This window comes from Cibotium barometz, chromosome 23 (assembly GCF_041138505.1).
Source record: "Cibotium barometz isolate CiBa-2024 chromosome 23, ASM4113850v1, whole genome shotgun sequence".
NCBI classification, from domain to species: domain Eukaryota; kingdom Viridiplantae; phylum Streptophyta; class Polypodiopsida; order Cyatheales; family Cibotiaceae; genus Cibotium; species Cibotium barometz.
The window spans coordinates 12,802,396-12,863,343 of NC_141068.1; the positions used below are offsets into that span (position 1 = coordinate 12,802,396).

The 60,948-nt window shown below is 41.1% G+C and overlaps 1 protein-coding gene and 1 pseudogene across 6 annotated transcripts; both read right to left on the bottom strand.

The window, feature by feature from the left end:
• Positions 1–30,260: 30,260 nt before the first annotated feature.
• LOC147625646 (protein IQ-DOMAIN 3-like) lies at positions 30,261–33,996 on the bottom strand. Of its 6 annotated transcripts, XM_086817169.1 has the most exons (8): positions 33,693–33,996; positions 33,269–33,432; positions 33,030–33,118; positions 32,750–32,916; positions 32,158–32,523; positions 31,838–32,065; positions 31,605–31,748; positions 30,261–31,521 (listed from the first exon to the last, which is right to left on the bottom strand). In XM_086817169.1, the coding sequence occupies exons 4-8, from the start codon at positions 32,885–32,887 to the stop codon at positions 30,886–30,888; spliced, it is 1,512 nt and encodes a 503-aa protein (XP_086673295.1). In that variant the 5' UTR covers positions 32,888–32,916; positions 33,030–33,118; positions 33,269–33,432; positions 33,693–33,996; the 3' UTR covers positions 30,261–30,885. The 6 variants fall into 6 exon arrangements, with proteins under 6 accessions (XP_086673295.1, XP_086673297.1, XP_086673291.1 ...); XM_086817171.1 differs by lacking the exon at positions 33,693–33,996 and having other exon boundaries at positions 30,261–31,518; positions 33,269–33,645; XM_086817165.1 differs by lacking the exon at positions 33,693–33,996 and having other exon boundaries at positions 33,269–33,638.
• A 10,867-nt stretch (positions 33,997–44,863) lies between these two features.
• LOC147625647 (septum site-determining protein minD homolog, chloroplastic pseudogene) lies at positions 44,864–47,476 on the bottom strand (annotated as a pseudogene).
• Between the last annotated feature and the right edge of the window lie 13,472 nt (positions 47,477–60,948).

The following is a 60,948-nucleotide window of genomic DNA, read 5'->3' on the forward strand; positions in this document are numbered from 1 at the left end:
ACTTGGAGCCTAGATCCAAGTTGTGCACTCATATGCTAGGGGTACGCTAGCATAGAGAGACAAGGCTCAAACTCAAGTTTGAGCCTTAAGGTGAAGTTCCATGTATGGGAGACTTGAACTTAAGTTGGAGTCTTAAGAGGCCAGAGTACAGTAGCATGGAGAACAAAGGCTCAATCTGAAGTTCGAGCCTTAAGGCCAGTGTACACTAGCATCGAGAGCCAAGGCTCCAACTCTAGTTCGAGCCTTAAAGCCGGTGTACACTAGCATGGAGAACAAAGGCTCCAACTCAAGTTCGAGCCTTAAGGCCGAGGTGCACTAGCATGGAGAGCAAAGGCTCAAACTTAAGTTCAAGCCTTAAGGGGCCGGGGTGCATTAGCATGGAGAGCAAAGGCTCAATCTGAAGTTTGAGCCTTAAGGGACCGGGATGCACTAGCATGGAGAGCAAAGGCTCAAACTGGAGTTCGAGCCTTAAGGGACCGGGATGCACTAGCATGGAGAGCAAAGGCTCAATCTGAAGTTCGAGCCTTAAGGAGCCGCGGTGCACTAGCATGGAGATCAAAGGCTCAATCTGAAGTTCGAGCCTTAAGGGACCGGGATGCACTAGCATGGAGAGCAAAGGCTCAAACTGGAGTTCGAGCCTTAAGGGACCGGGATGCACTAGCATGGAGAGCAAAGGCTCAATCTGAAGTTCGAGCCTTAAGGGGCCGGGGTGCACTAGCATGGAGAGCAAAGACTCAAACTCAAGTTCGAGCCTTAAAGCCAGAGTACACTAGCATGGAGAACAAAGGCTCAATCTGAAGTTTGAGCCTTAAGGGGCCGGGGTGCACTAGCATGGAGAGCAAAGGCTCAAACTCAAGTTCAAGCCTTAAAGCCAAAGTACACTAGCATGGAGAACAAAGGCTCAATCTGAAGTTCGAGGCTTAAGGCCAGTGTACACTAGCATCGAGAGCCAAGGCTCCAACTCAAGTTCCAGCCTTAAGGCCCGTGTACACTAGCATCGAGAGCCAAGGCTCCAACTCAAGTTCGAGCCTTAAGGCTGGCGAGAGCCAAGGCTCCAACTCAAGTTCGAGCCTTAAGGCTGGGGAGAGCCAAGGCTCCAACTCAAGTTCGAGCCTTAAGGCCGCCGGTGTACACTAGCATCGAGAGCCAAGGCTCCAACTCAAGTTCGAGCCTTAAGGCTGGCGAGAGCCAAGGCTCCAACTCAAGTTTGAGCCTTAAGGCCGGTGTACACTAGCATCGAGAGCCAAGGCTCCAACTCAAGTTCGAGCCTTAAGGCTGGGGAGAGCCAAGGCTCCAACTCAAGTTCGAGCCTTAAGGCCGGTGTACACTAGCATCGAGAGCCAAGGCTCCAACTCAAGTTCGAGCCTTAAGGCTGGGAAGAGCCAAGGCTCCAACTCAAGTTCGAGCCTTAAGGCTGGCGAGAGCTAAGGCTCCAACTCAAGTTCGAGCCTTAAGGCCGGTGTACACTAGCATCGAGAGCCAAGGCTCCAACTCAAGTTCGAGCCTTAAGGCGGGTGTACACTAGCATCGAGAGCCAAGGCTCCAACTCAAGTTCGAGCCTTAAGGCTGGCGAGAGCCAAGGCTCCAACTCAAGTTCGAGCCTTAAGGCCGGTGTACACTAGCATCGAGAGCCAAGGCTCCAACTCAAAGCCAAGGCTCCAACTCAAGCTCGAGCCTTAAGGCCGGTGTACACTAGCATCGAGAGCCAAGGCTCCAACTCAAGTTCGAGCCTTAAGGCTGGGGAGAGCCAAGGCTCCAACTCAAGTTCGAGCCTTAAGGCTGGCGAGAGCCAAGGCTCCAACTCAAGTTCGAGCCTTAAGGCCGGTGTACACTAGCATCGAGAGCCAAGGCTCCAACTCAAGTTCGAGCCTTAAGGCTGGGGAGAGCCAAGGCTCCAACTCAAGTTCGAGCCTTAAGGCCGGTGTACACTAGCATCGAGAGCCAAGGCTCCAACTCAAGTTCGAGCCTTAAGGCTTGCGAGAGCCAAGGCTCCAACTCAAGTTCGAGCCTTAAGGCCAGTGTACACTAGCATCGAGAGCCAAGGCTCCAACTTAAAGCCAAGGCTCCAACTCAAGTTCGAGCCTTAAGGCCGGTGTACACTAGCATCGAGAGCCAAGGCTCCAACTCAAGTTCGAGCCTTAAGGCTGGGGAGAGCCAAGGCTCCAACTCAAGTTCGAGCCTTAAGGTCGATGTACACTAGCATCGAGAGCCAAGGCTCCAACTCAAGTTCGAGCCTTAAGGCTGGTGTACATTAGCATCGAGAGCCAAGGCTCCAACTCAAGTTCGAGCCTTAAGGCTGGGGAGAGCCAAGGCTCCAACTCAAGTTTGAGCCTTAAGGCTGGCGAGAGCCAAGGCTCCAACTCAAGTTCGAGCCTTAAGGCCAGTGTACACTAGCATCGAGAGCCAAGGCTCCAACTCAAGTTCGAGCCTTAAGGCTGGCGAGAGCCAAGGCTCCAACTCAAGTTCGAGCCTTAAGACTGGGGAGAGCCAAGGCTCCAACTCAAGTTCGAGCCTTAAGGCCGGTGTACACTAGATTGGAGAACAAAGGCTCCAACTCAAGTTCGAGCCTTAAGGCTGGGGCGGGGTACACTAGCATGGAGAGCAAAGGCTCAAACTCAAGTTCGAGCCTTAAGGCCGGTGCACTAGTATGGAGAACGAAGTCTCAATCTAGGTCGAGCATTAACACATAAGTTCTATGTAGAGGAGGCTCGAACTTAAGGTGGAGTCTATATCCAAGTTGTGGAGTCTATCTTGGATCAGTTTTACAGGTTCTTGACATATGTGAAGATACAAAAGAGAGCAGCAAGAGGTGGAAACCATCTACGACGAGCAACGATCGACAAATGACACACTTAGCGTGCAATCAAGTAAGCGTTTATATTAGTGTAGACAATCAATTAAAGAAGGACTTACTTGCTGAAGTCTCCGATGTTGCACAGTCTTGATCTTGACGGATGCTTGAGGTATCCGTGGAAAAGAAACCGCTAGAAACGCAGGGCTGCAGAGATTATTGCTGCGAGAGATCTGCTCCGGGGTGCGCTTGAAACGCAGGGCTGGATCTGCTCCAAGGTGCGCTTGAAACGCAGGGCTGCAGAGGGCGCGCTTGAAACGCAGGGCTGCAGAGACACAAGGAGCGGAGAGTATTGCTGCGAGAGATTTGGTCGAGGGTGCGCAGCGGTCGATTCTGTTTTTTGCGATTTTTTTTTGAGAGAGAAGGCGAAAAAATTTTAGGGGTCGCGGGGAATTTCGAGGTGCGGGCGGAATTCCGTTGGGGGGAATTTCGAATTTGAATTTGGGGGGGAATTTTTGAATTTGAATTCGATTTCGGCGGCCGTGGGGGGAAACTTTTGAATTTTGAATTTGGGCGGCGGGTCGGCGCGCCACGACGGAGGAGGGGGGGCTGGTTCTGCTGCGCCGCGCGACGGAGGAGGAGGGGGGGCTGGTGCGCGCCGGAGGAAGGGGGGCTGTGGGCGCCGACGGCGGAGAGGTGAGGCCGGAGGAAGGGGGTGCTGCGCCGCGACGGAGGAGGAGGGGGGGCTGTGGGCGCCAACGGCGGAAGGGGGGGCGGGTCTGTGCGCCGACGCCGGGAGAGGAGGAGGACGTAGAAGGGGGGCGGGTCTGTGCGCCAACGTCGGGAGAGGAGGAGGACGTTGACGGAGGAGCGCCGGGACGGCCCGGCAGAAAGGTGGTTTCGGTTTCATTCCCCAAGCCCAAGCCCAGGCCCAGGCCCCAGGTCCCAGGTCTTTTGATAATAGTCACTATCACTTTTGGTTATATACTCATCTTCATCCACACCCCACTTGTTCTATGGGATTAGGCTAGTTTCCCTCTCTATTCCTACTTGTGTAATAGACAAGGCTCCAACTCAAGTTCGAGCCTTGAGCTTGAGATTTCTTGTTTTCTTCCCTATTTTTCCCATACACCCCACTTATTCTATTGGATTATCCTAGCTTCCCTCTCTATTCTTACTTACTTGTGTAATAGACAAGGCTCCAACTCAAGTTCGAGCCTTGAACTTGACCTTGAACTTGAGATTTTTTGTTTTCTTTCCTATTTTTCTCATACACCCAAATATACTTATAAACTATGCGATTAAAAATTCAACTAAAATCTATATAATGCACAATGGCTCATTCCCCAAGCTTAAGCCCAGGCCCAGGTCCCAGGTCTTTTGATTATAGTTACTTTCACTTTTGGTTATATACCCATCTTCACCCACACCCCACTTGTTCTATTGGATTATCCTAGCTTCCCTCTCTATTCTTACTTACATGTGTAATAGACAAGGCTCCAACTCAAGTTCGAGCCTTGAACTTGACCTTGACCTTGAGATTTTTTGTTTTCTTTCCTATTTTTCTCATACACCCAAATATACTTATAAACTATGCGACTAAAAATTCAACTAAAATCTATATAATGCACAATGGCTCATTCCCCAAGCCCAAGCCCAAGCCCAGGTCCCAGGTCTTTTGATTATAGTTACTTTCACTTTTGGTTAGTTACCCATCTTCACCCACACCCCACTTGTTCTATTGGATTATCCTAGCTTCCCTCTCTATTCTTACTTACTTGTGTAATAGACAAGGCTCCAACTCAAGTTCGAGCCTTGAACTTGACCTTGACCTTGAGATTTTTTGTTTTCTTTCCTATTTTTCTCATACACCCAAATATACTTATAAACTATGCGATTAAAAATTCAACTAAAATCTATATAATGCACAATGACTCATTCCCCAAGCCCAAGTCCCAGGTTCCATGATTATAGTTACTTTCACTTTTGGTTATATACCCATCTTCACCCACACCCCACTTGTTCTATTGGATTATCCTAGCTTCCCTCTCTATTCTTACTTACTTGTGTAATAGACAAGGCTCCAACTCAAGTTCAAGCCTTGAACTTGACCTTGAACTTGAGATTTTTTATTTTCTTTCCTATTTTTCTCATACACCCAAATATACTTATAAACTATGCGATTAAAAATTCAACTAAAATCTATATAATGCACAATGGCTCATTCCCCAAGCCCAAGCCCACAGGCCCAGGTCCCAGGTCCCAGGTCTTTTGATTATAGTTACTTTCACTTTTGGTTATATACCCATCTTCACCCACACCCCACTTGTTCTATTGGATTATCCTAGCTTCCCTCTTAGCAAATTAGCATTGATAGGTGAGATTCAAACTTTGGTTGGAGCCTGAACTCATGTTGAGATTGAATTACATTTATAGTTTTGTGTACTACCACAAAAACATCGCTTCAGTCTTTCTTATTGAGATTTTGATTTTTTCAGGGATTGGAGGGTCTAAAACAAGGTGCTTCAGTGTTTCTCATTGATGGTTCTGCAAGGAAGGCACGCGGGGTTATTCATTCTATTGATGCATCTCAAACATGTGGTTTTCAATTCATTGGTGAGACATGTGCAGCAATACATGTTCAACAAAGCTTTGATGACACATTTCTCATTCCATTTGCCACAATGGATGCAAGAACAATGTCTCAAGCAGTTGGAAGCATCATCAAATGGCCATTGGTCAACCTTGTTATGGACAGAGACATTACTAATACCAAAGAGGATAATTTTGCGAAACTTCTTGTTGATCAAGAAGATCACTTTATAGATAGGGAGAGCTGGAAAGAGAAAAGTGTCATCCTCTGGGATGACAACAGATCTACAAAACTTGGCAATGGAGTAGTATTGCTGGTCCACCCATACGAGGCTATAAATTGTAGAGAACTAGGGGAGAGTAGCTTGGGTGTCATTGTAGAAGGATCTTTGCATCCAAGTTCAACTTGTGTTTCAGGTTTGAATTTGGTTAGTTGGCCGATCAGGCAACTCACATTTGAGAATGGTGAACCATTAGTGAAGGACACAGAATCTTCTTCTATTGATGAGGGTATTCAAGATCACTTCATGCAAAAAAATATTGACAGCCTAAACAATTCAAGTGATGAAAAAGAGGATGATGATGTAGAGGGCAATGATGGCGATAGTTCTGATGACAAACACCATGATGCCATGATCACTGACTATGATATCATTGAAGGGACAAATAAGAAAAGGAGCTATGTCCATAGGGTAAGGGTAATGAAAAATTACGATAAAACCCATGGAGCTGGCAAAAAATGTGATGTTGCAAACATTCACAACGTCGCAACCATTGATTGTTGCGAGAACCGATGTTGTCAAATTGGAGATAGATCCAAAATCATGCAAGCTGACAGAGCTATAGTGCACGATACACATTTGTACTAGATTGCATGGGCATGGCCTATAGACAAGGTCAAGATGACGAGTGCTTTGAGTTCACATTTGATGGGAAGAAGGTTTGTAGTAAAGCATGGTATGTAATGCATGGCATCGGTAAGTCAACGTTCTATAGGCTCAGAAAGAAGTTCTTGAATGGTGCATGTAATGTCAGTCATGGCAACAGTGGGATAATACGGAAGGGCATGACACATGTTGAGATGGCAAAATCAATCATACAGGGCTTCATAGATAATAATGCCGATCAAATGCCACATAGGTCAAGGACAACTATGCATGGAGCCCGCGAGACCCAACATGTTCTACCAATAATGTACAAACAGGTGGACATATTGCGTGAAGTGAATGACACACTTGTCTCGTTCGAATACCGGCCACTGTCACAACCATCATTCTCAAGATTGTGGAACACAGAGTTCAAGACAGTTAGTTTATCAAAAACCAGCACCTTCTCAAAATGCGACATTTGTACGGCAATCAAGGTCAAGTTGGAATCAACAAAAAATCAAGAGGAGCGTGCCAGATACATGGCACAAAGAAGGGCACACATGTTGAAACAAATGAGTTGTAGAAATCTATACTATGCTTGGAGGAGCTCTTCCGAAATGAACCCAAACAGGTATTTGTGTATTATACATGATAAGATGGACCAGAGCAAGACTGCCATACCACAAATTAAACCAGTTCCTAAATCTCTCAATGGGGTTGAGAGGCTTCCAGTATCCTTAACAGGAATGCTCACTCATGGACATGGACAAACAGCTTATGGTCACTTTGCCTTGGGGTTATGGCCAAGTGATCCCAACTTCACAATTTCATCTCTCTCAAAATGTTTAAGAAACTTAGAAAGAGGAGAGCAACACATGTATGGTGACTTGAGCTCACAAAACTCAGATGCTGAACCACGAACAGATCTTTTTGATTGTGTTTTGTCTACTATGGCCCTGTATCAGCATATGGAAGTACTGAAGGAGAGAAATGCATATTGCAAGCAGAGCATTGAGGATGCAGATGCAGAGACAGAAACAAATGTGGATATAGAGGAAAATTGTTCTTCACATATGCAGTCAGTCTTTCATACTAACACACATGTGCAAGATAGGGGCAATGGAAATGCGTCAAGTTTAATGCCATCAAATTCAAGGACATTTTTTAAGAGATTGCCAAGGACGTTGTTGTTGCAACTTGACAATTGTGGTTCTGAAAATAAGAACCGTTATGTATTTGCCTATCTATCCCTATTGGTTGCACGAGGAGTGTTTGACATGGTGCAGCTTGGTTTTCTTATGGTTGGTCATACTCATGAAGATATTGATGCATTGTTCAGTCGCTTCTCTGAGAAGTTAAGGAAACAAACCATTTTCACATTTCCACATTTGATGAAGATCTTTAATGAGTGTGTTAGCATGCATCCAGCACCCTTTCTCCTACAAAAGGTGGCAGACTTCAAAGGCTTTGTCAAGGGATGCTTACATGATGGAGCCGATAGCTTGATTGGACATTCAAAGCTATTGCAATTCAGGTTTTATATGAGTGATGGAATACCTTTGATGCAATACAAAGTACATCCCAAAAATGTTGATTGGTTACCAAAAAGCGATATAGAGTTATGGAAGAGAAATGACCAGGGAGGACCCAAGCTTCCTGAAGGTTTTCCAAAAGTATTGCCACCCTTTGAGTATGTTAAGGAAAATGAGAAGGTTGTGGAGGGCTTAAAAAAACATGTCAATTGGTGGAAAGAGCACTTGCAAGAGAAAGGAGACCAAAGTGATTATGCTAAGTGGATCAATCCGGTCCTTGCCTATTGGGAGAATCTTATGCTAAACATGCAAACCCCTAGTGCAAGGGAAGACATTGGATTTTATGACTTTTGGCCAAGGAGTGTATGCGAAAAAGCTGAGCCTCTTAACCTTCAAGTGGAGGATAATGTAGATGAAGGGTTTGATGTAAATGAGGACCATTATTGTGGTCCAATGCGCAACAAACCTGCTGAAGAGTTCAACCCGACTCTTGATGTGTCTAAAGGAGATTTTGCGCTTGTACAACCTTGTGATGCAAATTACCCAATATGGTTGGGAGTGACAACAAGTGATGTTGATCAAAACAACAACTCGATAAACTACCTACAAGTTCAGATACAATATTGGGCACCAATTTCAAAGAAGAAGAATGCAAGTGATGTGGAGGTTTATAAGGATTGCTGGAACAAGTATTGGCGAGAGAACAGAAATGATCCTCAGCGCTGGGAAGATACTAGCTGCATCATTTGGGCATGGAAGCCCAAGGGTGGACGACTTCCAGAGAAAATCAAGATTCCAAAGGCTATAATACTGAAGGCCAAACAGAATCAATTGAATCAACATGTCAGTGCAGTTAAGCAAGAATGATTTGTTAGCATATGGGCAACTAGCTTCGTAATCTTTTAGCAATGTTGTATGAAGCTACCAAACTCATAGTTCGATCATTATTCAGATTGTAAGGCTTTCTTAAGCTTTTAGATTTATGGTTCACCCATTGTTCAAGAATTTTGATTCAATACAGATGGTGATCTTTTTAATTCTATCACCTAGACTTTCTTACAACTTAAAGTTACATTGAATATCCTTTCTTTGTTAAAGTTTCTGTGTTTGATGGTCAACTGGAGGCTATGTGATACAACAAGCTTAATTCCTGGTGTGCATGTGTGTGTGTGTGTGCAGGAAAATTTACATCCCACCACCAACATCATATACACTTGTTACAAATGTACAATAGTATATAAATCATATCGCATTATTCAAATGCTTGTTGAGAACATCCAATAATAAATCTTGCATATCGTACAGTAAACATTGTATTGGATCTAACAACAAAGAATGCTTGTTGAGAACATCCAATAATAAATCTTGCATATCGCACAGTAAACATTGTATTGGATCTAACAAAGAATTGTCCCAAAATTGTGCATATTTCCCAAAATTCCTAAATTTGAGTTTTTCTCTCTTTCCTCCCTTTTTGATTTTGTATGTATGCATTACGCTCTTAGGGCTTCTGTATGTATGCATTACTAATCCTTTCCTCACCCTTTTCTTGGTTTTGTAGGTCTTCTAATCTTCTCTTTCAACATCACCAAAAAGAGGTAAGTGCTTTCCTCTCTTTCCTATCTTTTTATCCTCTCTTTCCTCTATTTTTATCTTACCAAAAAGAGGGGTTTTGTTTTGTATGTCCTCTATGCATGCATTAAGCTTAATCTATGCATGCATTAAGCTCTCTATGCATGCATAGAGCTTAATCTATGCATGCATTATGCTCTATGCATGCATGCTTAATGCATAGTGCCGGGGTACAGTTTAGTTTAAGATAGCATGGCTTGCACAGTGCTTTATGCATAAGCCTCATGCATAAGCTTTATGGATAAGGGCTCATGCATAGCTTTATGCATAAGGCCTCATGCTTAAAGCTTTATGCATGATTTATGCATAAGCTTTAGCATAGCTTGCATAAGGCTTGTATAGCGGCATAGTTTGCATAAGCTTTAGCATACCTTGCATAAGCTTTTGTATGTATGCATTACTAATCCTTACCTCACCCTTTTGTTGGTTTTTTAGGTCCTCTAATCCTCTCTTTCAACATCATGAAAAAGAGGTAAGTGCTTTTCTATCTTTCCTCTATTATTATTGCACCCTTGGGTGCTAGGGATTTGTTTTGTAGATTTGCGCATAAGCATTATGCATAATGCTCATTCATGCTTTATGCATAAGCCTCATGCATAGCTTTATGCATAAGGCCTCATGCATAGTTTTACGCATAAGGCCTCATACTTAAGGCCTTATGCATAGTAGTGCTTTATGCATAAGCTTTATGCATAAGCCTCATGCATAGTTTTTGTTGCCATATATATAGGCAGTGATGTGTGTGAACACACTTAGGACCGTCGGGGTACTTTTTTCCTTTTTAGGAGGTTTTTTCCCCCGGCTTGTATGTACGCCCATCATTCTAGGGCTAACTTATCTTTGTACATTGACACAATCTAATACACTGTGTGTTGTGTGCATTCTTGCTTCTTCTTCTCCAAGCTTTGTGTGCTTTCCTGTAACCCTAATTCCAACAATTGGTATCAGAGCTGGCATCGGTCGGCATCGGCTCCCAGGGCTACGCCGCTAGCACCCTCCGATTGAGGTGAGCTTTCACAAGCGCTTGTAGGTCCCTATACTCTGGAGATATACCCATAGGGCTTAGCATTCTCAGAAATTGCATCTGAGGTCGTTTCGGGCTCCGTTTTTGCATTACAAGTTCTATACAGGTGTTTTCGTCATTTTGTGCAGAAATTTCAATAGTGCAGTTTTCTGCAAAACAGGCATACATATTCTATTATGGATCGTGCTACATAGCATGAGTTGTTTTCTGTTCAGTCTTTGCTTCATTACAGGTAGCTTTTGCATCAGTTTCAGTTAGTGGGCCATGGCTGATAACAGCAAATAATGTATTTCGCATGTTGTCTGATGAATTGGATGGAGACAACAACTACCCACTTTGGGCATACATAATGCAGCATGTTTTGGTTGTAAAAGGAGTTTGAAACATTGTGCAGGGTATGGATGTACGTCCAGGTTCTGTGGATGTAGGATCTGTTGAGGATGTTGTAGGTTCTAGCAGCTCTACTGTTGCTGTTGTTTTACCCACTGCTGAACAAGCTGGTTGGGGTGGTAAAGATGCGCAGGCTCATGCCTTGATTGCACTTTCTGTCAAACGTAACATCACTCCACATATTCGTTCAGCTAATGATCAGGCATTTGTTGCTGCCCCAACAGAGAAGAAGTGGTAAGGCAGCCCCTTCCACTGTTTCTTCTCCTATTAGTAGGTCTACAACTTCTTCTCCTTCCACAGGTAGCAACAATAGGTCTGAGAAGGCTCTTGATAAAGGCAAGAAAAAGATCAGGTGCAACTATTGTAAGGCAACTGATCATGTCATTAAGAATTGCCCTAAGCTAAAGGCTAAAGAGCAGGGATTTCACTGACGTAAACGAGAACATGTGAACATGTTAATAACATATGTTAATAACACAAAAAATCTTGTGATCACATGTTAATAACATGTGTTAATAACATGTTAATAACATATGTTAATAACACAAAAAATCTTGTGATCACATGTTATATTCACAAAGCTTTCACAAGGGCCTAAAAAAATTATCTTTGTCGGGCATAAAAAATCTTCTTAGGTGGCCACTGACCTGCTATTATGTGAAGATGGTAACATGAGAACATGTGAATAGCTTATTCCCATGTGTAGCCAAGCTTTTAAGGGGTTCCCAAATGGCAAGTGACCTGTTATTTTGTGAACGATAACATGAGAACATGTGAATAACTTATTCACATGTGTTATTATCACAAAAAATCTTGTGATCACATGAATATTAAATCCCTGCTAAAGAGGTAAAGAAAAAAGAGTCAAATGCAGCTACAATAGCGACGGATGCTTCTACAAATGCACATTCTGCAAATGTTGTGTAGGATACAGAATGCATGTTTGGCAGTTTCTGTTAACTCTGATGTATGGTATTTTGACAGTGGTGCTACAAAGCACATTACCTCACATCGTGATATGTTCACTTGTCTTGAGGCTGTCTCTAATGGGAATACTGTCACATGTGCCAATAATGCCTCTTACCCAGTGAAGAGTGTTGGTAAAATTATACTTACTGCTGCAAATGGCAGCGCTTTCACACTTTTAGATGCTTTGTATGTGCCAGGGATAAAGAAGAATCTATTGTCTATCTCTGTGCTTGCTAGACTTGTGGATGACAGATCATGTACTATTCATGATTTGACTTCTGGTGGGCTGTATAGGCTCAATTCTTATGACAAGTGTGTGGAAGATTCAGCAAATGTAGTTTTTGATGAAAAGGCAGTTTCAGATGCAAAACTATGGCATGCTCGTTTTAGTCATTTGAACTTTGATAGTTTGCTGCATTTGCAAAAATTTGATATGGTTGCTTCATTGCTCCCTCTTGAGGCACCATTAAAACATGTTTGTGAAGGCTGTATTTTGGGCAAAATGCAGCGTTCTGCGTTTCCAAAGGATGGTTCTGTGCGGGCCACTCGCAAATTGCAACTTGTACATAGTGATGTATGTGGGCCTATGCAAACTCCGTCATTTGGTAAACACTTGTACTTCGTGACTTTCATTGATGATTACTTAAGGCAAAGTTTGAAGTGTTTTTGTGTATATCCACTGAGGGCAAAGTTCGAAGTGTTTTTGTGCTTCAAACAATTTTTGCTTATGGTGGAAAATGTATCCAATTGTACTGTGGGCACCCTCCATTCTGATCGAGGGGGGGAGTACATGTCTAAAGAGTTTGATGCATTTCTGGCTAGTCGTGGGATAAAACACCAATGTACAGTGCCGTATACCCCTCAGCAAAATGGTGTTGCTGAGAGGAAAAATAGGTCACTTATGGAGATGGCACGATGTATGGTCAAGAGCCAAGCTTTGCCACATGCGTTTTGGCTTGAGGCTATCATGTGTGCTACATATGTACTCAACAGGTGTCCCACTAAGGCCTTGCAGTCTGTTACTCCATAGGAAGCTTGGCATGGCAGGAAGCCTTCTATTGGTCACTTGCGTGTCTTTGGATTCTTGGCCTATGCTTTAGTGCCTGTGCAACAACGTAGAAAATTGGATGATAAGGCTGCCAAATGCATTTTTTTTGGTTATAGTGCTGAGAGCAAGGGTTACAAATTGTATCATCCGCAGTCAAAGCGTATCTTGATTAGTCGAGATGTTTTTGTGGAAGATGTTGTGCAACCTTTGTTATCATGTACCAAAGAGACAGGTGTGAGCTCACGGGATGTATTTGATACGTTGTTGCCTCTGTTTACAGGTGGGAATTCAAATGCAAGTCCTAATGAGGTAAATATTCAGCCTATGCAGATTTCAAATGACATCATAGATCAGCCTATTTCTAATGCATATTTACAGGATGTAATTTATGAGGATAGGGCTGAAAATGAGCAAACTAGAGGTATGCCTAAATGGCTCGTGCAAACCTTGCGTGATAGTAAAATTGATGCACCTATTTCTAGTCGTACTCGTTCAGGTTTTCAGCATGCCTCTTATGCATCAGATTGTTATGCTTTGGCTGTGTCTAGTATGTGTGACTCGAGGAAGAACCTCTTTCATTTGATGAGGCACAAAAATCAGAAAAATTGGTTGGCTGCAATGCAAAGTGAATATGATGCTATAATGAAGAATGGTACATGGTCTTTATGTGATTTGCCTATTGGTAAAAAGGTCATTGGATGTAAGTGGGTTTTTAAGTTGAAACAAAAGCCAGATGGCAGTGTTGATCGCTATAAGGCTAGACTTGTTGCAAAGGGTTATGCTCAAGAAAAGGGCATTGATTTTGATGAGACGTTTGCTCCCACTTGTCGTATGACTATTGTCAGGTAAAAATTTGAAAGGTGTTTTTGGTCAGTGTACATATGGTGCGTGTGGTGTGTGAATAAATTTTGCCCTGAATGCCCTGGCAAGTGTACAGGCCGAGTGGTTTGGCAGAAAGTTGGTTTATGCACGTGTTTTGTTTTCCGGAGCAGACGCTGGAGATCTGGAGTTTTGTGGCAATAGTATGGTGTGCAGATGGATACTAAATGCAGGGCACCGACGACTGGAATGGTTGTGTTTGGAGATGATGATGTAGCTGACGGAGGTCGGGAGCAGTTCTGGTATTGGAAGGTTATGGATGCGGTGATGTGGTCCGAAGTACAAAGAGGAGGAGGGCATTGGTAAGTGTGGCTATCATTTGGAGCCTTAAAAAAATAAATTAAAAATATAAAAAAGGTGGCCACCTTGTAAAGGGGCCATGTGGCGCTTATTATGGTTGCCAACTCACCATCTAGAAGGTGGTGGAGAGGTGAGAAGGCGTGAAAGAAGGTAAACGGACGCTCTGAAAAAAGTAGGGGGAGGCCTATTGTGAAGACGCAGAGCCGAGTGCAGTGAAGAGGACAGGAGAGGCTGAGTCGAGGAGCTGCAAGGTATTGTGGCAGCTCTGCAGGTGTGGCCGCCTTGCTGTTTGAAGAGACGCTTGAAGGCGCAGCAAAGGAAAGGAGGTGGCCGCTTGGTAATAGAAGGCTCAGGTGCTGCAGCAGCTTCGAAGACTTGAGGCCTGGAGAGGGCAGAGACCAGAGGCGATGGGGCTGGACGTGGGTCTGGCCTGGTACGAGAGCTAACTGGAAGAGTCTAGCTGGGAGCATCGGCGTGGTCAGCAATAGTGTTGGGAGCTGCCTAGTTTGAAAGGAGTGGGTGTTGTGTGTATTGGCTGCAGGCAATCCTTACGAGCCGTGTGGGAGCCAGTCGGGGACTTGGTAAGAAGGCGCAGCCACTGAGAGGTGACAGGCTGGCGTCGAAGGGCTCTCTGGGGCCAACGTACAAATGGAGAGAAGCTATGCAGAGCTGGAAAAGAGAGCAGGCCGGGCTATGATTGTACAGGAGAAGCTAAGTCGGGGAGGTGATCATGGAGAGCTCACGACTGGGAGCTGCCTGTACGAGTGAAGGGAACACTGAACAGAGGAAGCTGGAAAGAGAGGATGCACAGGGCGCAGTTGTTGGGTCGAGGGCTTATGAGCAGCAGAGAGGGGGCTGCTGTTAGGAAGGGACTGAGAAGATGTGGCTTGGGCTAGATATCTGAAAAAGCTGCGTTGAGCAGTGGTTCATGGTGCTGAGGATTGTGCAAGGCTCTGGTGGTTGGTGAAGCTGCTGGTCACAACATACAGAGAGTGGGAGCTGCTGAGTGAAGGTTAGCTGGTGTGGGTACCTTCTGGTGAGAGTAGCTGGTCTTGTGTGGGCGATGATTGCAGGCAGTGCGTGGATGCTGACCAAAGAGGGAGCCTTGGGCTTTTGTGTGTGTTGAATGCAGAAGAGGTGCTGATGTGTGGGCTGGAGACAGTGGGGCTCGCCTACGACAATTGGCAGGTAGCAGCTGGGGACAGAGAGTAGCCAGGCTACAGAGAAAGTGAAGAAGGGTTGCTGGTGTGGGCGCCCTCTGGAGATTACAGAGATTGGGAGATAGAGGCTTGGTCGTCAGACGCAAGGGTGTATTCCCTTGGCAGTAAATCCTGGCCAGAGTCCTGGTCTTTGGTGTATTTGCTGTGTTTGTACATGGTTGATGCTGTATATGTTTTTTGTTGAATGATCATCTGTCCTTCGTGGTTCTGAGCTGTCTTATGGTGTGGGTGGGTGGCGAATGTTGAGAGAGTGTTCCAGCCGGTGGTGGCTGTTGGTGCCCCATTCGTGGTAGTTTTTCCAAGTTTGGGAGGTGGAAGAGCTATAGAGGCAGGCTTTTCTTTCTTTTTTTCACCTCACATCCTTCTGGTGCCCCCACTGAGGAGTTGCTCTTTCTGGTATAGTTTGACTGAGGATTGCTCAGGGATTTCTCTTACGAGGGTGTATGCCCCAGAGTGAGAGATTGAAGGAAGGTGTTTTTGGGTTTTTGTTGGGATTGAAAGTGAAGTTTGGGGATCAAGATGATGTCTTATCCAGAGTTTTATGGTGGTCCGAATGAGGATGTGGCAGACTTCTTGGAAAGGATGGAGGTTGCATGCATAAGCAACCACATCAGTGAGCAGGTACAGGTGTTGCGGCTACTGAGCATCTGTTTGAAGGGAGATGCAAGGACCTGGTACAGAGCTTATGAGGAGTCGTTAAGGGATGCTGTTCCACGCATTGAGATAACTGAGGCTGGATTAAAGACAGCACTTAGCAACAAGTTCAAGAAGGTAGAAGACCCCGACAAGGTTTGGCATGAGGTGCAAGCTCTGACACAAGGTGAGACAGAGGATTCAGATATGCTTGCTTCCTTTGAGGGCTCTTCAGTAATAGTGAAAGCCCTAAATTCTGCTCTCCTGAGCTTGAACATCAATTTCTTCCTCTTCTAAAATCTCACTTTTCTCTAGCTTTGAGATTGTGGTGACATTTAAGTTTTCTTCCTCATTCTCTGCATCAATTTCTGGTTGTTGCTCTTTATCTTGTATTTCTGCTTTCAAAAATAGGAAGAAAAGAAAGGAGACATCCTTGGGGACAAGGTTGCAATGCTTTTTATGGATTGGACAAGAAATGGATGAAGGACATGTGAAAGAGATTCTATTAGAAAAACTACTGAACCTCTTTGTAACTTTGGCTTTCTCCACTGACAGCTGTGTAAAATCGGTAAGGTGACAAAAATCATTGTCTCCGATATGAAAACAATGAGCTTCAATTGACATTTCAAATTGTTTGTACTCCTCTTCAAGAATGTCCTTAAGCTTCAACAAAACATCTGAAAGAGAAAACCTTGGATTGAATATCTCCACTGCATCTACGTATATCTTCATATCATGACCATCTTGCAAAATCGCATTCAAGAGTCTTTCACTAGGGCTTTCTTCAACAAGTTCATGTCGACCCGCAACACTTTTACTCATTGAGATATTTGAAAAAAACGCTGGAATAATTCTAATGAGCCCGAACGAAGCGAAAATGAATGGTCCAAAAGTTTTGGAATTCCTCTATCGCTTGGTGCGGGCTTTGGCAATTCCAAGGTCCCAAAAAAAACATAAAGTTTTGCAAAATAGGGCTAGGAAGACACTATAGTGCACAGCTTGACTGGACGAAAATAAGTGGTCCAAAAGCGGGGAAAAATTTTGAAAGAGAGTTTTTAAGAATATTTGTAGCGTGGTAAAAACACCTTAAATAGTGACCGTTTATGCCACGTGGCAAAAATGATGACATCACACGTGTATCCAACGGTCCTTTGTACGACAGATTCGAGGTATAAAAAGTTAATTTTAATGAAAATATTTCTATTTTTCACCGACACGATATCAAGCGAGATCAGTCCACCTTATTTCTCGAAAACTACTTTTACATTTCTTACCCATATCAAGCGGTTGATCTCATTCCCTATCACTTGGCCAGACCGAATCAGGCTTAAACCAAGCGATTGCACCTTTCCACTACATTTGGAGGCCTTCAATCGCTTTGTTCCGTCTTTATCTTGATTGCTCGAATCAAGCGATTAAGCTTTTCCGACATTCTTGGATTTGCCTCATCGCTTCGTTCGGGCCTCCTTTATCACTTGGCTGAGCGATTGCTTATTTCCTGAACAGTTGGAAGCCTTCATTTGAAATTTCCCGAATCACATGATTATCCCTTTCCAACACCTTTGGATCCGCTCTATCGCTTCGTTCGGGCCACTTTATTTTTTTTTCTTATTACACAAATCACCTCCATCGGGTCTCTTTTTAACTTCAATGGCAAGGACAAAACAGACTGCAAGGAAAGTCTACCCACCTTTACAAACCAGGATCTTCCAAAAAGCCAGTAAGCTTTGAAAAACAAGAAAAGCCTCTTCCAAAGCCCCGTGCGAGGGCGACAACGAGAAAGAGATTAAACTATCAGGTGAAGTCCTTAAGAGAGATCAGAGCAGCACAGAAATCTACTAGTCTTCTCATCCCTCGCCATTTACTCGGGTTGTCAGGGACATATCAAAAAGGTTAGTTGGCAAAATGAGAAACACAAATCTTGATAAAGTCCAATAGGAGTCACAGGTCCTTATGTGTCTTCAAGAGGCTGCTGAAGATTTTTTAATCGACTTTATGAATGATGGATACATTGCTACTGCATTTGCTCATAGGATCACTCTTATGAGCAAAGATTTTGTGCTTGTGTCCAGACTTAGATATAAGTTTGACAAAGCTTTGGAGCCCATTCCAAGTTAAGATATGAGAGCTTTTGAAATTCTTAATATCCCTCCAGCAAGACAACCCAAACAATCAGTTGTTATTGAAGATATTTCTCATACTTATGGTACAAGAAAAGCTCAGGATATCAAAGAAGAAGTGGAGAAAGAGAGAGAGCAGGAGAAGATTACAGAGGATGCCATTCTTTCTCAGCAAGCTAAAATTCTCCATGCATCCAATTCAGAGCTTTATCAGAATGTGACAGGTCAAATGATAGTAGATGTGTCCATGCATGGAGAGGATGAAGTTTATTACACACATGACATTGCCCCTGAAGACATAAGTATGCTTGTGAATCACAATATTGAGATATCTGACACAGTCCTCTTCATCTGTGTGAGGTTTGTGTAGATTTGCTTTTGCTTTCTTGATGAATTTCTCAGATTCCATATTTTGTTCACATGTTTTGTTTATGTCTCTAGATGTCTTATGAGGGATCTTCATGACTCAATGGCTGTGCAAGTGACCATTCTTGATCCCCTTGTTACACAGTGCCTTTTCAATAGGCAAGGGGATCTTGCAAGTTTTCTCAAAAACTTTGATATGCTTACCTGCAATTACATTGTATACCCTTATGTTGAAGTGTAAGACTCACACTCAATTATCTTTTGCCTATAATGGACATTACAATATTCACAATTGTAGTATTCATCTTATCACAGAGGCCATTGGAGTCTTATTATCTTCAATCTATTGGATAGAGATGTAATCTTTATGAATTCTTTAGCATCCATTCATGGGAGAAGTAAAATGTAAGAATCAACTTTTTCGTGGTTTATGTTCTAGAACAATATTTTGTATGTTTTCAATTATTTGGTTGACCCTCAATATTTTATGCTTGCAGTGCTGCCAAACTTATCTTGAGTTTTCTAGGTTCTACCTATGTAGACTACAAACTTGAAGATTTTAAGTACTACAATCAGGAAGTTCCTTTGCAGAAAGATTCAACATCTTGTGGATGGATGGTGCTTGCTAATGCTTGGACATATCTTGAGTCAAGATTTAGAATGACAACACTTACTGTAAGTTCATGAATGAAAACCATTGATTGATTTAGTGAATACATTTAGTGACCTATTTTCTTATTTTCTTATTTTCTTTTATCTAAGTTGCATGAATATCCAGATTCTTGGGTAAGTTGGGTAAGGGAGAAGGCAGTGTCCATGGTTTTGAACAGATCCATCAATCCATATGATCCTGATTCCCCCTTTCCACCTAATAAAGGAGCCAAGGATACAACTTCAAAGAAAAGGAAAAGGGAGGAGAAGGAAAGCAATGTCAAGGATGGCTCATCCAAAAAGGAAAAGACCTCTGCCAAAGAGAAGAAGAAAAAGAAAGAAGAGCCCTACTAAGAGCAGATCTTCCAAGGGAAAAAAGAGCCATTCTAAAGAGAAAACCCATTCTAAAGGAAAGATCCCTCAGGCTACAGAGAAGAGCCCTACCCCTCCTGCTAAAGTGAAGAGCCCTACCCCTCCTGCTAAAGGAAAGATCTCTCAAGCTACAGAGAAGAACCCTACCTCTCCTGCTAAAGTGAAGAGCCCTACCCCTCCTGCTAAAGTGAAGAGCCCTAGCCCTCCTGCCAAAGAGAAGAGCCCTACCCCTCCTGCTAAAGTGAAGAGCCCTACCCCTCCTGCTAAAGTGAAGAGTCCTAGCCCTCTTGCTAAAGAGAAGACCCCAAGCCCTCTTGCTAAAGAGAAGACCCCAAGCCCTCCTGCCAAAGAGATGAGCTCTTCACCAGCTCAAGAGAAGACTCCTATCAAAGAGATGAGCTCTTCACCAGCTCAAGAGAAGACTCCTATCAAAGAGAAGACCCCTAGTCCTCCTACCAAAGAGAAGAGCTCTTCTCCAGCTCAAGAGAAGACACCTATCAAAGAGAAGACCCCTGTCAAAGAGAAGAGTGCTACTAAAGGTCTTCCATTTCACTCACTAGGGAAATTTAAAATTCAGAAGCGTCATTTATCCAACAAAGATAGTAAGAGGGCAAATGTTGGCTCTCCATTAAATTTCTTTTTCATGTTTCCCAAGAAGACTGCCAAGTCTCCAAGGCCAACCTCCAAAGAACCTTCTCCAAAACCAGACCCCACTGCCAAATCTCCCTCGCCAACACCTAAAGATCTCAGAGAAGAGCCCAACTTACCACCATTTGAGAAATTCACTCTAAAGTCTTCCTCTCCAACACCTTAAGAGCTCAAAACTCCAGAACTTGAACCTCAATCAGCAAAATTTGATCGAAGCAAACAGAAGAGAGAAAGATTCTCTAAAGATGCACGGTCATCTCATGCCAAAAGGAAAGTTGATTTTGTTGAGTGATTCCACAAATTGGCTTTTGTTTTGTTCATTTTGTCCATATGAACACACCCTTTTTGGGACAATATTCTGTACTTAAATTCAGTATCAATAATTTGATATTCAACTGTTAAACCTTGTTCTGTGTTGCGAACAATATGTTGACCATTTTTGTGAAGAAGTCAAGACGAAATTTAGCAGAATATATTGATTACATTATTGGAGAAATCCTTTTCAGCTATACAAACTTGCCCTTGCAAGTGGCTCAAATATAACTTTTTTTGGGGGGAGACATGTGATGCATGAGGTTACACTCTCCATCCTTGTACTGACAACAATATCATCTACTTTGAATCTATATTCAAGTGATATTTCGTCCAGAAACTCAAGCGACTCCCTTACATGTTATAGTCGCCAATTTGATGTTACTATGAGTTTCCTAGGATCTATGAATGGATGGACTATGATGTTAAATTCAAACTCTGGACAATTCTCTTCAGAATCCAAAGGGACCCAACTACCAAGCTTGCTTTTCCATCTCCTATAGTCATAGCCCTAAACTAGGGATTGGCGACATAATTGGTATGAGATAGACAAAGAATTTGGGCTTACTCTACAACTGATATTGTCCCCCATATGAAAAGTTTCCTTGGTACTCCATCCTTCTCCAAGTACAGTGTCCAGATCAGTCAGAGATAGTCTTCTATTAAGCCACATCGTTCTTGTCCTCTCCAATTCCATTGTTTTGAAACATGCCACAAAGACATGTATAGGTAAGAACCATTGAATTTTTATCCTTCTTGAAATCCTTCCAGGAGACATAGCTTTAAGAATATCATCTTTGATTTTGGATTTGAAGCTTGTTATGGTATTTGGATCAGGAACTTCCCATTCCAGTGACATTAATGTGGGAATAGGTATGTCATATAATTCTTCATGAACACCTTCTCTTGATGGAACCCTGTATTCTGCAAAATACACAAATAAATCCACTGATTTGTAAAATGAAGGTGGTTTGTCTGCATACATGACATCTGCAATCCCCTTGTGAATTGCTTTGAATGTGCCACTTAAGCTCTCAACAGGCTGCCACTCCACAGCTGTTGACGGAAAGATAACTGAAATTAAACAAACAACAAATATATCAGAAGGAGAAATATTGTGTTGTATCAAATAGATAAAGTTTTGTTGAATTACAGTAAGAATGGAGAATTGGATGTTCATCCAAGTTCAACACCATGTCTTTGGCCATGTAGACATGTTGAACTTTTGCAAGCCAGCCATTGTCGATCACTTTGAAGGCAAGAACACGACCTTTCCAATGGGATTTCACTTCATTTCGCTTGGTTCTTTTCACCCTGTGGGCACCTTTGCAAGAGGGAAGCATTATTACTCAATCATTCACACGAAAAGACATGGGTTTCCAAACACCATCTTCTCTGGTGTTATGAAAATCACAAGAAGTTATATTATGAGAAGGACGACGTGAGGATGCCATAGAAGCTCACAGATGAGAGAAAAATAGTGAGTCTTTTGAAAGTGCAAAGAAAGAAGAATAAACCATATGCCAAAATGGAGGGAAGATGGAAAAGGGAATGAGACATACCAAAATGGAGGGAAGGTGGAAAGTAGACGTTTGAAAAATTTTGGTGATTTGTCATTAATAGCGTTGTTTTCAGAGCCTGAAAAGAGGATTTCGTATCTTCCTACTTGATTTTTTGAAATATAAAATGGAACAAGATGTCACTATTTTGGACCCAAACTTTAATGTTAGCCATCGTAAACGTCTAAATTAAGCCGTTTTAGCCGTTCGCCACTAAAATAGAACCGTTAAGAAGACATTTAGAGGAGACAAGAATGCCATACTTTTGTATACGTGTCAATTCACAATTGGATAATTTCTTAATCCTTAGATTAACAAACAGCCCTTTTCTAACCGTTTTTGGCCCTAATGCTACATGAACCTAAAGTTATGGGAAAATTACCAAGATTTTAAGAGCAGGAATTGTAAGATGCACGTGACTTAATAATATGTGGGTATGGCCAAATGATGTAGAATTTCATGATACTTTTTTCAATGAAATTGTAGCATGCAGTTGGATCTACCCACTTATAAAATTGCATTAAAAGGTGGTTCTTAATCAGGGATATAATAGCTCTGTAAGATAGGCGTGTAGTCCATTGTAGATAAAATTGCTATGCTTTATAAATGTAAATAAATAATGTTTACAAAGTGATTTGGGGAAAAAATTCTTGTTAGTTAGTTTGTGTAGAAGGACTTCATATCTAAGATTTAGATTATCTCCCTAGCTTGATCATTAACCTAGGCAATTTTCTCTAATACAATTGTGGTGGTGCAAAGATGTGTGTGGCTTCTCGTTATTGATCCTTACATAGACACTTAGTGTGTTCTCTCATCTTTGTGTGTGGCTTCTCGTTATTGATCCTTACATAGACACTTAGTGTGTTCTCTTATCTTTATGTGACTTCTCGTCGTTATATATCCTTACATAGAGACTTACTTAGTGTGTTCTCTCATGTTTGTGAATTGAATACCACTCTAAGTTGTTTAGGAGAAATCCTACACCCCATATTTTTCCTTCATTTCTAACATGGTATCACAGATTACATGTTTCTAATGTAGCAAAAGGTTGTTGGTGTGAGGATCAACATTAAGGTGGTGCAAAACTAATGGAGTATTTTCTAAAGCATTTACTTAAAGAAATTAAAGTTTCTACAATAGCACACTCTTGTGAAGGCATTATACAACAAAGGAACGAAGGCGCTACAAGCATGGCAACATCAAGCATACTATTAGAACCCAATACAAAGATGAATATAACAAACTATGGCAATTGGAAGATGAGAATGAAAGACATCCTTGATATGGAGGGGAGACTAGAAGAGAAAGAACATCACTCAATGACATGAGAATCATAGACTTTGAAAGAATGCAAAGGTATGCCTTACATCTAATTAAGACATCTAATTAAGATAAATATATAAGATATGATTCTTTGCCAATTAAGAGGATTGTGATGGCACAAGGGGTAGATCCAGACAATGAGAGACAAATTAAGAAGAAAAATTAATCTAACCTAATTAACCTAAAAAACAAGAGTGTGAATAGAAGGCTACATCTTGCTAAGTAATGGATAACACGAGAGATAATGAACACTTGAGTTGATTTTCACTGAGCATTAAGCATCCATTAAATAGGTGAACAAGTACCAGATAGTATCCTCTTAATGGCCTCATTGCTTAGGTCATATGAAGATTCCCCTTAGCCCTTATTCTCATGCACACCTTTGGTAATGGCTTTTTCCCCATTAATCCTAAAAGCTATTGGACATACGAACACACATATGGTGGGACACATTCAAACACGAGGTGGACACACACACACATCAGAATCCAAAATACCCAACAAATCCCCCCTTAGAGAAAAGGTGGGAGTGTGATGAGGAACCTCTAAATAGTTAGCAATACACATGCTCCAGCTTTGGTATGAACTTGGCATGTTCATGGATGCCGGCTTAGAGGATCATGTAACTTGACTTAGAGGCTAATAAGCTTGTCTCAAAGTCTAGTGAGCATGTCCTCAATAGGCTCAAAGGCTCAACACTAGCATGGATCAAAGGTTTATGTAGCGTGTCCCCAACTTAGACTTAAGGGCCAAGGGTGACTCTGGGAGTTTGTGAACCATGACCTACACTAGTTTCATACACAATAACCCCCTTTGCTTAGATCGGGGATGATGGAGAATTATGGAGATGAATGACTCAAAGCACACATACACTAGTGATTATATCTCATTTTGGATTCAATATGGGTAGAGTACCCCACATACACACATTATTTATTCATATTTTGGGCAACTACCCGGGCAAAGAACCCTAATGTACACACATAAACATTAAACATATAAAAAGGCAGGGTAGAATTCCCCCTCAATACCAAAGATATCGCCCTTTTTTGGGGACATTTCTAGGGCACTACATGTCGAGGCCCAAACACAAAAAATATTCCATAAGTTAATATAGGAGCCCATGTCAGTGTAGACGCCTATGCTGGTGTCGCAGTGATACATGATGAAGCACATTAAAAAAATGTATGAAACCCAGAAGTGCTTGCCCTCTCCCCATGTGAACACACCTCTTAAAAGTCCATTTAAAAAATGACTTTTAAATCTTCTTTACACCAAAAAGCATATGATCATTTTCTAAACATTAGTTTTTAGGGTTTTTATGAAAACAACTTTTCACTCTCGCGACTATAGTGTGATTGTTGCACTCTCTGCAGGTCACTGCAGAGAACGATGTGATCGTTGCACTCTCTGCAGGTCACTACTAATGAACGATGCTGATGATGTGCGTGTAGTGGATGCCTTGTTGTTTCCTTTCTCTCCTCCTCTAGCTCGTAGACTAGTGCATATACGCATTGTGAATGAGCTACATCAGGCTAGAAATTGTGTGTTTGTTGTATCAAATACAACAAAGCATAAGGCTATCACATGAGTATGGACATGGATATAGCAAAGCTGTATAGAGGCAAAAGCCAACCATAGATGAGCTGCAAACAATACTACCATAGAGGCAAAAGCGTACCATAGATGAGTTGCAAAAAATACTACTGGAAGAGGAGCACAAGACTCAGCTTATGAAGACTTGAAGTGGTAGGAATACAAAGCAAGCCTTCATCTCATGAAGAGCCAGAGGTAGTGGAGGAAGAGACATGTCAAATTGGAGCTCTATAGGTAAAATTCATCAGAATGGAGGAGGCCACAACCACACAAGTGGAGGATTTCATGGTAGAGGAACACAAGTGAATGTCATTATTTCCAGAAACAAGGCTATGAGAGAAGCATATCGAAATAGAGGAAGTTATGAAATTTCAAATCACCACGAAAATTAGAGCAATCAACAAAGCAAGAAGCAATTTTTGTGAGCTTGGAGATGATCGATGATGAAGCAAGTGCAAGACTAAAACTATAGTAGATCATAGAGAAGATCAAGATCCATGGTAGCAAGAAGCCATATGACCTCTCATGTGGAATGGCTTAGTTAGATACAGAAGATTGAGAAGCCAAATGCTAAATGCTCTTTCTACATAGTAGACAACACTAGAAACTCAATGAAGGAACAATCCCACTGGGTTGCATAATGCTAAGAGAAAGCATAGAGAAGATATTTCATATGTTCATAACATTTCTAAGAAGTTGTTGTCTGTTGAAAAAGGTAGTCAAGAAATAATTCAAGGTGAAATTTAAGAATAATCTCATTGCTTTTGTCTTTATCAAAGACAAAATAAAGAAATACCAAGTGGTTGTAAAAGGCATCCTGGAAGGAAACCTCTTTAGGCTAGTTGCTTCAATACCACCTCACTTTCACTCTTTAAATACACTGGTGTAAGAGATGCAAAAATTAGAACTATGGCATGAAAGGAATGGTCATGCTAACTACAATTATCTAGTTTCCCTCAAGAGACAATAGATGGTACATGGACTACCATATCTACATGTTGTTAAAATACAATGCCCGTCATGCCATGTATGGGGAACATGTATGTGAGACCAAGGTAGATGAAGCCTAGAATGTCATGAAATGGGAATGGATGAAGGATAAGGTTATTTGGGCATGTGAATGGATGAATGTAAGAAGCAGCTCAATGGTCAAAAAGTAGGCACATGGAAAGTGCAAGGGATGTGGTCATTTATGAACACATGGATAGCACAAGGGTGCATGGAGCATGTGGATGGGATCTCTATGAGAGCTATAGATGGGTGTAACAAACTCCTTTTCTTAACGCAAAAATGTGAGCATGTGATTATCCCTAATCCACATCTTGTTTGCTTTCATTAGTGTCAATAAATTATGCTATAATCATGTCTTCTTCAATCTTTCATCCACCATAGCTCTTATTTTCTCATAATCATGCACTCAAATCCGTCTCATTTAACATAGTATCAAAGCCAATGCCATTCCCTTCATCTCATTACCACTCCATAAATAATAATTAGTAAGATTAAATCCCTATTACAGTGATTAATTAGCTTTCTTATCCAAAAGAATATTGTGGTAGAGAACCACCCTATGGTGGAGGGCTTTCCATTGCCACCATTGGGAAAGCCCTTCAATGGGATTGTAGAAGACCTCTAGGTGATCCCACAACCTGGAGGATGCAACCAAGTTCGGCACAAATTGACAGTAATCAATGCTACCCGACACCTCACAACTTGGGGAAATTCAACTGTTATAGGTTGAGGAACCAATATGTCTTAAAGATTCTTTACTTGCATCTTTGTTATAGGTTGAGGAACCAATATGTCTTTCTTTGTTACAGGTTGAGGAACCAATATGTCTTAAAGATTCTTCTTAGGATTCCAAGTGGAAGGAGGATATGAATGTAGATATGAATGCATTACAAAAGAGCAAGACATGGAAAATGGTGGATTTACCACCAAAAGTAGGAAAGAAATCACAAGAAAATGGATCTATAAGATGAAGTGTAGCTAGTATGGATAGGTAAAAAGGCATAAAGCAAGGCTTGTTTGTAAGATGATATGCCCAAACACATTGGATCCACAGACTATAAGGAGACATATGCACCAATTGCCCCAATATGGATACAATCAAGTTTCATTAGCCATTATTAATAAGTGGAATGTTTATCAGTTTGATGTCTCAAATGGATTACTAAATGGTTTCTTGGAAGGAGAGGCTACATCAGCCCAAGGGTTATGTGGAAAAGGAAAAGGAGAACACCGTATGTCCAAATTGAAGAGGAGCATGCAAGTCCCACATTGTTTCATGAGATGAAAATGGGATTTCAAAACTCACATGAAGATCCTACTTTGTTAGGCAATCAGATTTGTCTACTTCTCTTGTATGTTGATGATCTCATTTTACGACTAGCAACTAAGAGCATATGATGAAGGAAACAAAGCAAAAGCCGTTTGTTGAATTTGAGATGAAGGATTGGGCTCAATCCACTACATATATTTGGGAAAGAAATCAGCAAGGATAAGAACTCTCCATCTCTCTTTAAAGTAGAGTATACAAAGAGAATGAATTCTCAAGTTCAACGTCATGCAAACTTGCAAGTCGATTGTCACATTGATGGAGGTAGCTAGAAAGCTATGGGGAGGCTATGGGATGCTCCGAATTCTCAACCATTTGATGCAAATATATACAAATGCTCAGAGGATTCCTCATCTACTTAACAATCGTAGGCTAGGTTGGTCGAGGGGTTCACCTAAAAATATATAAGTATAGCACGTGATTTCAAATGAAGGGGTTTTTTAATTCAAAATTTTAAGGCAAATTTACAGAAATACATTTACGAAAGGGGTTTTTTTTATCAATTTTGAAAAAAAACATGTAAGTCCATAAAGAAAAAGGGGGCCATTTTATTCATGAGATATTCATAGGTAAGGGGTTTTTTAAATATCCCTTGATCGCACGTGATACATAGGGTTTCTTAGTAGTGCACCCCTCGAGCTAGGCTATGAAGCAGTTAGCTCAGTTCATGTCAAATCCCAAGATCAATCATTGGAATGATGCCAAAGAGTTTTGAGATATGTTCAAGGTACTCTCGCAGTTGGTCTTCTATACACAAGAAAGCAAGTGGAGTTTCATAGGTACACAGATTTATATTATGCAGGTTGTGTTAACAAAGATAGACGGTCTATTAGTGGATACACTTTCTACTTCGGAAAAGGATCAGTTTGCTAGAGTAGTAAGAAGCAACCCACAATGTCTTTATTAAGCATAAAGGCTAAATACAAGGCTTTTACCTATGGTATTAATCAAGCTATTTAGATAAAGGGGCTACTTGGAGAGGTAGGACATGATATGTCTTAGGCTATAACATTGTTTTGTGATAATGTTGGTGCCATGAATCTTTCAAAGAATTCAATACATCATGCCAGGAAAAATCATATAGATGTAAAGGAACACTTCATCTGAGACAAGGAACATGAAGGTCAAATTCAGATCACTATGTTAGGACACATACAAATGTTGCAAATATGCTTCACAAAGCCGCTATCAAAGGCTGTGTATATGGCATTTCAATCTTAAGGGGGCATGTTGAGAAACAAGATTAAATGCCAGCCTAATGTTGTAGATGAGAAGCCCAATGCTTCTCACTACATATGCATTTCCTTCTAAACCCCAAATTTGGTGTGCTTAGATAGCTACTTGTGCAACTCAAAGGATACCACACATCTTTCCAAGATGCTCGCCAAGATGAAGATTGGCCCAACTCTGAGTTCACAATGATGATGTTGTCATCCAAAAGAGATTCCACTTGCTTTTGATGTGACCTTTTAATGCTACTATAGCATATAAAGATGCATATAAAACAAAGAACAAGGAAACTCAATCATAATTTTCACTAACAAAGGTTAAGTAGCCTTTATTAAACAAAGGGTTAAGTGCTTAGTAACCCTTTGCCAATCTTGCACATGCCTTTGTTTTTTCCTTTAGGTAATAGCAATCACCTTAATTTTTATGTCGAATGATGATGTAGTGTTACTCACGTAGCTTAAGAGGCTTTGTGGTTCTTAAAATTGTTGATCGATGGCCTTGTCAATAGAATTTTACTTAGTGGCACATGTGGAGCCTATAGCCACCTTGAGGAGAAGATCGGTGCTCTCTCTCTCTCTCTCTCTCTCTCTCTACCCACACACACACGCATGCACAAACATAAAATATCAAAACTCTAGTCCTAGCTCAAGTCCCACCTCCTAATCACAATGGGTAAGTACCTAAGAAAACCAATCTACCCTAGCTAACTAAAGCCATTATACTCTCCTTGGTTATCATAAAGACCACAAACAAGTGGCTTTGATACTCGAGGGATTCACCTCTAAGAAATTTTATGTATCACAAGCATTCAAGGGGTATTAAAAAAACCCCTTACACTTACATACTTTTATGAAAAAATGACCCATTTTTTTCATGAACTTACAGTTTTTTTTTTAAAATTGGTTTAAAAACCCCTCCTGTAAATGTAATTCTATAACTATTTTGAACTAATATACCCTTGCTGATGAACTCACGTGCTACACTTACATATTTTTAAGTGAACCCCTCGAGATTTGATAGCATGTTAAGAAACACAATGAGCAATATAATGACTAAAAATCACATCACTTCATTGATCATTCTCTCTTGCTTACAAGTACATCACTTCATAGCTTCCAAGTGACCTTCTAGACTGCACATGGATCTCACCTCCATTACTAAGCATGTTTTCTAATGTGACAAGCATGCCCCATGAGTGTGCTCATGTGACCGAGTACATGACCCATGGTATTTCTTCTCTCTACACTTATTAACTTTTTGCACCCCTATGTTAACCATTTACATACCAAAAAAACAAGAGCCATATGAAATAGAGGACTCTTGCCCCCCTCTAGATATATGAATGTGTCGAGAATGTATGCATCCTCTCTACCTAAGATTGAATACCTAAACTTGAGTATTATTTAATCCCAGATCATTAATTTCCTAAGTGCTCATAAGTAATGTCAAAAAGCACTCGTTTGTTCATGCTTTTTGCTTGTGGATGGCTAATCAAAACTCCATTTTTCCTCACTAGGATTGTGATTTCACAGAATCGTACTTTGAAGGTTAAAAGAGGAGTAAGGATTCACGATCAAGCATTTATTGTGAATAAGACGTTCTACATTAAATGAGAGCTTCAAGGCTCGAGAGTTTTTTTTTTAATGTCCTTCAAAGATGGGCTTGTGCTACATAGGAGGCAATGTGGTGTGAAATGAGATTTGCACGCGTGCATGTGATTGTGGCTTTTATGTCAATGACACACCCATCATTTAGCAAAGTATGGGCCACGCAATACAAGCTATAAAGATACACCAACTTAGTGTCTCAGACATACACATTTCTTTAACTTATGATTTTTTAAAAAAGATTGTCTTCACATAAAGATTTTCTTGAAATTAGATCATGTTTAAAAAACCATGTCACTCAAACAATGTATTATGGAGATGTTTTAAAACCCAAAGCTTACAAGTAAGTTGGAGAATAAGAGTAACCATTTATGATGGCTCTAGGATGATTATCACATGCATGGCAACATGGCCTAGCAAGCCAATGCTAGAGGTGAATCTCAACCAAGAAGAGGACACTAAAAGGTGAATCTCAACCAAGAAGAGGACACTAAAAGCCAAAATACCAAATGCTGAAGTGAAGCTCAACCAAGAAGAGGAGACTAAGAGACAAAGCTTGTTATATATGTGACGATGGGTAAGGGCCACAAAAGTTTTTTTTGGGGTGGGCTGGAAAGATGTGTATTATGTTTGGGCAGGATTCTAACCCAAGGTCTCCACTTGAGAGACGATTCTATACTTCGTGTCTACTCCTCTCCCTCACTAGTAGAAAAGCAAAATTTGCAAGAAATTTCCAAGAGCCGTGTGTCCATCCAAAGGGTGAGATTTAATTATGTTGAATACACTAATCAAACTCATAAAATGGTTGGTGAAACTCATAAAATGGTTGGTGAAGTTGGGGTGGACAACCTTGGGCCTGGGCGGGCACGTAAAAGACAGTTACTTCAGAATTTGGTCCTTGTGTATCCCTCGAAGCTGAGGTTGCGTTGCAGCGGGGCGCTGCGTTGCCAGATAAGATTTGTACCGGAGGTGACGGGCTGCTGGTCGGCATTGGCGAAGGAAAGACGTTTTCTGGCGGCACAGGCGGAGAGCTGCTCGACATCGTCGGAATGGACGCTTGTGGCCGCAGGACGCTGTTTTGGGGTGCTGTGAGAGCGAAGCTTGGCGCGAGCGGACTCTGTTGTGGCCATGTAGCTGGGCGTGCCGGAGAAGCTTGCCACGCTGAGGTCGTCGCGCAGGGAGGAGCTGGCCAAACTGTGGCCGCGCGAGCTGGCGGATGCCGGAAGCCGCGTCGGCGGCGCCGAGAAGCTGCTGAACACGGGCGTCACGGCGGCCCGACGGGCAGGGCTGGCCGTACGTGGCGTCATAGACTGCCGCATTGGTGGCGGCGGCGTTGTCGGCGCCGATGCTCGCCGTTTCGGAGACGGATGCCGCTGCGCCACCGGCGTAGTCGCCCGAGGCGGTGGCTCTTTGGCGGGAGATGGGCGGCGATTCTCCCATGGTCGGGCGGCCATCCAACGCTCTAGCCAATTCCAGCCCATCTGCGTGCTCTTGCTGCTGTACTGGCCGCCCATCAGCTGCTGCAAAAAAGTGGACCAAAAGAACAGTCGTCAGTGACCCCGTCGGACGGAACACTACTCTACTCCAACTACAGAGCGCTCACCTGATGCGAGAATGCGTACGCCATGGCCCGCTCGCGCTTGACTGCCGCCTCGTGCTTCGCGTGTTCTCTGGCTCGAATCTCCTCCATCGTCTGCGTGCTATCGTCCCACTGCACCCCACGTCGGCCCCCAACACCGTCGTGATCCTGCACATCCCATCGCTTGTGTGTAACAGCAGCACAGCATTCCTAGAAATGAACGGACGACGGCGGACGGTGGCTTGTCTATACAATACCTCTTTGTCGGCAGTGACAGACTCCTGTTGGCGCTGCTGCAACGGATGCGGGAGCGTTGGCAGCGTTTCCTCACAATGTCGTGTGCGTCGTCCTCTGACCGCTGCCTGCGCCCGAACTAACGCCTGCATGCACCGCATTGTCGCCGTAGTTTGTCTCTGACCCACCCGCCCGCGGGCCAGAGCTTGCAGCCTCGCGAGCCCTTTCAGTGTTCTCAAAGCCCTTCTAGCCTGTAGGAAAGAAAGACGACTGTTAGGCTCGGACGGAGATGATTGACGGAGTTCGACGGGAGCGATTGAACGAAGGTTATCAGATTCGCTACCAGGTAGCCTCGAAACGCGGCCTGGATCCTGATCGCCGCTATCTCCTCCCGGCTGCGCCGCCCATAATTCGACGATCGGGGAGTGACGTTTCCCAACGCGGAGCGGCTGGCGCTGGTCAGTTTCGCCACTTGGGCCGCCGCCTGCGCTGCGGCAACGGCGGCCTCAGCAGCTGCGGCCGTAGCGACAGCCACAGCGAGAGCCTGCTTGTTCTGGTGGGAACTGTGCCCATAGCTTTTCTCGTAACGAGCTGGGTTTGACAGGAATGCGGAGTCGGCAGCTGGGGGCTCGAGTGCAGGCTGAACCTCTTGCAGAGCTCTGGAGGATCGTCTGAAGCTCCAGCGATTCTTCTCTTTGAAGGTCCTTCTCTGAGAAAAGCACTCCACAGTATCATCAATGCAAGCATTAAAGCAAGTGCGCCCTTTCAACTTTGAAGAAGAATCAGGCATTGTATTAATCTCCCTTTCGACTCCCCTCTCAATGATAAATTAATCCTACCTAAAAAGCTTCTAGTAGAGGGGGTTTAGCATAAGATTATTCTAATTACAGAGGCTCGATGCTTAAACCGTGATCAATGCTAGGCACTGCCTATACCTCTTGTACTGCAATCTCCTTCTTCCCATCTTTCAAGAACAAATACTTGGAGTTTGTGTCTCTCTGCTGCTCTGTGTCCTTTGCAGATGGCGAGAAAGCCTTCTTCACGGCACTCAACCAATTGCCCTTCTTGCCCATTATGATTATCTCAACCTACCGGTTGGTTCCTGCAATGCAAATGCACGCAACTCTGTCACAAAAGCAATGATAGATCGCATATGCTGCATAATATAACAACCTTAACTGTATGGTCCAATAATTAGCTTGGGTAAAGCCTTACAAATCAGTAGGATTATCTCCATGATTAGGGGGGAGGATGCCTCTTCTAAGCCACGGAATTACTCGTTAATCGAGCACGAATCGAGTCGTCTGCCGATTCAACAATGATAGATATAAAGAAGAGGATGCTAGGTGCAATGATGATGGGGTCAATAAACAAGTAAAGTTGTGAACTATGCCCATAGAATAAGCAAGTCAATACACACAACTTGAAGCAGCTAGTATTAAGGTTTGTCTCACCATTTGAAAGGCGCAGCGAGGTTGGCTGAAGATACGAGATGCAGGGCAACCACCCCCTACACAGTACCTTTGATCTACTGTACCTTTCTTGCGTGTTGAAGAGAGTAGATTTCGCCGGCCGCAACAAGGACGGGGGAGGTTCTACCTAATGCATCTTGCTTGCACTGCAGTATTCAATTAATCAAATGGAATCATTCTATGGCCATAGCTTGCTTGCAGCTGGATCAAACACACTTAAGCTCACACCTAACACCCCCACCTACCAAGCTAGCAGCTCACAATCCTTGCAACCAACAACTTCCTGTGCATGCATAATACATACTTGCACAATCTACTTACCTCAAGAATAACAAAAAAATAATACCCACTTTTTAGGATAATATAGTTATATTATGAATTTTCTCTGATCAATTCTCAGCTTTACCTCTTCCCTTTGCCGCATTGCTACCCCTTGAGTCCAATTTCTTGACTTGTTTTATCGATGGTGACGCTAGAAGCAGTGTCCTTCACAGCTGCGCTGGGCTCTTTTGTTTTTCTTGGTGCATAGAGAAACAGTTTCCATTCAGCTTTTTGCAATGCTTTTTTGAGCTTCTTGAATGCGGGCAGCACTATTCTATGTCTGCAACTCCATGTACTATGAGAAAACACACACACACACACACACAAGGGTAGCCTGACAGCGTGGGGTGGTGGAGGTGGCGTGCATTCATGTAACATGCTGTAGCTACTAACTTGTACCTGTGTATTCTTCATGGCATCTTTGCCCCTGGGCCTTCTGTTTTGTAAGTCGTAGATACCCTTAGGGCTTTCTATTGTGCCAGCTGGTGCAAGTCCCTCTTGGCCGTCAAACAAAGTGTGCCCACCATGTCATTTATTGTCCGGTGTTTTTTTTTTTTTGTTGGACAGAGACCAGGACCAATAGACTGGTCAAAGCTCACACATCATGTTTGACGGCAATCGGACAGACTCCTCGATGCTTTCACAGGTCTCAACTACCTTCACATGTTAGGGGTACAAATGATTCTCAACAACTTCCAACGCAGAGCATATCATCTCACACACAGAGTTAACCGTTGCACACCACAGATTGCCCGCCTGCCCCCCCTTTCCCCACGGGCGGCCAGGATGGGGTCTCGCCAACACATGGGACATATTCACTAGAGCCCATCTCCCTCATAGCCCATGTGCCTCACGTCTTAGCCCACATTAAATGTTGCCTCTTGCCACTTCTCGTTAAATCGATCCGCTCACATGGCAAATGGGGCGCACTCCCTAGCTCAATAATGCGGCAAATGTGAGAATGAAGGCTTCCCTTTTGTGTGTGCCACTTCTAAAGAGGAAGGTGGAGAAGGCTTCCTAGGTGAAGGCTAGCTGGGAGATGGAAGAGGCTAGGGTTGGAGGACATGGTAGATCAAGGGGGGAAGATGACAAGTGGAAACACATGCCTAGTTTGCAATAGGGAGGTGTAGCTTGGAGAAAAATGTGTCCTTGTTGCGAAACTGCTCATACAAATATGGTAAAAATATATGGAATCCCATAAATGATAATGAAACTCATGACCCCTTGAAGTTGAGAAGAAAAGGGCCCACCTTATTGTTAAAACTAAGTTTGCATATGGCCTAATAAGAGTGTCTTTCCCTTGAATTGAAACTAAGCAACATGAGTTATTCAGTGAGAGGAAAATCTCCACGAGTGCTTAATTTTTTCAAAGTGGAGTAGTTACTAAGTGCTACCCTACACATTATATATTTTACCCATTCCAATCCTCGAAGAAGCAAGTTTCTACCTCTCAATCCCTAAGCTTATTTCTAGAGATGTCTTGCTAGTCTCACTCATGTACTTTGAGATTATATAGCTTATACATGGTAGTATCTTTGCAAATATATTAATTTAGCTAAGAGCAAGCAATGAACTTTCTCTCTCCCATAGCTAAATCCTGAAGCTTACGACCGTTGCTTGCTTTTAGCATTTTGACAAGATTTTAGCCATAACCTCTTACACAATTACAATGGAGTGGATACCCTTACTTCGTCCTTCTCCCTTACAATTACAGTGGAATGGCTGCCCTTATATGTAAAACAAGCAGTATGGATTCATGCATAAAGCCTTTATGCATAAGGGCTTATTTCATGGAACCTTATGCATGAAGCCTTATGCATAGAGACTTAAGCATAAGGCTTTATGCATTATAAGGGCTTATTGCATGAAGCCTTATGCATAGAGGCTTAAAGCATAAGGCTTTATGCATAAGCTTAATGCAAAAGGCTTTTGCATGAGGCTTAATATTGCATGAGGCTTAATACATGGGAGTTCTCTCTCTCTCTCTCTCTCTCTCTCTCTCTCTCGCGTGAATGGAAGCTTCAAAAAAGCTTAGCTCTTTTCATAAGTATGGGTTGCCTCAAATATTTACATCATGAAGTATTGTTCTAGTGTCTTGATGTTTATTCTTCTAGGAGTTCTTGACGTTTCGAGTGCATGTCTTATTTGTAAGCTTCAAGTTGATAAAGAAGCTTAAGATTCATAAGTTATTTGATTGATGAAAGGCTTGAAGCTCTCTCTCTCTTTTGTGTATACATGAATCTTGTATAAATTATCTCTTCTCCATAAACATTCTTTTCTTCTTCTAAAGATTATGAAAGCCTTGTATTAGGCTGCTTTCTAACTTGCTTAGTTTTTGAACACAAACTTTTATTTGCTTACTTACTTAGAAAAGGGTTTTTGCTTAAAAGTCTAAGTGCTCTTCTAAGCCCGCATAGTGAGTCGATCTACTAGATATGCTTGTTTAGCTTAATTTGAGATTATAAATACACTTTAGCTTTGTTTAAATTCATAAACCTCATAGCTTTATATTTTTTTCTTTTACTCTAGTTGATAAATTTGCCAAAGCTTAAGGTGAATAACATAACCATGTTATGAGTTTTTAAATCAGCATAACCTTGTCATTGCATATGGATACATGGATATATGTTTCTCTTTAAGTATAAACTTGGTTATGAACAAGTAAGGCTATCCTAGTATTTACATTTGATCATGCTTTAATAAGAGAAGAGCATCGATTAAACTTGAAAATTCCTAGAATAGGGTTAGAAACAACACGGTATTTTTCATTAATTTTGATTCCAATCGGAAGGTTTTTAAGAGAAGAAGATTATTCTTTATGTATAGTAGATCATGTTAATTTTCAGATCTTGGTTATAAGCTGCTTTATTACTATAAGCTTTTAAAACAAGCTATGAGAAAGCTTTTTAGTTAAGCATATAATCAAATAGACCTTTTCTTAGTTTTCAACGTTACATGTCTTTTTTAACTCATCTATGTTTATGACATAAACATGTTTGTTAAAAGCAGGTTGTGTTATATATGTGAAAAAGTCAACTTCTTTTACTTTTCAAGTTTCAAGTCTTAAGCTTTTTGGTCACTTAACTAAATCCACATAAAACGTGGTTATGATCATAAGGTTTTAAGCTTACACCAAGTTCAAGCTTTGAATAAAGCCTACTCTTGAAGATGATCTAAGATTATAGACTTCGGATCTATGCTCTAAGAAGACATCTAGCGATTCAAGCTCGAGGACCTTTCGAATCGCCTGTAAAGACAAGGTTGGCTTCTAGAATTCCTCTAAATATTTTTTATTCTAATCATTATAGCTATATAAGAAGTCTTTAGGGACAAACCTTGTGCCCCACTGTGAATTCGTTGTATTAGGTAATGAGTCAATAATCCCTTGAGAAAATTAATGAAAGAAACACAATCAGTTATTATCAAAGACTAAGAGTATATATTTGATTTTGATTGATCAATAATTTAAAATAGAGGTGGGAAGAGTCTCGATCCTTTACATAAAGACCTAGGCCATTTATAACAAGACCCCAATAAGGATAAGGGACATTGCCCAAATTAGATAGCCTTCTATGGTCATATTTCATTGAAAGAGATATCGATGGTCTAATTTATCTTGGCCAAATCAATTATGTAATTGTTGTGATCGAAGATTATATACTCGGGGGGGTACACTACTAAGAAACCCTATGTATCACGTGCATTCAAGGGGTATTAAAAAAACCCTTTTTTCATGAATAAAATGACCCCATCTTTTGATGAATTAAATCAATTTAAAAACCCCTTCTGTAAATGCATTTCTATAAATTTACCTTAAATTTTTGAATTTTAAAAAAACCATCATTTGAACTCACATGGTATACACATGATTGATGCAATTGCGTATTGCTTATTTTTGGCCCAAAGTATTGCCGCCCAAGTTTTTAAATTGTGTTAAAATTTAAGTACATTGTTGGTAGTTGTGGGAACTACATCACAACAATGAGACATGTGGGTGTCATCCGAGTGGTGCCTTATATGGGTGCATCCCTTGAGGGCATGACCCTCCTTGAAAGAATGCAGGGTGAGCTCTCGACATGCTTGGGTGAGCTCTTAGTATGACTGGGTTATGAGCATCAAAGCACCTTTGAGTAGATGGGATTTGTGTTAATCTAGCCATTCAAAGCACCTTTGAGTGGATGGGTTTAGTGATGATCTAACCATTCAATACAGTTGAGAGGTGGACAGGCTTACCCGTGTAATCTTGTGAACCCAAACATCGTTATAAGGGAGATATTTTAATGAGATTCCTTGACAATCTTCCCATTATAAATCCAAAACTGGAGAGGGCCATCCTCAAGTGGCCTAAAGTAACTACTCGTGATTTTTGAGGCCTAGAGTAACCAGTCATGATTTTGGGGCCTAAAGGAACTAGCCATGTGTATAGTGTTTTTTACAAATAAATATGATGATTTTAAATATAAAAAAAGAGGAGTGTGCCTACTCTGACTCAAGTGGTATGTGTGAGTGAAAGCTAAAGTGATGGATGGATGAATATTGGAACACTACATTCGTAGAGTGGTTGGGTGGAACGTCTAGACCCATGGTGATTGAACAAGGCTAGGCTCAACCAATGGATTTGGGAATAATGGGTGGTTTTACAATAAGGATCCTCACTTTGGATCACCTTCCAAGTTTTTTTGTGGCAAAAAATAGTCATTTTTTCACTAAAATTGGCTAATCTTACCCACTTGGTAAAGGAATTTGACATTGAGCTCTTCTAATGAAACATCACACTCTTAGTCATGTACTTAAACATATGGTCCAATCTAAAATCAAAAATTTCAAATGCCAAATTTCTTACATCACAAATATAGTCCATATGGCATGTCCCAAACTTAGACAAGTAGAGAGAACGATCATAAACTGTTAATAGCTTCCTATTTTTAACTCTAATTCTATCCCCACTTTACACACAAGGAAGGCATATAATGGAGATCTTAACTTGATTTATTGAATAATTTTTACATGTAATTTTTATTTGAAATTAATTAATATATGTTTTGAAAGTATACAAAAAGAGTAGTTTTTTTTATATAGCATACCTTTATATCAAAAATTATGTATTTTTACTTGATTAAATGATCCAAGCATAGACAATTATGAGGACAATGTGATCATATGGTCAAATTTCATTCTTAACGATTAGAATTTTTGAGATCTCCATTGGAAATTTACTTCAAAGTCTTTGAGTAGCTAAACATAACTAGTAAATTAATTATAGAAATTTTATTTTATGTGATTATTCAATATTTTATGTGAGAAAGTAGTGCTAATCATGGTAAATCTACATAAAAAAATTGATTTAATTTGAGTAAGAAAATGTATATTTTCATCCATTTTATATGAAAATAGCTTTACTTGAGTAGTTTCTTTCCTTACAAGCCTAAACCCAAGTTTAACTAGGCTTGGTAAAGTAGGTTAGGTAATGTACTAAACCTAGATGGAGACCCCTTAGGTGGCCATGCATGTGGCCACGTGTTTGACATGTCATCTATACAAACTATAAAAGCCAATTTCTCTTGTTTGTAACTCATTCTCCCATTTGTGCAATAGAAGTGGAATGTTCTCTCTCCCTCTCTCTTGTAACTCTAATCTAGCATGTGTGGTGTGCTTAGGGCTAGGGTTTGGGAGTGGTTAGTGTGCTAATCACTTGTTGTCTCATGCTTCTCTCTTGCTTGAGTGATTAGGCTACCAACGCGATCGTCTTTCGGCGGAGATCTCGCACGATCTTAGGTTGCACCACCCGTTGGATTAAAGAAACCACCTCGGTGTGACGAGTGCTGGAGGAGGGCGGTGATGACGAGGGTCTACAGTGGAGCTCTTGAGCCTAGCTCAAGCTCGACAAATGGATAGGCAACTTTGAGGCAATTGTTCTAATCCAAAGGGTGGTGCACATGTGGTGGAAAGTTGCCTATCCACCGCTAAGCTCAAGTTAGGCTTAAGAGCTCCACTGTAGTAGCCGCTCATCACCGCCCTCTTCCAGCACTCATTGTCACACCGAGGCGGTTTCTCTAATCCAACGGGTGGTGCAACCTCTCTTGCAAAGATCATGTAGGATCTCTGTGGCAGAAGACGATCGTGTTAGTAGCCTAATCACTCAAGCAAGAGGGAGAGAAGAAGCAAGAGGAAAGTATGAGAGAACAAGTGATTAGTATTACTCACTCCCAAACCCTAGTCCTAAACACACCACACATGCTAGATTAGAGTTTCAAGAGAGAGGGAGAGAGAACATTCCACTTCTATTGCACAAATGGGAGAATGAGTTACAAACAAGAGAAATTGGCTTTTATAGTTCCAAGCCTGCCACGTGTTTGACATGTCATCTATACATGGCATTCATTCCACCTCAACGTGCCGCCTTACTATGCCACCTCAACATTGATGACATGGCATGCCACCTCACTATGCCACATCATCATTCATGACATGGTATGCTGCCTTATTATTATTAATGACATGGTATGACACCTCATTAGATGCCATGTCACATGCATTAACACATCATCAAGGAGGGAGAGCTACCACCTCACTCAAATTACCACATCATTAGTCTATGTCATCAAAACATCCACCATGGATATATCACATCATCTTGAGTTGGTGCCACTTGTCACACATGTGTATGCTATGCCACATCATCAACTCAAGTTTCCATGTCATCATCACCTCCCATGCATGGGTGCATCCATTCATAGTTTCACATACATGTGTTATATATATATATATATAATTTATAGGAATCCATGCATATGTATGTAAAATACTCTTATGATATTTAATTTTTTTAATAAAAATAACATCAGTTAGAAAATATTTCATTACAGCTATATGATTTTTTAAAAATAGCTATTTGTTAATTTTATATATATATATATATATATATATATATATATATATATATATATATATGATTTTAAGGTATGTTTTTTTCAAAGACTGGAACTATATTAGAGGAAAAGGAAAATTTTACAAGAAAATATTTTTACAAAGAAGCTTAACTTGTGCCTACTCTTTATAGTAATACTTACAATTCTACTAGTTCCAATATGAACTGAATCATCTTGTTGTCTCTAATGCTCAAGGCCATAGTCTCTTTCTTTTTTAGCTCTATCTCTTTTTCAGCTTCAACTACCTCATTGGTCATGTTGATCACGTCCAAATCCATCCTTTCCATTTGAATAACTTTGAGTTCAATAATCTCCTCCATCAGTTTGGTCTTGGACTCCTTCAAAGCCATCCTCATCTACATAGTCAAACATTGTTTCAGGCCATGAATCACATCACCTTGTACATGTTGAAAGACCCACAAGTTCCTGTTGACCCAGACTGTCCAAAGGTATGTGGCCCTAACGGCATTCCATAATTCCAAGGACATGCCACTGGTTTCACCTAAAAGTAACTCTTTCCAATTGAGGTCCTGCGGCGGCGGGTGGGAAGGGACAGTTAGATTGGTCAAGAGTTTTTTGCACGAACAAGAGATAAAGCCTGGTGAGAGATGGTTTTAGGGCCTCCCCTACATCTTGGGCAGAACCCATCCCTGATTTATATCGTGTGGGCTTTCACATTAGTCCAAAGTGCTTAGTGGAGAATCAGCCATAATAGATAGGATATCTTGGGAGGGATCTGCTCCACATTTTGTAGAATCTGAATTCCCACTATCTTCTGTCCCACCTTAGGTGCCATCTGGTGTTCATTTTTGTGTGTGTGTGTGGGGGGGGGGGGGGGCAAGCTTTTTAAAGTGCGGCAAAAATGCTATCCCAAAGAGAAATTCTGGTTAATATAAGGCTCAAATCAGCATCGTTTAGTCTGAACTTTTCCTTCATGGAATCTTGGGACAGTCAACTTTTGTCCTAGAAGCTCCACAGGTCCCCCCCACGTTTCTACCCCTTTTTTTGAAAGTTTGTGGGTGAAGGGGAACAGTTAATTTGGAATACTGTTCTGCAAGATCATCAAGAACCATATGGAGTCTAGGTGGAAAAGGTACATCTTAAACCTTATGTTGGGGGTGAGATCCAAGAAGTCTTTTGAATTGTTCCAAGATTTCAAGAGGTCTTTAATGACAGAGATCCTTTTAGGCTTTATTTGTAATCTTCTGATGAAGAATAGGGTCATGTCCGACAGTCTGTTCCATCTAGGGAGTTCAACTATCGAGAAGAGGGATATTCCTATGGAGAAGCTAGGCCCAATCCTCCTCCTTTTAGAAGAAGCTTCTGATGATCCACTTGGCCACCATCCTGTCTACTAGCTCTCCAATGTCCAGGATGCCAAGTCCACCTTCTTTTTTACGTATGGAACAAACTTTCCAGACTACTTTGAAGGTTCTGAACACCTAGGCATCCCCTCCCCACAAGAAGTTCCTGCAAAGGGCTTCCAAGACTTTGAGTTCAGCATCTTTTGAAGGTCACCAGCAGGAGAGATAATAATTAGTCGAGGGGATTAAGATGTTTTTCAACACAACCAGTCTGCCAGCCATGCTTTTGTTAACAATCCAAAAATGGGATTGATCATGGTGAAGGACATAGATTAAGCAACATAATTAAGGTGGATTAAACCACACTAAAAACTCCATAAGAGAGAGAGATTGCACACTCAACACAAGTTCTATTGCATATCTCAAATGAACCATACAATAATATAGGCTCTCTAGCCTTATCCCACTTTACATGTCATCCATTTCAAAATTTTAAATTCTCTCCATTCTCTATCTATTGCACTTTATTTTGCTATCCATCTTTCCACTGTATCGTATTCTTATATGGTATCAGAGCTTGGATGCTTTTAATAGAAATAGTGTATAAAGTCTAGTCTTTCTTTGCATACAATACTAGCAGTGATAGCTTCTATCTCAGTTGCCGTTGCACTGGTCCTACACATTCATCCGTCAGCCTTCATCACAAAGGCAAGCTTGATGGGACAAACTACACTCTTTGGAAATTCAAAATCAATGCCATTCTAGAATCTTATAAGCCTCTAGGAACTATTCTAAGAATGGATACAGAACCAGTATGCTAATGCACATCCTTCATCCAAATTCTATCTAGATTGCCATCTAAGCTCTACTTGAGAGCACACAGGCAGAAAGCACCAACACATTATACCTATTTCAGAATTTTAAATTCTCTCCATTCTCTATCTATTGCACTTTATTTTGCTATCCATCTTTCCACTGTACCGTATTCTTATATGGTATCAGAGCTTGGATGCTTTTAATAGAAATAGTGTATAAAGTCTAGTCTTTCTTTGCATAGAATACTAGCAGTGATAGCTTCTATCTCAGTTGCCATTGCACCGATCCTACACATTCGTCCGTCAGCCTTCATCACAAAGGCAAGCTTGATGGGACAAACTACACTCTTTGGAAATTCAAAATCAATGCCATTCTAGAATCTTATACGCCTCTAGGAACTATTCTAAGAATGGATACAGAACCAGTATGCTAATGCACTTCCACTAGATGCTACACTTCTTTGGGCGTGGAAGAGTCACAATGTCGATGCACTTTATGCCATCGTCTTACCGGTGTAAGTGATTCTGTTCTTATTCTGATTCAACACATAACTACAGCATTGGAGGCTTGTACCATAATAAGAAATCAATATGAGACTCAAAATCAGACTAAAATTCGAAACTTGGAGAATCAGCTTGCTGCTGAGAAGTTTGCTGAAGGAGAAGCTGCTGAAGCATTTATCACGTGGATCGAAAATCTGCGAGATTAAATGGCTGATGTGGTGGGGATTATAAAGACCAGTGACCTAGAGCATTCGAATTCTTTTGCAAAAGTATGATGGCTTGGTTATGACGACACACTTAGGTTAGAGTACCACCTCTATCATTTAAAGAATTTAGTGCTATGTTGCTTGAGAATGTTACTTGAGAAGGAGATGCAACTAAGAGCTAGTTTGGTGTTTAATATATAGACAAAACCATATAAGCATTGAATGCCTACATCATCTCCTCTATAACCCATACCAACATTGATGGCCAGTCATGAAAGAATTTCTTGAGGTTAATCTTCTATATGTGTTCTTTAGATGTCATGACAAAAAAGATGATTGGCTCATGGTGTGGCAGCTAAATGTTGTAAAACGTGTGTTATGCATGCTAAAGAGCTAGTTATCATGTGGGATGGGATAGAATGTCCCTAAAGCTAGTACTTGCACAACAAATCTTTTGAGATGGAAAATTGGTATTGTTGGGTTATCGAAGAAGGTGCACAATCTAGGTACATCATAGAGTACTCATAAAGTAGCAACAAGTGACTATTTCACAAGTGGGTTAAGGCCAAGGTGGTTCAAACTAATGATGCAAAGGAAATTGTAAAGTTTCTCTATGATAATGTAATTATATGGCTTGAATGCCAAATTGAATTAGTAATAAGTGATAGAGGGACACATTTTTTCAACAAGATAATCAAGGACTTGGTTGTTGAGTTCATGGTGGTGCATAGAAAGTTCTCTACATTACTCTCAAATGTCTAAAAGCTTCACTAAAATTGTGGAAGGGAGCTTAAGTTGCTTCCACTATGTATTATTGACACACCACACCAAAATAAAGACAATCACAAGACAAATACCACAAACATCATTACCTTTGGATTAGAGGTTATAATGCTGGTGGAGTTCTTGGTGCCAAGCATGAAAATCAACCGTGCGAGAAAGGCTAGACACATTGCCAGTAGGTTAGAGGATCTAGAGAAGCTCAACAAGACACGTATCATGGCATCACATGCAATAATGACAAAAAAGTCTCAAAGAAAGGCTTGGCTTGATTTAAATCACAAGGAAAAAGATCTTAAGAAAGGGGGCCTCAATTCTAGGAAGCACAAAGACAAGCTCAAATACAAAGGACCAGGGCCATCCAAAGTCGAACAAATACCACAACTAGGAATGATCAAATTTCAAATTTGTGATGAGGAGTTGCCAACTTTCATTAATGGGAGCTAATTAAAGAGGTACTATGCTAGAAAAGGGCCTATGGCCATGGGAGTTGCAAATCAAGGAGAAAACACAATGAATATAAACCTAAATAAAAGTTAGAGCCAATAATTATGTCCGTATATATGAAGTTGGTTCTAGATCAAAATCAATTGGAACCATTAAATCAATCATTGCTCTTTTTAGGTATGCCCTCAAAAACACCCATGAGCAAAGGTGGGCATTCCTATAGCCTCTCAAATCAAAGTGTACTTGAATGTATCTAAAACCAGGGCAAAGTCACCTTAGCACACTTACCAAACAGGACGGAAGCATAAAATTAGATCAAACTAAAGAGAAGCATGTGTTGGCACCGGAGTTGAATGGTGTTGAAGTTTGTTGACTGGAAGAAGGGAAAATTGAGATAATGCTTTTGCCATGCAGGTGCTACATTCTCCCACAACATACCTTCCAGGCTTACTAGGGTGTTCTTCTTGGTAGATCCTGGTGGTACCTTGGGTTTAAAGAAGAGATTTCCCATCTAAATTAGGCTGTCATTTGACATAGCCACAGCATCAACGTGGGATTTTTGGGTTCGACTACCTCGCCAATTCTTCCTCGGGGTCAAGAGGGTTAGAGGGAAAATCATCATGAGGAGGTGAGAAAGAACAGTTAGTAATAAAATGGGTTCATGCTGGAACACAAAGTCCTCAGTAAACCAAGCCTTGGGAGACCTTTGTGCCCTCCAACACCTTCAATTCCTATGATGGCCACTTTCTTAGATGTGGACTTCTTTGAGAGTAATTAGGAGTGGCAATACCTTATTTGATTCTCATTCAATAAAATTTTCTCTAATCAAGCTAAATTCTCCAACAGGTTGAAAATTTTGTCCATGTCATCACTAGCACTGGCCAAAAGATGGGGGGAGGGGGTGCAGAGGAAAATCCATCCTGGCTAGTCCACCATGGTCCTTCAATAGAGGGCATTCACCCAAAAAAATTTATGCCCAAAAGGCTCATATCAACACTTTACTAAAGTCAAAAATTCTGCTGGTGAACACTTTGCATCTCTCATCAACTCTCAACATATCCCAAGTTCAACTAGCTTATAAAGGATCAAAATCCTTTCCTTTAGACAACTTTTTGGACCGAAATTCAAACTCCTCCACAAGTAGATAAAGTGAAAATCTTGATTAAATCTGCCAACAGCTTCGCCAAGCTACAAAACGGATGCAGTTGCCCTTAAATTTTATACCCTCTCTGCATCTACATTTGAAACGCTCTGGCCTGTGCCATACATGAAAGGGTTGACCAAGCTACAAGATGAAAAGGCTGTTTGCATCAAGCCCACTGCCCAGAAATAAAATTCTATGATATAGCAATTGCCATGCTTTCTTTAAGCAAGTAGACCTCTTGCCATCATTTAAGCAAGTAGACCTCTTGCTGTCCTGTTCCACCAGTCTCCAGGCAGCCTGCTCAAAAGCAAGCCCGGCCAGCGTGGGCGGCTTATTTAGTACAAGAGGGTACCCTCTATTTGTGCTTCGAATGACTTCAGCATCTTCTGGAATGACACCCAGCAAAGGACCCTAACATCTCCTGCACATCAAGCACTGACATCATGTCCTCCCCTTTAATCATGTCACTCCTCAGTCTGTTAACAATCATCTTGATGTCCTTGATGCCATCGCATTCCAAGAGCCCTGTAACGCGATCTGCATCCCGCAGGCTTGTGATGTCAGGTGTGGTGACCAGAACAGCTTCATTGGCCGGAGTCGGCCTCAATGCCAGCTGGTCAGTCAATAAGCTTCTGGACTCTTCTTGAGCACATCCACAAGCCAAGTGAGGGCTTTGCCACCAAAGATTTTGTACCGGGGTTTGTTGATGCAGAGGAGTTCAAGTTTGGTACACCTCTTATCTCTGATGAGGGCTTGGTCGAGACGGCATTCACCATTGAGGACCTCCATGCCAGTGTAATTAACACGGTTCTCGAGGCCCAGGAGGAGGTCTAGGTTGCGGAGGCCCACATCAGCATCAACGGCAACCACTTTGAAGTCAAGACGGGCAAGGCAGAGGCCGATGTTGGCAGTGGTGGTGGTCTTGCCAACGCCCCCTTTGCCAGATGTGATGACAACCACTCTGGGGACCTGGCCTGCGAGCTGGGGTCTTCTGTTCCATTGCAAAACAGAGAAAATCCTCAGGGGTTTCACCTTGCTGCTGCGCCCCATTGGGGTGTGCCACCTCGTGAGTCCCCACCATGGCTCCTTGTCTGCTGCTATCTTCTCTGAGACCCCAGAATCAGGTGAAACCCTAGTATATGTTGAAGCCCATGAGGAGCATACATGAGGAGACGAAGGAGAGGCTAAGGAGAGGGTCTGGCTCTAGTAGTGGAAAGCGGGCCTCCATGTGCTGACCACATACTGGCATCTTAGAGCACCCTCTCTCTGTCTCTCTCTGTCTCTCTCTCTCTCTCTCTCTCACACACACACACACACAATGAATATCTACACAAATTAGGTGACGTCTCCCAACCTGACTAGGCTCCCCTAGCCTTCTTCTTTGAAGAAACTTGCAGCCTCCACTGTGTTGCAGACACCGTCACATCGTCCGCCCGATCATCTGCCTGCAATCGGCCGTTTCAAACTTGATGGGCATGGCTGTAGGTCTGGAAGTTGTTTTTTTTTTGGATCTATCAGAATATAGCTAACATTGGAAGACTCATCGAGAGGGAGAGTCTCACCCGGGGGCTTCATACAACAATGGCCTAGCGTTCGAATATCTAGCAACACACTTTGCAGAGTTGCACTAGAAACTCCTCACACTAAGAAAAGTGTATGACTCCTCCTGATGCATGTCTCCCTCATAATTCTCACAAGTAAGAGGCGATTAGCAGCTCCCTTGGGCTCAACCAGTGTTTTACTCCTTGATTATGAAGGTGATGGCCTCAACACATTTCGACTAACATTCCTACATCCTAATTATCTAATTTCCTAATTTATCCCAAGTCTCTAAAGTTGAAAGCGTCCTAATGAACTAATTTTCCAATTTATCCCAAGTCTCTAAAGTTTAAAACATCTTTTGGTCTCGTTTGGAAAGCACCCAGAAGCTCGGGTCCACCTTGCCACCCGCTTTTCAGTATTTTATCATTTTTCTACCTCAACCAAATCCATAGGCTCAACCTAGACTACATCCAATCCCAATGGGCCTAGCCAACAACCTTACCAAACTGGATCTATGGAACCGTCGTGAACTCACACACCTATATTTGATATTCCTTATTCATTACTCACACACCCAACTGAAAGGAGTAAACACGGTTCACGCACGCATTCCATGGCATACTTTTCTTTTGAAAACCAAATATTTAATTAAACTTCTAATCATCTATTGTACTAAAAAACATACATATTGAAACTCTAGAATACCATTATCAGATAAAACAATATTGAAACTCTAGAATACCATTATCATATAGAACAATATTGAAACTCTAGAATACCATTATCAATATTGAAACTCTAGAATACCATTAGCAGATAAAACAATATTAAAACATACATAATGAAACTCTAGAATACCATTATCAGATAAAATAATATCACATACATACTGGAACTCTGGAATATCATCTAGTTATTAGCAGATAAAACAATATCACATAAATCCATATACCTCCTAGCACCGCGATTGTGATCCTTGGACCAAGAAGGTATGCACTACTCCGGGACCACTATGCCATCAAGTGAGGACCCCACAAGTCTCATACCTAGATCTTGTAATCGTGCAAAATCACACAGAATCGCTTCTAACAGCCCTATCACTCCCAAGGCAAGAATGCTCAGGCCTAGGAGCTAGCGAACTGACACTCAGTCCAAGTCCCTAGACACTCAACTGCCAATTCAATGGAGTAGCCTCTCGTCCATCACACCAATTGTATCTGTGCTGATATATCGGTTAAGGTCTCGGACGAGCACCTTCACATCAGGATTCACCACTTGGATGACATCCGTCTAGCAACACAAATACATGTCTAGTACCTCATAAGCTTTCACAACAATACATATAATGACTAGAGAAAACAATCAATATAGAAAACATGATCGAGCAGTGATGCATCAAACATGCACTAGGACTAAGTAATCCTTCGTAAGGTGGATGAGACATTATTTACTCTCCATTGAAACTTTGAATGACATTTCTCCAGTCTGTCTCATGATCGTCTCGATAACTTGATCCAATATCACTTAAGTCCCATCCGATGATTTGATTGGGAATGATAAGTCTACTAAGGTCTCAATTATTGTAGGGATTCTCTTAAATTATCTTCAAGAGCTAATTCATCTCTTAGGTTTCTGGACACAAACACTTGTTCCGTTTGAGCCTCTCGATCCCAATTTTAACCTTTGCCTTAAGGTTTCTTAAGGTTTAGGTCAAATTTCTATATATCCTTGATTCACATGCACTTAGTAGACTCTTTTCTTTAGTTACAACCTTGATAATATTCGGAAAAATCTTAATGTTCACCTAGGAGAACGGTTTTTTTTAATCGACTACATACTACACTTTGGGTTTTAATTTATGTGTTCCAATTTGGTCCTTCTAACACTAAGGGTTAATTTATCTACGTCTTCTCTTATTCTTTATCTTCCTAAGTTTTCTCTCTCTCTTGAATTCTCTCTCTCTCTCTCTCTCTCTCTCTCTCTCTCTCTCTCTCTCTAGGATAAGTAGCCATTTTTCGTCTCTAGAGCCATTTCCCTATAGCTTAATTATCTAAGGACATACTTTCTCTCTCCTAAGTCATAAAAGGGGTAATCCAATATCAAGGACTTCTTATCATCCTACTTCTTTCAATTTTACCTATTCCTATGTTGTAATTAAGAAAAGAAGTACTTTCTCTCTCTAGAATTCTCACTAGGGTTTTAATTCATACTTTCCTTTTTTCACTAATTGTTCCTAAAATCTACCTATTTCAATAGGAATTATTCACAACCCCTAAATTTCTTCTATTAGGCTTTATCCGTTAAATTTTTCGGCCATAAAACTTAGATTTTCTCTCTCTAAAAGAAGAAACCTTTAGGGTGAAAAATCTAGAATTTCTTCATCACAATTTCCTATGCATTTTGTGAGCAACACTTCAAAACTCATCCATCATTCCTTCCATCTTGCAAATAGATGTGTATATATGCTCTGCAATAAGCGAAGATGACTTTCCAAACTCACATATAATCCACACCTCCTTCTCCCTTGAATTTAGTGTCCCACACAAGCTCAAATGTGGTGTAGATAACTAATTTGACTAGCTAGGGTAGTACTATGACATGTAAGATGTGTAAATGAGTACTATAAGGCATAAATATAATAAAATACTAGCAAATGGGAGCTATGAGGTAGGCATGGAGAAATGAAGAGATGGGGGTCCCTTTTATAGCCCAACATCCCCCATGCATGGTATCGACCATATATGCCATATTTGAGTTCTAGCCTACCATGTGCTCCATATAAATTAGTTAACTCCATCAAAAAGGGAGCTAAGGGTGGCTAGACTAAAGCTTACTAATGCATGAGCCCACCATGCAACTGGTAGGGAGCTCGGCACCATCATACAAAATACCACTAGCCCCAAAACCATCTATAATTACCACCTACCCAAAAACCATGTTTGCCCATACCATTTACCATTTTCTACTTTGTTAGTCCATTTAATTAATTCTTCTATGGGCACCCTTTAGTCTATATAAATTTAATTTACTTCCTTTAAGGTGCTAATAATATTTTTGGCCAAGAACATGACCTTAAGGTATACCCCATATTTTGGTTTTAATTATGGACTTATTTCTCTCAAATTCTTTTAAGGTTAGGGTGCTTTTACACATATGCACATGTGCACACGGGCACTAGTGTTGGCCATTTTTAATTTTTCTAAGCAATGTAGCCTTAGGTAAATAAATCAACTTCAACTTGGCATTAATTTTAAATTTTTTCTCCAAACTTTTCAACTTGTTTTTACACATTTTCAGGTTATTAAAGAGTGTACATACATGTGCTTATGCCTAGATTATGCAATTTTCTCTCTTTTTAAAAATACACAATTTTATCCATTTAGAAAATCTTTTAATAATTTCTTTTATGAAAAGGGAAAAGAGGGATCTTACATTCTCCCCCACTTAAGCATCAAGATGTCCTCATCTTGCGAAATGGGGATAATCCATGGCTAGATCCTCGTCTTTTTCCCAAGTTACATCTTTCGAAAGGGAAAAAATTCCCAAGTTGCATCTTTTGACAAGGAAAATTTTCCACTTAACCAAATATATTCTCTTAGAATCTTGTTTCTTGAGGGCTTTTCTCTAACATCCATGATTTTATCAGGTTCTAACTCTATTTATCCTTGCATTGGCATAATAATCTAATCATCCTCCAAGATGTGTTCAGGGTTCTGATGATACTTCTTCAACAAACTAACATAAAAAACATTGTGAACTTTAAGATGTGGAGGAAGGAGTAATTCATAAGCCTGATCACCAATCTTCCTCGCGTGAGAGCATAAGGCCCACAAAATCTTAGTGATAACTTCTTATACTTTTCCAAGGATAGAGAACTTCACTCAGGTCACACACAAAAAAACCATATCAACTTCTTCAAATTCTCAACTGGATCTTTTCGAATCAGTGCATTGCTTTTGTTTATCCTGAGCAACTTTAATATCTTTCTTTATTGATTACATCTGCTTATCCATTTCTTCAAGCATTTGCTTAGAGACTTCCACTTTAATTAGCGGATCTAACCAAGCCAAAGGAGTAAGGCATCCTTGTCCATATAGAGCTTTCAATGGACTCATACCAATATTGTGGTGATAAGAAGCATTATATATATACAAAGTCCACCATATAAAGATAGTTCAACCATCTTTTTGGTTCACGTCCATAGTAAGCTATTTACTCTCTCAGTTTGGTCATCCGTTTCTAGGATATAAGCTTTGTTGAGATCTAAGGATGTTCCTACTGCTTTAAAAAATGATGTCCAAAAGCATGAGGTAAACTTTTAATCTCAATCACTAATTATCTAGTAATGTAATCCATGAAGCCTAAAAATCTCAGACACTAATTATTTGGTGAGGTAATCCATGAAGCCTGAAATCTCGCACAAAAAATACTTTAGCAATATCCATCACAGTAAAAGTCTTCTTTATTGGATCAAACGGGTGACTTTAGTGAATCTATCGACCACCACAAATATAGAATCATATTCGGCACTTGAAGTTAAACCAGTAATGAAATCCATACTTATGCATTCCCATTTCATCGTTGGAATATATAGAGGATGTGATTTCCCATTTCATTGTAATATCTAGAGGATGTAATTTCTCTGGCTTTATAGAGGATATAGAGGATTTCCCATTTCATTGGAATATATAGAGGATGTAATTTCTCTGGCTTTATTCTCTTTGTTTTGATCCTTTGACAAGTAAGGCATTGCTGACGAACTATATCTCTTTTCAATCCTGGCCAAAACAAACTCTTCTTAACTGCCATGAATGTCTTCACATATCAAGGATGTCTAGCAATTGGAATATCATGATGCTCAACCAAAATCCGTTTCTTAATTTCTCCTTCACTTGGTATAGACAAGCGGTCATTATAATATAAACATCCATTCTCAAACTTAAATCCTTTAACTTTGTTTAGTTCCTACGTAGTCTTGCTTTCTTGCATTAATAAGGAAATTATTGGGACAAAGAATTTATCCATCCCAATCTTTTCCTTAATTTTTAGAGGAAGTAGATTGGAATCATAGTTATGGTGAGCAAGAAAGCTTTCCAACTAAGAGAGTCAACAAATAGTTATATTTTCCTTCCCTAAATTATATTTGATTTCACAATCAAATTCTTGCAGTATATGCATCCACCTTTGACGCATATTAAGGTTATTCTAGGTAAATATCCATTTCAATCTTTTATGGTGGTTAGTAACTAGAGTAAATCTGTGTCCAAGAAAATAATGCCTCCAAATTTTCAAAGCATGAATGATGGGGCCAAAAGTTTCAAATCATGAATTACATGATTTCACTCATGAGGTATGAGCTTCCATGACTCATAAGCTACTAGCCTCCTTATTGTGTAAGTATCCCGCTAGCCTTATTGTGTAAGTATCCCGCTAGTTGTAAATCCACTTGCATCAATAATTACCTCAAAAGGTTTGCCAAACTTTGGCAATTTTAGCACTGGTAAATGTAATCTTTAACGTATCAAATGCATTTTGGCACATAGGGGTCCATTTAAATGGTACATCCTTCTTCAGAAAGGCTGTAGAGGTGAAGCAATCTTGGCAGACCTCTAGATAAATATATGATACCATCCTATGAGACCAAGAAAACCTTGAACCTCCTTTACACTCTTGGGTTCACACTAATAATCAATAACTGCTTACAGCTTTACACGATCATCTTTAGATATAATAAAAACCAGATATTGAATTCATTCTGTGGAAAAAAGTACATTTACTCTTCTTTGCAAGAGAATGTTCTTCCTCAAGATGTCTAAGACTTTTTGAACATGCTTCTCATGGTATGTTGCATTTTTGGAATAAACCAAAATGTCGTCAAAGCATAACAAGACAAAGGCATCCAGATACTCCCTGAGTATCTCTTGCATCAAATAGATTAAAGGTCCTAGGAGCATTTATAAGGCCAAAGGACAATCAAGTGAACTCATGGTGTCCATATCTTGTATTAAAATCTATATTTAGTATGTCTTACTCCTTGATTATAATCTGATAGTGTCCAAACCTTAAATCAATCTTTGTGAACTCATGGTGTCCATATCTTGTATTAAAAGCTATATTTAGTATGTCTTACTCCTTGATTATAATATGATAGTGTCCAAACCTTAAATCAATCTTTGTAAACATTTTCCATGTAGTTGATCCAAAAGCTCGTTTATTCTACATATCAAATACTTCTTCATTGTAAGCTGATTCAAACCTCTATAATCAATGCATGGTCTCAATGTTCCATCCTTCTTCTTTTAAACACAACTAGTGTACCTCATGGAGATACACTTTGGTTGAATAAATATCTGCTCTAGGATTTGCTTCAGTAATTTCTTGAGTTCAATTACCTCTAGAACATCCATTTTATAGGCTCTCCTTGTTGGATGTGTGTTATCATAAAAGGCTTCAAGAAAGAATAACTACCGCCCAATGGCTCTAGTAAATGGGTGAAATTATAGACGTTGTGCGATGGATCATCATAAAAAGCTGCAAAGGAAGAATAACTACCACCCAATGGGTATAGTTGGACTTGCATTGAAAGTTTATAGATGATTAGGGAGAGGAGTTACAAAAGGTCAAGTATTGTAGACCACCCCCAATTGATATAGCTAAGGTGGAAGTCTCTGATGAACCAAAACCGAGTCGCTCAACTAGAAGGAAACAAAATTGTGAACTCGCATAAAAGGAAAAAGAGGCTAAGGATGGAACTAAAGAAGCTAACAAAGGAAAGGAAAATGAGCCCTAGTTTGCGCCCAGCGCTTGAGCACTACAAGCCATACACCATAGGGGAATGCAAGTTAGTGTTTGATAATTCCAAATGTAACCCCACAAGTGAGAGTGGAGGAGTCTATGATGGGCCTACAAATGTCAAGGAAGTAGACTTGGCTAAACCAAGAGAAGATCCTAAGCCTATCTACATAGCTAAGGACTTTAAATAAGGATGAGGAGACTGAACTTATAGCTTTCCTCAAGGAGTATAGGGATTGCTTCGTGGACATACGATGATATGCAAAGAGTTCCCGTAGAGGTGGTACAACACACCATCCCCATGGAACCTGAAACTAAACCAGTCCAACAGTGACCCTATCCAATGAATCCCAAATATGCAAGCATTATTAAGGAAGAGATCGATAAACTCATTGAGTGTGGATTTAAATATGAGATTGAAAACTCAAAATTGGTCTCACCCATTATGGTTGTGCCCAAGAAGAATCGAAAACTTAGTGCTTATATTGATCTCAAGAAAGTGAATGCTGCCACACGCAGGGATCACTACTCCTTACCATATTCAGAATATGTGCTCAAACGATTTACGGGGGCGGGCAAGGAGGCTTATAGCTTTTTGGATGGATACTCAAGCTATAATCAAATTTCAATCGCCCTTGAGGACCAAGCCAAAACGGCCTTTGTCACTCAGCATGGCGTATATGCTTATAGAATTATGCCATTTGATCTGACCAACACACTAGCCGTGTTCTAAAGACTTATGAATACTGCTTTTAAGGACTTCTTAAGAAAGTTTCTTGAAGCTTTCTTGGATGATTTGTGCATTCATTTGTCTTGGAAAGAGCACCTAGCGCGCCTAAAAAAGGGTGTTTAAAAGGTGTCAATTTATCGCATATTCTTAAACCCTTACAAATGCCAATTTTGGGTGAAACATGGAGTTATTCTTGGGCATATAGTGTCCAAAAAATGGGATTTCCACTGATGAGAGCAAAATCACGGTCATCTTGAAATTACCCCCACCAACAAACTACAAGGGAGTCTAGAGATTCATGGGCCATCTCGGCTAATGTATGATTGATTGGTTAACATTGTTTAGATATCGAGCTCATCTAGTGAGACAGTGGACAACACTGATGACCCGCCTGGGGGTTAGGCCCCACACTTACACCACTGGCATGGTTGGTGAGATCATGGGTGATATGCGACCAGTGGGATGACAGGTTGTGTGATGATATGCGGCCAGTGGGATGACACAGACTGTGTGATAGCCATTCTAGCGCCAGCTCATTTAGTTGGGTTCACACTAAATAGAACCCTAGTATGTATTTGGTTGAGTACCTTTTCATATTGTGTGTACTCTTATCTTTGTATATGGTGTGTTGTGAGTGTTGTGTGAAGAAGGAGAAGATTTTCAGCCTTTCACCTTGTGTGTTCTCTTTTAGGGTTTTGTGAGTTTATGTGTGCTTACAAGAGCTCAAGCTCTCTTCTCCCCTGCATCTTTTCATGGTGTCAGAGCGTGGTTCATGCTAAGGGCTGAGCTATAAGGAAGAGAAGCACAGGAAGCAGTACGAGGGTAAGAGCTTCAACTACTCTTCTCTATTTGTGTTGGCAACTACATCCTTGTCGGGAGCTCTACGGGAGGCACCGGTAAATGATCTCTGATTGAGGAGCTTTCTTCGTCGCAGGAATAAAGCTATATGGCAACTATATTGTCCTATCGGGCTAAATTTTTAGATCGAAAATGCATTTTGGGCGCGTTAGGACCTCCATTTTTTCAAAAAGCAAGCGATTTTGAGCACTGCCGATAAGTCATCGATTCTCTGCAGAACTCTGTTTTAAGAACTACATGAAGACAGATTGGTTGTGCAAATATTGTGTGTGCTACAAGGAGGTCAACAATTGCCATTGGATGTATGTATGCACATTGAGATCACTGGTTGTGACATTTGAGTGTAGTACAGTACCGCTGCAAAAAATACAGCAATTTGTACAGGACCAAACGAGAGTGCTGTTTCTAGTAAATTTGTGTGTCTGGCAAGATGTCAAATGATGGCATAAACTAGATTGTTGCTGAGAAGCTTGATAAGAACAACTTCCATGCTTGGAGGTTCAGGTTGATAAATTTCCTAACGGGAAAGGGTTACTGGGACTACATAGAAGGTGAGCATGAAGAGGCACCGGAGATACCAGAGATCAATCCGACTACTACAAATGTAAAAGAGTTCAAGGATTAGAACCAAGGAGCCAGAAAAGTTATGTATACAGGACACCATGATTGGGCACATACAGGATGCCAAGTCCCCCAAGGAGGCATGGGACACCTTGGTAAAACTCTATGAAATGAATATCAAGGCACGAAACATACAGTTGAAGAATGAACTTCATACTGTGGAGAAAAAGAGTATGTCTGTGAGAATGACTATGTGTTGAATGAAGATCAAGGGTATTGTGGAATCCCTTGCATCTATTGGCGTTTCAGTAGATGATGATGATAAGGTGGAAGTCTATCTCTACGTGGTCTCGGGCCACAATACAAGGCGTTCAAGATGTCTATTCAGACTCGGGAAAACATTCCCAATTTCACAAATTTGGTGTCTATGTTGATTATAGAAGAGAAGAGCTTGGGTGAAGACCAACAGCCTTCACAAAACAAAAACAGTTTAGAGCAACAGGCCTTCTACACAAGTTTAAGAAGAGGACGAGGTAGAGGAGGCCATGGACACGGCCAAGGAGGTGGCCGAACAGGTAATCAAAATTATGGCCAGCAGCAATAACAACAATAGGCCCAGAATTCACAACAACAACAACACGCAGGTGAAGAGGCCAATTCAGAGGCAGGGGGAGTCAAAGAGGTCATGGAAATTGGCAAAGGCAGCATAATGATACACGTGGATGCTTTTATTGTGGTGGTAAGCCTGGACATGTGCAGGCAGATTGTTATAAGAAGCAAGCTGACATGCAAAATGGGAAATTGCAGCAAAACAAAGTTCTATGCATCCTCGAGCGCAGAAACAATGAGGATAATGAAAGGTTGTTTGTTATGCAGCATGTTGTTAATGCCATGTCTGAAAATGTTGAAGCAGCACATAAAGATGATGTATGTGGTACGTTGATTCAGGTGCTTCGAACCACATGACAAGTCATGGGGAGTCGTTCAAGGAGATGAAAAACCTTGAAAGACCAGGTTTTGTGGAAACAAGGGGGGATGACATTGCTCATCCAATTGCTGCCCATGTTCACATCACTATGCATACATGGCAAAAGTTGTACAGGTTGTAGAGCCCACATGCATACATGGCAAAAGTTGTACAAGTTGTAGAGCCCACATGCATTGATGAGGCTATTGGAAATGTGTGTTGGGAGAAAGCTATGGATGAGGAGATGGATGCACTATATGGAAATGAGACTTGGGATTTAGTGCAATTGCCTAAAGGCAAGAAAGCCATTGGATGCAAGTGGGTGTACAAAGTAAAACATAACAGTGATGGAAGCATAAGCAAGTACAAGACTAGATTGGTAGCCAAAGGACATGCGCAGACATATGGCATTGATTATGAGGAAACTTGCAGCCGCCCAATTGCCAAGATGGCAACAGTGAGAATTGTGATAGCAGTGGCTGCGTCAAAGCAATGAATGGGGATTTGCAGGAAGAGGTGTATATGCTACAGCCACCTGGCTATGAGGATGTGAGTCACCCCGAGCATGTTTGCAGGTTGAAGAAAGCCTTGTATGGCTTAACACAAGCACCAAGAGCATGGTTTGACAAGATTTTTGAATATCTTATCACTATTGGCTTTCATATAGCCAATGCAGATTTCTCGCTATATGTGAGACATAGTGATAGAGGGGTTGTGCTTGTTGTCATCTATGTAGATGACCTGATCATTACGGGGGACCATGATGCAGAGATCTTTGATGTAAAGATCTTGCTTAGATAGAAGTTTGAGATGAAGGATCTGGGGGAGCTCAAGTATGTCTTGGGCATTGAGGTGATTAGGTCACCACATGGTATTCGATTACTGCAGAGACAGTATGGCTTGGACATGTTGTCCAAGTATGGTATGACAGGCTGTAAGCCTATCTCAGTGCCATTGGATCAGAATGGCAAGTTGAGTGCACATTCAGAAGAGATTTTGGTGGAGGATCCTACTATGTATAGGCGCATAGTAGGAAGCTTGATCTACATGACGATCACCAGGCCAGTTTGAGCTATGCTGTTGGGTTGGTGAGTCAGTTTATGTAGGTTCCTCGTCGAAAGCCGCATTTGGATGCATTGAGACGCATACTGAGGTATGTGAGGTCTACTTTGCATTGTGGACTATTTTATGAAACTGGGACAGAGATATGTGTACATAGGAACATATATGCTAATTGGGCTAGTAGTATCTCAAATAGAAGATCTACTAGTGGCTTCATGTTTTCTTTGGGGAGTGCTGCTGTGACTTGGAGTAGCAAGAAGCACCCTACGGTTGCTCTATCCAGTACAGAGGCCGAGTACAGAGGTGCTACTATGGCAGCATGTGAGGTAGCTTGGTTGAGAAAGCTACTTGCAGATTTGGGTCTATCAGTGGGGATAGACAAGTTGTCATTTTCTATGACAACATTAGTAGTATATAGTTGGCTAAGAACCCAGTTTTTATGCTCACACAAAGCATATAGAGGTCCACTACCATTTTGTCAGAGAGAAGGTTTTGGAAGGAGACATTGACCTTGTTTATGTCAGCACACGCTGACATCGTCACCAAAGCATTGGGTACAAAGAAGCTCCGCAGATTCAAGGCTTCACTTGGTGTACATGAGATGGAGTTGAGCTCGAGGGGGAGTGTTGAGATATCGAGCTCATCTAGTGAGGCGGTGGACACTGATGACCCGCCTGGGAGATAGGCCCCATACTTACACCACTAGCATGGTTGGTGAGATCATGGGTGATATACAGCCACCAGTGGGATGACAGGCTGTGTGATAGCCATTCTAGAGACTGGCATATTTATAACGCCAGCTCATTTAGTTGGGTTCACACTATAGATAACCCTAGTATGTATTTGGTTGAGTACCTTTTTATATTGTGTGTACTCTTATCTTTGTATATGGTGTGTTGAGTGTTGTGTGAAGAAGGAGAAGATTTTCAGCCTCTCACCTTGTGTGTTCACTTTTATGGTTTTGTGAGTGTGTGTGTGTGCTTACAAGAGCTCAAGCTCTCTTCTCCCCTGCATCTTTTCAAACATGGTGTGTCTCTGTGGGTGAAACCACAACTAAACAATCTACTCATAAACCCCAACAACCACCTCTCACTATTATCGAGGGTCACAAACAAGGAGGAAGCTTTAACGTCCACAAAATCTATGGAAACCCCCTCCACTTCAGCCACTATTCAAAAAACTCTTGATTGTTATACCTTCACACAACCTGAAACACCTACATATTAAAAGAACAAATAGATACGACGACGAGCTATAAAGTGGCAACACAAATCTACCTTAAAATGGGTTTTCAAGATTTCTCCATCCATACCACCTCAACCGACCAAGCAAGGAGGACCTCAACACAAGAATTGGCGCAAGAAGTCCAAGCTACAAGTTACCCCAAAATGGATCCCCAAACGCTTAATAAAATCTCAAGGCTATTACACGAGGGTAACCATTGTATTTGGATACCAAAACATAAAATTATACCACTAGTCTCACTATCGCCACTTTCAAATTCCCAAATCTCCTCATTAATAATGGATAAAGGCTTCAATAGCTCAAATGCCAACAAAGAAAAAGCTATTGTAAAAGAGCCTTCACCAAATGCCTAAAAAAGTTTGGATCCCAAAAAGAAACCCTATCACACAAGACATGGTGATTGATGGTGAAGCCTCTACATCACTTAAGGTTACAAAACCATTGTTGGCTATCCAAGCCCCAACCCCATTGGTTTCCCTAGAGTGATCCACTACGCAAGTGTCAACTCCATTGCTTATCTATAGTGGCGAACCCATAAGCTTCATCTAGTCTTATGAAAGCATGTTGCTGCCATTAAAGCTAGAAGTTGACATGCCACAACAAGAAACAACGGGCTCTCCTAGGCCAACAAACACTGATGTACCACATGGTTACAAAAAACCTGTACAATACCTTCTGAGAGATCAAGGTATTGATAGAGAAAGCAGGAAGGTGGGACTTATGCTAATATTATTACTTTTACCCTTTATGTTTTTCTCTCCGACAAGATTATTTCCATATCAAGAGAAAGCCTGTTGGAAAAAAGCTAACCCACCATGACAATATAGCTTGAACCAATAGTGTACAGCAATATAGAAACCATACACATACTAAAATCCGACTAACCATACAAATATTTTTTAAAGATGATGAGAAAGATCCATGTCAAATAAAAGAATGAAGTATGACTATGCTGTGACTATAGGCTGTGAGCATGGACTTTTTGTGGACCAACACGAGTGGCCCTATCTTGGACTCGGATTGCCAAGAATGGCAGCTAAGTATTCCTCCTTTCTAGACCCACTCACACTATCTTTATGCCCCATTAGGGGGAATATGCTGTGGAGCCACCTTCGTGGACTTGTTCTACCTATAATTCCATCCCCTTACACCATGCCTTGTCTATAGGCATCACATGTTGTACGCAGTGTCCTACTTATGTTGGCACTATAGAACTTATTTTAGGCGCTATTGGAAAGGACTATCGTAATCCATGGTAGGAGAGACACCACAATGACACATCATGTGAGTGTACGTTATCCAGTGGGAGGACCCTATCAAGATAGAACTACACAAGAACATCTTATAGAGCACGGAAGGACATCCAGCAGGTAGGTTTCTCTTGCACGTAAAAGAGTTATAATTAAGGTCCTAAGTTATAAATTTCTTTAAGTAATACCTAATGAGAGACTAATG

What these genes read in the sequence shown, in the direction of transcription:
- LOC147625646 (XM_086817170.1), bottom strand. Translation starts at nt 32,887, where the DNA reads ATGGGCAAGAAGGGCAATTGGTTGAGTGCCGTGAAGAAGGCTTTCTCG. An exon ending in AGGAGATTGCAGTACAAGAG is followed by an intron (nt 32,524 to 32,749) that starts GTATAGGCAGTG and finishes TGCTTTTCTCAG; the next exon opens with AGAAGGACCTTCAAAGAGAA. An exon ending in CTGTCACTGCCGACAAAGAG is followed by an intron (nt 31,749 to 31,837) that starts GTATTGTATAGA and finishes TGGGATGTGCAG; the next exon opens with GATCACGACGGTGTTGGGGG.